Source organism: Heptranchias perlo, unplaced genomic scaffold (genome assembly GCF_035084215.1).
Source record: "Heptranchias perlo isolate sHepPer1 unplaced genomic scaffold, sHepPer1.hap1 HAP1_SCAFFOLD_50, whole genome shotgun sequence".
NCBI classification, from domain to species: Eukaryota; Metazoa; Chordata; class Chondrichthyes; order Hexanchiformes; family Hexanchidae; genus Heptranchias; species Heptranchias perlo.
Genome location: NW_027139516.1, coordinates 6,533,410 through 6,605,498, shown reverse-complemented (window position 1 = coordinate 6,605,498; position 72,089 = coordinate 6,533,410). Strand labels below are relative to the sequence as shown.

The 72,089-nt window shown below is 45.9% G+C and overlaps 7 non-coding genes across 7 annotated transcripts; 2 read left to right on the top strand and 5 right to left on the bottom strand.

The window, feature by feature from the left end:
• Positions 1-790: 790 nt before the first annotated feature.
• LOC137314035 (small nucleolar RNA U3) lies at positions 791-1,008 on the bottom strand. Its single transcript, XR_010961172.1, has one exon. It is a non-coding gene; the product is annotated as a small nucleolar RNA U3 (small nucleolar RNA).
• A 15,202-nt stretch (positions 1,009-16,210) lies between these two features.
• trnam-cau (transfer RNA methionine (anticodon CAU)) lies at positions 16,211-16,283 on the bottom strand. Its single transcript has one exon. It is a non-coding gene; the product is annotated as a tRNA-Met (tRNA).
• A 28,502-nt stretch (positions 16,284-44,785) lies between these two features.
• Positions 44,786-44,858, top strand: trnak-cuu (transfer RNA lysine (anticodon CUU)). Its single transcript has one exon. It is a non-coding gene; the product is annotated as a tRNA-Lys (tRNA).
• A 78-nt stretch (positions 44,859-44,936) lies between these two features.
• trnal-cag (transfer RNA leucine (anticodon CAG)) lies at positions 44,937-45,019 on the top strand. The gene has a single exon. It is a non-coding gene; the product is annotated as a tRNA-Leu (tRNA).
• A 2,065-nt stretch (positions 45,020-47,084) lies between these two features.
• trnav-aac (transfer RNA valine (anticodon AAC)) lies at positions 47,085-47,157 on the bottom strand. Its single transcript has one exon. It is a non-coding gene; the product is annotated as a tRNA-Val (tRNA).
• A 439-nt stretch (positions 47,158-47,596) lies between these two features.
• trnan-guu (transfer RNA asparagine (anticodon GUU)) lies at positions 47,597-47,670 on the bottom strand. The gene has a single exon. It is a non-coding gene; the product is annotated as a tRNA-Asn (tRNA).
• A 6,698-nt stretch (positions 47,671-54,368) lies between these two features.
• Positions 54,369-54,441, bottom strand: trnam-cau (transfer RNA methionine (anticodon CAU)). Its single transcript has one exon. It is a non-coding gene; the product is annotated as a tRNA-Met (tRNA).
• Between the last annotated feature and the right edge of the window lie 17,648 nt (positions 54,442-72,089).

Genomic DNA, 72,089 nt, shown 5'->3' with positions numbered 1-72,089 from the left:
TCCGACCCCAGATCCTCTCCATCAGCAAGACCGCCTACTTCCACCTTCATAATATCGCCCGTCTCTGCCTCAGCCCATCTGCTACTGAAACCCTCATCCATGTTTTTGTTACCGCCAAACTCGACAATTCCAAGGCTCTCCTGGCCGCCCTCCCATCATGCACCCTCCATAATCTTCAGCATATCAAAACTCGACTGCCCGTATCCTAACTCACACGAAGTCCCATTTACCAATCCTCCCTGCTACTACAGAAAGAACTCACATTTATAGAGCGCCTTTCATGACCGCAGGATGTCCCAAAGCATTTTTGAAGTGTAGCCACTGTTGTAATGTAGGAACCGCCGCAGCCAATTTGCTCAGATCAAGGACCCACAAACCACAATGGAGTATTGGGCAGATGATCTGTTCTGGTGATGTTGGTTGAGGGGTAAATATTGACCAGGACACCTGGGAGAACTCCCCTCAAGTTCTTCGAAATAGTGTCATGCGATCTTTTACATCCACCTGAGATGGCAGGCGGGAATCGATTTAATCAGTAATGCAAGTCCCTCAGTACTGCAAGCCGAGATTTTGTGCTCCATTAACTACGTTATTTCAGCGATTGTACCGACTCCGTTCAGTGCAAACTCTTACTGATGAGTTACAAACCGACAAAAGGAGGGGAGAGCAACAGATAGCAGCACGAGTTCGGCTGAGATGGCAAATATCACACTCTCGTTGGAGGGAAGCACCTGTAAATATAAAATAATTGTCGTTTAAACATTGCTACTTTTGAGCTGTAAAAACACGAACCACTCAGAATGCGTTTCCTTCTTCCACTTCTCGCACACTGAGAGAAGGGAACGGTCATCAATGGCCACAAGCGCTGGTATAAAACAACACTTGCAACCCGCTTCACGCTCAGAAGAAAAAGCTACATCTCCTCCTCGTGGTTAGTGAGACCAAACACTTGAGAGCACATTTCTCAAATTCAAAAACTATTGAAATGATCCCTAAAAGTATAGTCTTACTGAAAGGATGACGCAACACCGCTCTCCACCCTCAGCGAGCCCCCTTTAACATAGGCTGAGCGCGGACCAATTCTTCGACCATTCATTGCACCCGGTAGGGTATCGAATAAAAATGCAATTAATCTCCGCTTCACCCTTTGTAAATTTATAATTCTGGGAAAAAGAAAGAGCGTTTCTGTCGTACAACCATTACCCAGTAGGCACTAATTTGCATAATGTAGATACCAGTTTCCAGCAACTGTCCTGATCATAAGAACATAAGAATGTGAGAAATAGGAGCAGGAGTAGGCCACACGGCCCCTTGAGACGGCTCCGCCCTTCAATCAGATCATGGCTGATCTTCAACTTCAACTCCACTTTCCTGCCCGATCCCCATATCCCTTGATTCCATCCAGAAGGACAAGAGCAGCAGGTACATGAAAACAACACCACTTGCACGTTCCCCTCCAAGTCAAACACCATCCCGACTTGGAAATATATCGGCCGTTCCTTCATCGTCGCTGGGTCAAAATCCTGGAACTCCCTTCCGAACAGCACTGTGGGAGAACCTTCACCACACGGACTGCAGCGGTTCAAGAAGGCGGCTCACCACCACCTTCTCAAGGGCAATTAGGGATGGGCAATAAATGCTGGCCTCGCCAGCGACGCCCACATCCCATGAACGAATAAAAAAAAATCCAAAAGTCTATCCATCTTAGCCTTGAACATACACTACGACTGAGCATCCACAGCCCTCTGGAGTAGAGAATTCCAAAAATTCACCACCCTCTGAGTGAAGAAATTCTTCCTCATCTCAGTCTTAAATGGCCGATCCATTATCCTGAAACGATGCCCCCTATCGAAACTGTCCAGCCAGGAGAAACAATCTCTCAGCATCTACCCTGTCAAGACCCGATGATGCACACAGTGGGTGGGTGACCCAGCACTGTGATCATTGATTCACACAGTGGGTGGATGACCCAGCACTCTGATCATTGATTCACACCGTGGGTGGGTGACCCAGCACTGTGATAATTGATTCACACAGTGAGTGGGTGACCCAGCACTGTGATCATTGATTCACACGGTTGGTGGGTGATGCAGAAACTGTGATCATTGATTCACACAGTGAGTGAGTGACCCAGCACTGTGAGCATTGATTCACACAGTGGGTGGGTGACCCAGCATTGTGATCATTGATTGACACAGTGGGTGGGTGACCCAGCACTGTGAGCATTGATTCACACAGTGGGTGGGTGACCCAGCACTGTGATTATTGATTCACACAGTGAGTGGATGACCCAGCACTGTGATCATTGATTCACACAGTGAGTGGGTGACGCAGCACTGTGATAATTGATTCACACAGTGGGTGGGTGATCCAGCACTGTGATCATTGATTTACACAGCGGGTGGGTGACCCAGCACTGTGATCATTGATTCACGCAGTAGGTGGGTGATCCAGCACTGTGATCATTGATTCACACAGTGAGTGGGTGACACAGCACTGTGATCATTGATTCAGACAGTGAGTGGGTGACCCAGCACTGAGATCATTGATTCACACAATGAGTGGGTGACCCAGCACTGTGATCATTGATTCACACGGTGGGAGGGTGATGCAGAAACTGTGCTCATTGATTCACACAGTGAATGGGTGACCCAGCACTGTGATCATTGATTCATTTGTCGTCCAGTACTTCCCCGGAGCGGAGAAACTACGCCATGTTCTCCGCAGCCTTCAACATGTCATCAATGAGGACAAACACCTCGCTATGGCCATCCCCACACCTCCACTACTCGCCTTTAAACAGCCACCCAACCTCAAACAGACCATCGTTCGCAGCAAACTACCTAGCTTTCAAGAGAACAGCGTCCACGACGCCACACAACCCTGCCACGGTAACCTCTGCAAGACATGCCAGATCATCGACACAGATACCAACATCACACGAGAGGACACCACCCACCAGGTGCATGGTTCATACTCCTGTGACTCGGCCAACGTTGTCTACCTCATACGTTGCAGGAAAGGATGCCCCAGAGCATGGTACATTGACGAGACCATGCAGACGCTGCGACAACGGATGAACGGACACCGCGCAACAATCGCCAAACAGGAGGGTTCCCTCCCAGTCGGGGAACACTTCAGCAGTCATGGACATTCATCCACCGACCTTCGGGTAAGCGTACTCCAAGGCGGCCTTCGAGACACACGACAACGCAAAAGCGTCGAGCAGAAATTGATAGCCAAGTTCCGCACCCATGAGGACGGCCTCAACCGGGATCTTGGGTTCATGTCACGCTACACGTTACCCCACCAGCGAATAAATGTTATCTGTTTTTAATATAATGGGTCATTTGCTGGCTCTCTCTGCCTTCCGGATGTTTCTGCCTCTCTCTGTGTTTTTTTTCTCTGTTTTTTTTCCCTGTTTGTTTTTTTGTTGAATGTGTATTCGGGGGTTCTGCAGGTGACACCTCTCTGTCTGAACACGGTGATTGCCTTGGCAACGGGCAGTTGCAGGGGCAGTCTGTAAACACCATGTATTGTTCTATATGTATAAATGCGTAGGCTTCAAGGAGCTCTTGAAACATTTGCCTGAGGAAGGAGAAAATCTCTGAAAGCTTGTGAATTTAAAATAAAATTGCTGGACTATAACTTGGTGTTGTAAAATTGTTTACAATTGTCAACCCCAGTCCATCACCGGCATCTCCACATCATCATTGATTCACACAGTGAGTGGGTGACCCAGCTCTATGATCACTGATTCACACAGAGGGTGGGTGACCCAGCACTGTGATCATTGATTCACACAGTGAGTGGGTGACCCAGCACTGTGATCATTGATTCACACAGTGGGTGGGTGACGCAGCACTGTGATCATTGATTCACACAGTGAGTGGGTGACCCAGCACTGTGATCATTGATTCAGACAGTGAGTTCCTGACATTGAAACTGTGATCATTGATTCACAGTTATGTCCTGTCCCACCGGCAGGTCAGACTCACCAGGGCTGGCAGTGCAGCTGTATAGAGTCAGTGGAGAATGGCCCTGGAAATAGTTAACATTGACTTGGGACCACAAGAAGGCTCTTGTTATCAGGTCAGAACATGGGCAAGGCAATCTCCTGTGATTACCACCTACCGCCCTCCATCAGCTGATGAATCAGTCCTCCTCCATGTTGATCACCAATTGGAGGAAAGTCTGAGAGTAGCATGGGCACAGAATGTACTCTAGGTGGGGGACTTCAACGTCCATCACGTTGGGGATGAAGGGGTGGACATATGAGGAGAGGTTGAGTAGATTGGGACTCTACTCATTGGAGTTCAGAAGAATGAGAGGCGATCTTATTGAAACATATAAAATTGTGAAGGGGCTTGATCGGGTGGATGCGGTAAGGATGTTCCCAAGGATCGGTGAAACTAGAACTCGGGGAACATAATCTTAGAATAAGGGGCTGCTCTTTCAAAACAGAGATGAGGAGAAACTTCTTCACTCAGAGGGTAGTAGGTCTGTGGAATTTGCTGCCCCAGGAAGCTGTGGAAGCTACATCATTAAATATATTTAGAGCAGATATAGACAGTTTCCTAGAAGTAAAGGGAATTAGGGGTTACGGGGAGTGGGCATGAAATTGGACATGAATTTATATTTGAGGTTAGGATCAGATCAGCCATGATCTTATTGAATGGCGGAGCAGACTCGAGAGGCCGATTGGCCTACTCCTGCTCCTATTTCTTATGTTCTTATCGCCAAGAGTGGCTCAGTAGCACCACTACTGACCGAGCTGGCCGAGTCCTGAAGGGCATAGCTGCCAGACTGGACCTGCGACAGGTGGTGAGTGAACCAACACGAGGGAAAAATCTGCTTGACCTCATCATACGACCTTAAGACCATAAGAGATAGGAGCAGGAGCAGGCCATTCTGGCCCTCGAGCCTGCTCCGCCATTGAATGAGATCATGGCTGATATGATTTTTACCTCAACTCCACTTCCCTCCTTTTCCCCATATCCTTTGACTCCCTGACAGAACAAAAAATTGTCTAACTCAGCCTTGAATGTATTCAATGACTCAGCCTGCAAAGGTTTTCGGGGTAAAGAATTCAAAAGATTCACGACCCTCTGGGAGAAGAAATTCCTCCTCATTTCCTTCTTAAACGGGCGACCTCTTATTCTGAGACTATGCCCCCTAGTTTTAGATTCCCCCATGAGGGGCAACATCCTCTCAGCATCTACCCTTTCGAGTCCCGTCAGAATCTTGTATGTTTCAATAAGATCTCCTCTCATTTTTCTAAACTCCAATGAGTATAGACCCAACCTGTTCAATCTTTCCTCATAAGAGAACCCTTCCATCCCTGGAATCAACCTGGTGAACCTTCTCTGAACTGCCTCCAATGCAAGTATGTCCTTCCTTAAATAAGGGCACCAGAACTGTACGCATTACTCCAAGTGTGGTCATACCAGCACCATGTACAGTTGTGGCATGACTTCCCTGTTTTTATACTCCATCCCAATAGAATTAAAGGCCAATATTCCGTTTGCATTCCGGATTACCTGCTGCAGCTGTCTGTTGGCTTTTTGTGTTTCATGTACGAGGACACCCAGATCCCTCTGTACCGCAGCATTTTGTAGTATTTCTCCATTCAAATAATATTTTGCTTTTTTATTTTTCCTCCCAAAGCGGATGACTTCACATTTTCCCATATTATATTCCATCTGCCAAAATTTTGCACTTTCGCTTAACCTGTCAATATCCATTTACAGACACTTTGTGCCCTCATCGCAACATGCTTTTCCACCTATCTTTGTATTATCAGCAAATTTGCCCACAGGACACTCTGTTCCTTCATGCAAGTCATTGATATATATTGTAAATAGGTGAGGCTCCAGCACTGAGCCCTGCGCCACCACACTAATTACAGATTGCCATTTTGAAAATGATTCTTTTATCCCGACTCTCTGTTTTCTGTTAGTTATCCAATCCTCTCTCCATGCCAGTATATTACCCCCAATACCGTGAGATCTTAGCTTGCGCAGTAATCTTTTATGTGGCACCTTATCGAATGCCTTTTGGAAATCCGAATATACTGCATCCATTGTTTCCCCTTTATCCACCCTGCCCGTTACTTCCTCAAAGTAACTCTAATAAATTTGTCAGACACGATTTCCCCTTCATAAAACCATGTTGACTCTCCTTGATTGTATTATGAATCTCCAAATGTCCTGCTGCTACTTCCTTAATAATGGATTCTAGCATTTTCGCAATGACAGATGTTAGGCTAACTGGTCTATAGTTACCTGATCTCTGTCTCACTCCCTTCTTGAATAGGGGTGTTAGGTTTGGGGTTTTCCAATCCGCTGGGACCTTTCCAGAATCTAGTGAATTCTGGAAGATTAAAACCAAAGCATCTATTATCTCTGTAGCCACTTCCTTTAAGACCCTCGGATGCAAGCCATCAGGTCCAGGGGACTTGTCAGCCTTTAGACCCATTAGTTTACCTTGTACTTTTTCTCTCGTGATGGTGATTGTTTTTAGTTCCTCCCTCCCCTTTGCCCCTTGATTTTCTACTATTATTGGTACATTATTAGTGTCTTCTACTGTGAAGACAGATACAAAATATATGTTCAATTCCTCTGCCATTTCCTTGTTTCGATTATTATTTCCCCAGTCTCATCCTCTAAGGGACCAATGTTTACTTCAGCTGCCCTTTTCCTTTTTATATTCTTTTCGAAGCTTTTACTGTCAGTTTTTATATTTCTTGCTAGTTTACTCACATGATTTATTTTCTCCCTCTTTATTATTCTTTTCTTCATCCTTTGCTGGTTTTTAAAGTTTTCACAGTCTTCGGTCTTACCAGTAATCTTTGCCATGTTGTATGCTTTTACTTTTAACCTGGTACCATCCTTGACTTCCTTGGTTCGCCATGGTTGGTTCATCCTTGTTGTGGTATTTTTCCTCTTCACAGGGATATATTTTTGTTGCGAGTCATAAAATATATTTTTAAATGTTTGCCACTGCCTATCCACCATCATACCATCTAATCTGTTTACCCAGTCCACTTTAGTCAATTCCGCCCTCATTCCTTTATAATTGCCCATATTTAACTTCAATATGATAGTTTCAGACCCAAAATCCCCTCTCTCAAACGCATGTGAAATTCTATCATGTTATGATCACTGCTTCCCAAGGGATCCTTTACTTTGAGATCATTAATTAAACCTGTTTCGTTACCCATTACCAGATCCAAAATGGCCTGTTCCCTTGTTGGTTCCCGACGTATTGATCTAAGAAACAGTCCCTAATACACTCTATGAACTGTGATCTCACGGTGTGACCTATCCAGTAAAAGGGGCCTCACCCTGTCATCTCACGGCGGGGTCGGGAGGGGGGTGATGTGACCCGTCCAGTTAAAGAAGCCTCAAGCGTCATCTTTCGGTCCAGAGTTCGCTCCGTGGAGCAGGACGAGAATTGCTCGCGCTTCTTCTTCCAGAAGCTGCACAGAGAGACCTCTGGTGATCAGCAGCCTGAAGGAGGAAGAGGGCTCGGTGACGTCTTCACAGACCAAAATACTGAGCATCAGCAAATCCATTTATGCCGGACTTGCTGAACTTCAAGGCCAACCCACCTTGTACTGTAAAGAATGTAATATAAGATATGTCCTGAGTCACCCCACCTTGTATTGTACAGAATGTAATATAAGATACGTACTGAGTCACCCCACCTTGTACTGTACAGAATGTAATATAAGATATGTACTGAGTCCACCCCACCTTGTATTGTACAGAATGTAATATAAGGAATGTACTGAGTCCACCCCACCTTGTATTGTACAGAATGTAATATAAGATATGTACTGAGTCCACCCCACCTTGTATTGTACAGAATATATATAAGATATGTACTGAGTCCACTCCACCTTGTATTATACAGAATGTAATATAAGATATGTACTGAGTCCACCCCACCTTGTATTGTACAGAATATAATATAAGATATGTACTGAGTCCACCCCACCTTGTATTGTACAGAATGCATATTAAGATAGGTACGATGTCCATCCCACCTTTCTATTGTACAGAATATATATTAAGATTTGTACTATGTCCACCCCATCTTGTATTGTGCAGAATGTAATATAAGATATGTACTGTGTTTTGCATTGAATTAATGGGATCATAGTGTGTGCGAACTATTTTGTATTGTTTTCAACTGTAATTGCGACTTTTACGCTGAACTGTGTGTATCCTTAAATTTTATGAACTAATGTATATTTTGAAATTTTAAAAAGGTTGCTGCTCAAAGGCGCTCCCTGCTGGTGAGCAGAGACAAATGCTCGAGCGAAATAGCTGTGTTGGGTCAGGCACAGAAAGGTTTCAGGTTTGAGAAAGGAAATGAGGTGTCAACATGTTGAGCTGTCGGCTGCCTGGAAATTTGAAAGAGCGGCCTTGAGCTAATTGCTGCTGAATCCAAAAGTGCACTGGCTCCCTCAAACTGGAATTGAAACAGTGATCTAAGAATGATTTTGCTTTGATGTTAATTAATTATACTCTACCAGCTGAGCTAAGGAAGGGAAGCAGCGAAAAATCCCTCTCTTTGGTGATTTTTCACCGTGCGCCTTTTGACACTCGATTTAACTTTCAAGTTTTAATCTCTCCAAATTTTCCGCACTACCAGCTGAGCTATCGAAGGGATGGAGCAAAGGTCCCTCTCTTTGGTGATTGTTCACTGTGCGCCTTCTTACACTCCCGGACTCGTGGAGTCGCGTGTGCATGACCGAGACTGACTCGGTACCGGCTCATATCACAGCACTGTGGGAGTGTGAGGTTCTACTTACTCTGCAGACACTGGAGCAATGGAAAATGTGTCCAGACGATTGTAAGATCGACTCCTATCTGCCTGGATGGCTTTTGCAAACTGCCCATTACTTTTTAACTTTCAAGAGCTTGCAAACTGTCTTACTTGGTCGTGCCGACTGGCGGCTTCCATCGTGAGCGTATTCTTAATACAGCAGGTAGTGCATCGGTTTCATTCACCTGAATGGTCCTAAATTCATTCTTCACAGAAAATCATCAGCATTTGTGGATCATTTTCCATCTTTGCTGAACACCAAAATCAAGAACTTTTGCTCATTGCAGCACACCAAAAGATTTGCTGCCTCTTGACCTCTGTATTGAAGTTCACGATTTACGTGGGTTATGGGCTCACTGAGAACTGACATCATTTTTGTTCCTGGACAATTGCCCTCAGGTAAAAAAAAAGTGGACAATGCAGATATCGATCCTGCTATTTCTCACATACGAAGCGAGCGCTCGACCATTTGAGTTAATCCCCCAATTAATTTTAGCCAATCCCCTTCATAGTAGCCGCTTCACACTTGCCTCCAATTGCAGAGAAATCTTGCATTGGATTGGATACCTCCTTGAATATATTCAATACGTTCTCCAATCGGCGGTATCGAGCATCAGCAAATGAGCAACAGCAGAACGGGAAGGCACAGTAATCGTGAATGATGCTGAGAAGAGCCCGAGCCTGCGGAAGGCAGACGAGGTTACAGGAAAGGAACAGCGGCCTCGAGATAGAGGGAGCAGCGAGAGCCCTGTCTGACTGATGGAAGGCATTTTTGCCTGAACGTGAGTGCGGTTTGACGTGTTGTTGCTCAAAGGCACTCCCTGCTGGTGAGCAGAGGCAAATGCTCAAAACAACAGCCGTGCGAGGGCAGACACAGAAAGCTTTCAGTTCTGAGAAAGGAAACTCATTTTCCTCATGATCCCCTGTGCCTCAGCTAATTGCTGCTTACACAAAAAGCACACTCGTCTCTTGGAGCCAGAATTAAACCAGCAACATTAGGATGACTTTGCTTTGTTTTCGACTGCAGTCCTCAGCATTACCAATTGAGCGATCGAAGGGAAGCAGCAAAGATTGCTCTCTTTGGTGATTGTTCATTGTGCGCCTTTTGATACCAAAGAATGGGACCTTTGCTGCTTCCCTTCGATCGCTCAGCTGGTGGAGCGGAGAACTGTTGTAAAATTAACAGATCAAAGTCATCCTTAGGTTGCTGGTTTGAAGTAGCGAACGTGCTTTTGGAGTAAGCAGCAATTAACTCAAGGCCGTTCTCTTTACTTTACAGGCAGTCGACGGCTTAACATGTTGGCGCTGAGGCACAGGAGACCTCATTTCCTCCCTCAAACCTGAAAGCTTTCCATGCCTGCCCGAACACGGCTGTTTTGCTCCAGCATTTGCCTCTGCTCACCGGCAGGGTGTGCCTTTGCGTAACAACACTTCAAACCGCTTTCAGGCAAAATAGTCTTCTATCCGTCAGACAGACAGACAGGGCTCTCGCTGTTCCCTCAAGCTCGGGCGCCTGTTTCTTTCCGGTGACCTTGTCTGCCTTCTGCAGGCTCGGGCTCTTCTCAGCATCATTCACGATTACTGGGGATTCCCGTTCTGCTGTTGCTCACTTGCTGATGTTCGATACAGCCGATTGGAGTAAAGTATTGATTGTATTCAGGGAGGGGGCCAACCCAAGGCAAGATTTCTCTGCTGGTCGTGGAGCTGCTTGGAGGCGAGTGCGAAGCAGCTACTGTGAAGGGCAATTTACAAGAAACAACTTCAAATATGGAATAAAGGGGGCCGTAGCAACATGTATGCAGAATTGACTAAGGGACAGGAAACAGAGAGTAGTGGTGAACGGTTGGTTTTCTGACAGGTGGGAGGTATACAGTGGTGTTCCCCAGGGGTTTGTCCTGGGACCATTGCTTTTCTTGATATACATTAATGACTTGGACTTGGGTGTATAGAGCATAATTTCCAGATTTGCAGATGACACAATACTTGGAAGAATAGTAAACAAAGAGGAAGATGGTGATCGAATTCAAGAGGATATAGACACGTTGGTGGCATGGGCGGACATGCGGCAGATGAAAATTAATGCAGAAAAATGCAAAGTGATGCATTTCAGTAGGAATAACGAGGAGAGGCAATATAAATTGGAGGGCACAAATCTAAAAGCGGTACAGGAACAGAGAGATTTGGGGGTGTATGTGCACAAATCATTGAAAGTGGCAGGGCAGGTTGAGAAAGTGGTTAAAAAGCACACAGGATCCTGGGCATTATAAATAGACTACAAAAGTATGGAAGTCATGATGAACATTTATAAAACACCAGTTTGGCCACAACTGCAGAATTGTGTCCAGTTCTGGGCACCGCACTTTAGGAAAGATGTGAAGGTCTTGGAGACGGTCCAGAAGAGATTTACTAGAAGTATTCCAGAGGTGAGGGACTTTAGTTACGTGGGTAGACTGGAGAAGTTGGGGTTGCTCTCCTTGGAAAAGAGACGGTTGCGAGCAGATTTGATAGATGCCTTCAAAATCACGAAAGGCCCAATTAGAATAGATAGAGAGAAACCGTTCCCATTGGCGAAAGGATGAAGGACCAGAGGTCATAGATTTAAGATGATTGGTGAAAGAACCAAAAGGTGACATGAGGAAAAACTTTTTTACACAGCGAGTGGTTAGGAACTGGAATGGACTGCCCGAGGGGATGAGTCATCATGGAAAGGAAAAAAATGGAAGGGCTACGGGGATGGGGCGGGGGAGTGGGACTCGCTGGATTGCTCTTGAATAAATCCAGCGTGGACTCTCTGCGTCGAATGTCCTCCTTTCGTGCTGTAATTGTTGTCTGATTCTGGTCGAGTGCTCGCTGAGCATGTGAGAGATAGCAGGATCGATTCTTGCATTCTCCACTCACCTTTTGACTTGGGTCAAATGTACAGAAACAAAAGTGTCGCCAAAATACAGCGAGCCCATGGTCCATGTACTTCTTAAACTTCACTTCGTGCTACGGTACAGAGAGGTCAAGGGGCAGCAAATCTTTTGGTGTGCCTCGGGAAGCAAAAATTCTTGATTTTGGTCTTGAGCAAAGATGAGGTGAGAGATGGACAAAAACCTTTATGATGTTTCCTCTGAAGATTGAACTCAGGACCTGCAGATTATGAGACTGACGCGCTGCATGCTGCACTAAGAAGGCACGTAACGGGAAATTTATCAGGCATCACGACCAAGTAGGAAAGTTTACAAGGTGTAAAGTCATAAACTAATCGGCAGTTTGCAAAAACCATCCATCCAGGTCGTAATCGAATCAATAATCTTCTGAATTCTGGTCAGACACGTTACCCATTGCTCCACTGGCCCAGGGCGCGCAGAGTAAGGAGGAGCTCACACGCTCACAGCGCTGCAGTATGAGCAGGTACCGAGTCAGTCTCGGTCATGCCCACGCGATTCCACGAGTCCGGGAATGTCAGAAGGCTCACGGTGAACAATCATCAAAGAGAGGGACCTTTGCTGCTTCCCTTCGATAGCTCAGCAGGTAATGTGGTAAAACTTGTAGAGATTAAAACTTGAAAGCAAAATCGCTGGTTTAATTCCGGCTCGGAGTAGCGCACATGCTTTTGGAGTAAGCGGTACTGAGCTCAAGGCCGCTTTCTTAACTTTACAGACATCTTATTGTTTAAAATGTTGGCGCGTTTCCTTTCTCAAACCTGAAAGCTTTCCATGCCTGTCCGAACACGGCTGTTTTGCACGAGCATTTGCCTCTGTTCACCAGCAGGGAGTGCCTTTGAGTGACAAAATTTCAAACCGCTTTCAGGCAAAATAGACTTCTCTCAGTCAGACAGACAGTGCTCCCGCTGTTCACTCAAGCTGAGGGCAGTTGTTCCTTCCGGTAACTTCTTCAACCTTCCACAGGCTCGGGCTCTTCTCAGCATCATTCACGATTACTGTGGCTTCCCGTTCTGTTGTTGCTCACTTGCTAATGCTCGATAGCGCCTATTCGAGCAAAGTATTGATGTATTCAAGGAGGGGGCCAACCCAAGTCCGGTTGTGGAGCTGCCTGGAGGCGAGTGCGAAGCAGCTACTGTGAAGGGCAATTTACAAGGAACAACCTCAAATATGGAATAAAGGGGCAGTAGAAACATAGATACAGAATTGGCTAAAGCACAGGAAACAGAGAGTAGTGGTGAACGGTTGTTTTTCGGACGGGAATGAGAGGTACAGTGGTGTTCCACAGCCGTCAGTGCTGGGACCACTGCTTTTCATGATATATATTAATGATTTGGACTTGGATGTACAGGGCACAATATCAAAATTTGCAGATGACGCAAAACATGGAAGCTTCGTGAACAGTGAGGAGGATAGTGATAGACCTCAAGAGAATATAGACAGGCTGGCGGTATGGGCGGACATGTGGCAGATGAAAATTAACGCAGAAAATTGCAAAGTGATGCATTTCGGCAGAAATAACAGGGGAGGCAACGTAAACCAGAGGGCACAACTCTAAAAGGGGTACAGGAAAATAGAGATCTGGGTGTATATGTGAACAAATCGTTGAAGGTGACAGGGCAGGTTGAGAAAGCGGTTAAAAAGCATAGGGGATCCTGGGCTTTATGGATAGACTACAAAAGTATGGAAGTCATGATGAACCTTTATAAAACACTGGCTCGACCACAACTGCAGAATTGTGTCCAGTTCTGGGCACCGCACTTTAGGAAAGATGTGAAGGTCTTGGAGTCGGTCCAGAAGAGATTTATGAGAATTATTCCAGGCGTGAGGGACTTTAGTTACGTGGGTAGACTGGAGAAGCTGAGGTTGTTCTCCTTGGAACAGAAACGGATGCGAGCAGATTTGATAGATATCTTCAAAATCACGAATGGCCCAATCAGAGTAGATAGAGAGAAACCGTTCCCATTGGCGGAAGGGTGAAGGACCAGAGGACATAGATTTAAGGCGAGTGTTTAGGATCTGGAATGCACCGCCCGAGGGGGTGATTCAATCATGGAAAGGAAAACATTGGAAGGGATGGGGCGGGGGAGTGGGACGAGCTGGATTGCTCTTGAATGGGTGGACTCGATGGGTCGAATGGCCTCCTTCCGTGCTGTAATCTTTCTATGATTCTGGCCGAGTGCTCGCTGAGCATGTGAGAGATAGCAGGATCGATTCTTGCATTCTCCACTCACCTTTTGACTTGCGTCAATTGTCCAGAAATAAATGTGGCGTCAGTTTTTAGCAAGCCCATGGTCCATGTATTTCTTAAATTTCACTGCGTTCTACGGTACAGAGAGGTCAAGGGGCAGCAAATCTTTTGGTGTGCTGCAGGAAGCAAAAATTTTTGAGTTTAGTCTTGAGCAAAGATGAGGTGAGAGATGGTAAAAAAAATCTTTATTATGCCTTCTCTGAGGATCTTCAGATGATGAGATTGACGCGCTGCCCGCTGCGCTAAGAAGGCACTTAACATGTCACTTGTCAGGCAGCACTACCAAGTAGGACAGTTTGCAAGGTGTAAAGTCATAAACTAATCGGCAGTTTGCAAAAACCATCCATCCAGGTAGTAATCAAACCTACAATCTTCTGAATTCTGGTCAGACACGTTACCCACTGCTCCACTGGCCCAGGTTGTAGAAAGCAAGTAGGAGCTCAAACTCCCACAGCGCTGCGGTATGAGCAGGAACCGAGTCAGTCTCGGTCATGCACACGCGGCTCTACGAGTCCGGGAGTGTAAGAAGGCGCACAGTGAACAATCATCAAAGAGAGGGACCTTTGCTCCATCCCTTCGATAGCTCAGCTGGTAGTGCGGAAAATTTGGAGAGATTAAAACTTGAAAGTTAAATCGCTGGTCTACTTCCGGCTCAAAGTAGCGAACATGCTTTTGGAGTAAGCGGTATTGAGCTCAAAGCCGCTTTCTTAATTTTACAGACTGCTTAAAATGTTGGCGCTTTTCCTTCCTCAAACCTTAAAGCTTTCCGTGTCTGTCCGAACATGACTGTTTTGCTCGAGCATTTGCCTCTGTTCACCAGCAGGGAGTGCCTTTGTGTAACAACACTCCAAACCACTTTCAGACAAAAAAGTATTCTCTCAGTCAGAGAGGGCTCCCGCTGTTCCCTCAAGCTCGGGGCAGCTGTTCCTTCCTTTGACTTCTTCAACCTTCCACAGGCTCGGGCTCTTCTCAGCATCATTCACGATTACTGTGGCTTCCCGTTCTGCTTTTGCTCACTTGCTGATGCTCGATACCGCCGATTGGAGCAAAGCACTGAATATATTCAGGGAGGGGGCCAATTAAAGATTTTTCCACCATTCGTGGCGCTGCATGGAGGCGAGTGTGAAGCGGCTGCTGTGAAGGGCAATTGATTACTAGCAACGGGGGTTAACTCAAATGGTAGAGCCCTCGCTTCGCATGTACGAGGTAGTAACGTCGATACCTGTATTCTCCTATCACCCTTTATCTGGGGGCAGTTGTCCAGAAACTAAAATGGTTGTCATTTGTCAGCGAGGCTATAACCAACGTAAATCCTAAGCTTCGATGCAGAGAAGTCAAGGGGCAGCAAATCTTTTGGTTTGCTGCAGTGAGCAAGAGTTCTTCATTTTGGTGCTCAGCCAAGATGGAAAGATGAGAGATACAAAGATGCTTCATAGGTCCCGATATCTTTTCTGAGGATTGAACTCAGAATTATTCAAGGTTAGTGAGACTGATGCACTACTTGCTGTGTTAAGAACGCACTTATGCCGGAAACCGGCAGGCAACACTTCCAAGTAGGACAGTTTGCAAGGTATCTAAAGTCATCAAGTAATGGGCCGTTTGCAAAAACCATCCAGCCAAGTTGGAGTCAAACCTACAATCTTCTGATGTGTCGTCAGACACGTTATTTATTGCTTGACTGGCCCAGGGTGTGCAGAGTAAGTTACAGATCACAGTCCCACAGCACTGCGGGATGAGCAGGTACCGAGCAAGTCTCGGTCATGCCCACACGACTCCACGAGTCCGGGAGTGTCAAAAGGCGTACGGTGAGCAATCACTACAGAGAGGGACCTTTGCTGCTTCCCTTCGATAGCTCAGCTGGTAGAGCGGAAAATAACAGTTAATTAAACTCAAAATAAAGTTATCCTTCGATCGATGTTTCAATTCCGGCTTGAAGGAGCGAGTGTACTTTTGGAAGAAGCAGCAATTAACTCAAGGTCGCTCTTTCAACTTTCCAATGTAAGGAATCTTACAACACCAGGTTATAGTCCAACAATTTGATTTTAAAATCACAAGCTTTCGGAGATTATCCCCTTCGTGAGGTGCTGCGTGCTATGGTACAGAGAGGTCAATGGGCAGCAAATCTTTTGGTGTGCTGCAGGAAGCAAAAATTCTTGATTTTGGTCTTGAGCAAAGATGGAAAAAGAAAGCTTAATTATGCCTTCTCTGAGGATTGAACTCAGGACCTTCAGATTATGAGACTGACGCGCTGCCTGCTGCGCTAAGAAGGCACTTGATGTCTAGATGTCCAGGCAGCACAAACATGTAGGACAGTTTGCAAGGTGTAAAGTCATTAACTAATCGGCAGTTTGCAAAAACCATCCATCCAGGTCGAAATCGAACCATCAGTTTTCTGAATTTTGGTCAGACACGTTCCCCATTTCTCCACTGTCCCAGGGTGTGCAGAGTAAGTGGGAGCTCACACTCCCACAGCGCTGCGGTATGAGCAGGTACCGAGTCAGTCTCGGTCATGCCCACGCGACTCCACGAGTCGGGGAGTGTCAAAAGGCGCACAGTGAACAATTCCCAAAGAGAGAGACCTTTGCTGCTTCCCTTCGATAGCTCAGCTGGTAATGCAGAAAATGTGTAGAGATTCAATCTTGAAAGAAAAATCACTCTTAAATCGCTGGTTTAATTCCGGCTCAAAATAGTGGTTTTGGAGTAAACGGTATTGAGCTCAAGGCCGCTTTCTTCACTTTACAGACTGCTGACTGCTTAAAATGTTGGTGCTTTTCCTTTCTCAAACCCGAAAGCGTTCCGTGTCTGTCTGAACACGGCTGATTTAATCGAGCATTTGCCTCTTTTCACCAGCAGGGAGCGCCTTTGAGCAACAACACGTCAAACCGCACTAACTTTCAGGCAAAAAAAGACTTCTCTCAGTCAGTCGGACAGGTCTCTCGCTGCTGAAAGGCGTGCCTTTGAGCATCAATTCTTTTTACTTTCAAAATATACTTTAATTCATAAAATTTAAGGATACATACAGTTCAGTGTAAAAGTCGCAATTTCAACTCAATACAATACAAAAACAGATCGCACACACTATGATCCCATTATTTCAATAGAAAACACAGTACAAATCTTACAATACATTCTGTATAATAAAAGGTGCGATGGCTTCATACAGTAGCCTTTCCCCATCGAGCCCTTGCATAGGCTGCACCGTGCCTCAGTGCGTCCTGCAGCACATTCTCCTGGACCTTGGAGTGTGCCAGTCGGCAACACGGTCGTGGTCAGCTCCTTCAGCTGGAAGAACAGCAGGTTTTGGGCGGACCAAAGAGCCTCCTTCACCGAGTTGATGGTCTTCCAGCAGCAGTTGATATCTGTCTCGGTGTGCCTTCTGGGAAACTGCCCGTAGAGCACAGCGTCCTGTGTTACCGAGGTGTTGGAGATGAACTGGGACAGATAGCAACGCATCTCTCTCCACATATTCTGCGTGAAGGTCCAGTCCACCAGGAGACGGACAACAGTCTCGTCCCCATTGCAGCCTTGAAGGCAGCTCGAGGTGGTGCTGAGATTCCGTATGTGTTGGAAGGACCGCACTGGGAAGGTCCTACTCACCACCATCCAGGCCACATCCTGGTGCCTGTTGGTCAGTTGCAGCGACGAGACTTTCTGCCAAATGGCATCAACCGTCTGGTCGGGGAACTGCCTGAGTGGATCCACCCTCTCCTTTTCCGGCAGGACCCCCAGAACGTTCCTCGTCGACCACTGTCTGACGGCCTTGTGGTCGAAGTGATTCCTCCTCAGGAACTTCTCCACCTGGGACAGGTGGGGAGTGGAGGGGGGGAGCTGGGTCGGTCCAGCTGGACGTGGCGTTCCTGCTTCTGCTCAGTTTTCTCAGTGTATTGGACAGGTAGAAGCTCAGCACGTAGAGACACTTGGTGTTTGCAGACCGGGGCACTACGCACATCCGGAGGCAGCCACACGCAAAGGTGTCCATCAGGATCAGGGCAGCATTGGGGACGCTTCTGCCCCCTTTGTCTGGGGGGCTTGTACATGGTGTCCCTGGAGACACATTCTACCGTGGAACACCAGACAAAGTGGAAGATAGCTCGGATGACTGTGGTGACGGAGCTGTGGGGAATGGGCCAGACCTGGGCCACATAGAGAAACACCGCGAGTACCTCACACCTTATCACTAGGTTCTTGTTGGCTACGGAGAGAGAGCGTCCCCCCAACATACAAAGCTTCTGTTTGGCCTTGGCGACCCGCTCCTCCCATTTTTTGGTGGAGTCCTGGGCCCCCGAACCCGATCCCCAACAGCATCAGGTAGTCGGACCTGACGATGAAGTGGACAAAGGATCGGGTCTCCCAACTGCCATTGAACATGTCCTCACTCTTACTGCGGTTCACTCTGGACCGCAAGGCCAGCTCGAGTCGTTCGCAGATGCCCATCAGTCTGTGGACCGACTGCTGATCGGAGCAAAAGACGGTGACGTCATCCATGTTCAGGGAGGTCTTAACCTGAGAGCCTCCACCTGGGATCGTCATCCCCCTGATACCTGTGTCCTTCCTGATGGACACGGAAAATGGCTCGACTCAACGCATGAACAAGACCGCAGAGAGAGGACAGCCCTGCTTGACTCCAGATTTAATTGGAAAACTCTCTGACTCCCGCCCATTGATTAGGACTGCGCGATGGATGTCCATATGGAGCAGTCGGATCCAATCGCGGATTCCCTCCCCAAACCCTATTTTGGAGACCTTGTCCATCATGTATGTGTGGGATATTATGTCGATAGCCTTCTCCTGATCCAGGCTGATCAGGCATGTGTTCACCCCTCTGCCCTGCACGTAGGCGATCGTATCCCAGAGCAGCACAAGGATATCAGAGGTCGTCCTGCCGGGTAAAGTACATGTCTGATCGGGGACGTTCACCCACTCCAGAGCAGATTCGAGCCTGTTGGCTATGGCCTTCGACAGAATCTTGTAGTCAGCATTAGCAGGGAAATGTGTCGCCAATTTCTGATTTATTCCCTCTCCCCCTTCTGCTTTTAGATGAGGGTGATGATGCCATTCCTCATGGACTCTGACATGCTGCCTGCCAGAAGCATACCCCCGTACACTTCAAGTAGGCCTGGGCCAATCCAGTCTCACAAAGCCGAGTACAAATCAACCGGTAAACCATCGCTCCCCGGAGTTCTACTCTTCTCGAAAGACTGGACGGCCTTTGTCAGCATCGTCCGAGTTCAGTCGCCGATCCAGGCTCTCCAGCTCGCTGTCATCTAAGACCTCCGTGACAGAGGACAGGAAGGTTTGAGAGGCCGTGCTGTCTCTGGGCTTTGTATCATACAGCCTGTCATAAAAGGACTTGCTGATCCTCAGTACGTCGGTCTGTGAAGACGTCACCGAGCCCTCTTCCTCCTTCAGGCTGCTGATCACCAGAGGTCCCTCTGTGCAGCTTCTGGAAGAAGAAGCGCGAGCACTTCTCGCCCTGCCCCACGGAGCGGACTCTGGACCAAAAGGTGATCTTCGAGGCCTCGGAGGTGAAGAGTGAGACTTGCTGGTCCTTCAACTCCCTGAGTTCCTCCCCGACATCGATCCACATCGACTGCAGCTGGAGCAGATCCTGCATGCGTTTCTGGAGCTGGGACAATTTCCTCTGTCTCTCTCTCGCCCCTTTAACTGGACGGTTCAAACCGTGCAATCACAGGGTGAGGCCCCTTTAACTGGACAGATCAAACCGTGAGATCAGAGGATGAGGCCCCTTTAACTGGACGTTTCACACCGTGAGATCACAGGCTGTCCACCTGGACTCACCCTGAGATCTCAAGGTTTTACGCGTCCCCTTTCACTGGACGCGTAAAACCTTGAGATCTCAGGGTGAGTCCCCGTTAAGTGGACGGGTAACAAAGTGAGACCACAGTGTGAGACCCCTTTAACTGGACGGGTCACACCGTGAGATCTAAGGGTGAGACTGTTTTAACTGGATTGGTCACACCGTGAGATAAAATGTTGAGGCCTCTTTAACTGGACGGCTCACACCGTGAGATATCAGGGTAAGGCGCTGTGATTACAGTTGGTATTTCCTCGCTCGACTAATTTAAATATGTGAGGTGGTGAGAGTGTTGGAGAAATGAAGGCTTGAGATGGCAGAAGCACGGGGTCTCAGCAGCAGTGGGAGCAGGACTGTACTTTGTAACTGGTGCAGGGAAACAGCAGTGGGAACGGAAATCACAAAATCACAAGAGACTTAGAGGTCCATGTATATAGATCATTAAAATATTATGGACAGGTACAGAAAATATTCTTAGAAGGCTAATGGAATGCTGGTCTTTATATCTAGAGGACCAGAATACGTGGGTAGAATTATGCTACAGCTATACAAAGTCCTATACACCTGGAGTACTGTGTTCAGTACTGGGTACCACACCTTAGGAAGGACATATTGGTCTTGGGAGTGCAGAGCAGATTTACTGGAATGATACATGTGAGAATCCCTGTGTGGTCAGTGTCCAGTAAAATATTAAAATGCCTACGTGGCAAAATAGCAGAATGCAAAATGGTTAGGAAAGGGTTAATAAGTTGATAACTGAGGTTGGTAAAGCCCTCCCACCCCCCTGCTGGGCCATATGTTTGCGTTGTCAGCAGGCCTGCATTGTCTTATCAATGTAGAGTATTTGATGTGTTTCAGGGTCTGGTCTGAGTGTCTCCATGCTGCGAGCTAATCAAGATTGGTAACACCTTAGCAAGACCAAAAGGCACATTCCCAGTGAGAAGAAAGGATGCATCCATCAGTGTCTGTCACTGCGGCATGATCAGGCCATGGGCTACCTGTGATTGGCTTGAAATTAGGTAACCTCGCATGGCCAGTCTATGTCCAGCTTATGATTGGTGTTGACTCTTGTGTTAACGATGTTCCAACCCCTATTGATCTGTATAAAGGTATGAATTTTTGTATATGTCTTTGTCTCCTTATTCTGTTAGAATCGTTCGGACTCCCTCAGGAGTCTGAATCGAAGCTACAGACTAAGACCTGCTATTAAAGTTGTGTTGAACTTTAAAGGTGTATTCGACTCAGTGTTTACTGAACCAGACTGAGGGGATAAAAGAATCCAGTTCATCATTTGATGGCCCGTACGGGGATCTCAACGGTCGTTCACCGAGAGTTCGCGGAGTAAGAGGCGGATTTGTTTTGGACACGGAGGAAGGAGAGAGCGCGCCCGATGCGAGTAAAACCTTTTTTTACCAATTCGGCTTTCCTAAATCTGTTAAGTCTGACGACGAATCGTCCAATCGCTAACACTCGTGTGGCGTCCTTACTAGATTCAGGTCAGTCTGGCGAATACACAGAAATAGCAGGAAGAGGTCAGTGGTTAAATATCACTGAGGGTCAGTACAGGTACTGAGGGAATAACTTGTAAGCGGTAGGTCAGTGATCGAACTGTCTCTGAGGGTCAGTGATTAAAATTATCACTGAGAGTTAAAGTTCGAGTTCTTGGTAATTGGATATAAAACGGAACTTCGGGTCAGTGATCAAAATTATCACTGAGAGTCAGAGTTCGAGTTCTTGGTAATTGGATATAAACCGGAACCTCGAGTCAGTGATTAAAAATCGCTGAGGATTAGGGTTCGAGTTCCTGGTGATTGGGTATAAACAGGAACTTCGAGTCCCTGGGGATTGGGTATCAACAGGAACTGATTGCTTGTGCTGATCGACTACAGAAGAAAGTGCCTGTCTCAAACGCGCAGCTTTAGACCGGTTGTTAAGAGGGGAGATCCCCCACGCGAAGGTCAGGACCCTGAAGTGGGCGTAGAGACCAAAGGCACTTAGGATTGTGAGGCACAAGGAGTCAGGTCCATCCTTGAATTCTGTTCGAATACGGTTGTATTAATTAGCTGACTAAGAGTAAAGGAAAACGGGACATAGAAAGGGTAATTTTCTGGATGCCACTGCAGAACCGCATAGTGCCTAACAGACTTTGTGTGAAAAATATCCGGACGAGGCAAAACAATTTAGACAATTGTCGGGCGGGTTGAATAAAAAATTGGGGAATGGTCAATGGCCGTTGGGAGGAACTAAAGACCTAGATACTGCCATAAAAGCACAGGAATTAATTTGGAAAAATAACGGAAGTAAAGCAACCAAATATTTAATTGCTTTATGGAGACAGTACTGTCAAGAACTTAAAGAAGCTTCGTTATTAGCAAGTTGGCAGGATATCGTGTTGAAGTTAGGGATAGGACTCACTGAAGGAGAAGTAATCAAGTCCGTAGAGGTCCTAAAAGGAGAATGTGCTCATGAAAAGCGCTCTAAAAAGAGGTCTGAAAAGACTTCGGGCGAGCCCAAAACAGTTGAGAAAAGGGAATTACGTAATCCAATGATTGGCCTTGCCTTGGCTGAGGGGGACGAGGATGAATTGGATGAGTGGAATTGTAGGTCCCGTGTAGCTCCCCAGGGTCTTAGTGCTCCTCCTGAGTACAGTAATATCTATTCTTCAGTGCCTACGGGACCGACTGTTCAAACCCCTGTGATAATGCCTCAAATTGTCTCCCGTACCAGAAGTAAAACTAGGGAATTATTGGCTCCAACATTTGAATTCTCAGTCAGCCCACTTAGTTTAAGACAGCAGAGAGATCAGAGACTGGACAGTCAGGGACTTAGAGACGCAGACACTGAAGAGTCAGGAGACGACTTGCCATCACTAAATTTAGAACGTACTACTGAGGCACTCGCTAGGTATGAGCCGACCCCTCGTCAGTTACCAATGAGGCCGATGCCTAATCCCGCTTTTGATCCAAACCCAGCCAACGCTGGAGTAGCCGGCAACTCCCCAACGATAGATGTGTACTGTCCATGGAAACCCAACGAGATAATGGCCATTCTAACTGGGGTGCCGGATAGGAGAAAGCCACCTACCGCATTTATAGAATTCCTTAAGACTGCCGTTTCCATCTATAATGCAGAAACAAGGGTCTGCGCTAGTCCAGTATATGGATGATCTGTTGATAGCCAGCCTTGATGAGCAGAGCAACCGAAAAGACACTGCCCAATTGCAAAATCACTTATCCTCGCTAGGGTACAGTATCCCGGTCGAAAGTACTGGTGGGCGAACAGAGGGTTAGATTTCTTGGAGTCATGCTCTCAGCAACCGAGCGGAGCCGAGAAAGAAGCAGGATTGAACCAATCTGTCAATTCCCTGTACCTCGAACTGCAAAGGAGGTACGGCAGTGGATGGGAATGGTAAACTATTGCAGACAGTGGATCCCTAATATTGCCGTGGACACTAAATTATTAACGCCATATACCAGCAAAGAGGGCGAATTTCAACTAGATTCTGACGCATTGGGAGCATTTGAGAGATTAAAGGAAGATTTGTCACAAGCACCCGCATTGGGGAGACCCCTGTACGACAGACCATTTCAGTTGTACTGTACTATCCTCGCTGATTGCTCGACTGCTGTTCTAACTCAAAAACATGGAGACAAGCATAGACCGGTTGCGTACTACTCTTCGAAGTTAGATCCGGTAGCGCTAGGGCATGCAGTTTGTACTCAGATTTTAATGGCCATTTACAATAGCCTGCTGTCAGCTGCTAATCTGACTTTACAACAGGACATCACTGCATACAGTTCACACTCGGTAACTGCATTATTAGGCCAGCTGCAGACTCAACATCTTACCATGGCTCGACAGAATAAGTGTGAGATATATCTGCTGAATAATCCTAAACTGCGATTTAAACATTGTACTACTATCAACCCAGCATGTTTTCTCACAGAGCCACCCCTTGAACGGACTGATCCAGGACACGATTGTTTATCTTTAATTAAGGAAGACACTTCTGTCAGAGACGATCCATCTGATGTCCCAATAAAGGATCCGGACATAACTATGTACGTGGATGGGAGTGCCTTTATTGGTTCCTTTGGAGAGAAACTTTCTGGATATGCAATAGTGGACCAGGACGGTAAAACTGTTGAATCTGCTGCTTTTGAGTTTCCATATTCTGCCCAGCAAGCAGAGCTGTTTGCATTGATAAGAGCTTGTGTCCTCGGGAAAGACCAAAGGGTTAATGTGTATACAGATTCAAGATACGCTTTCGGGGTAATTCACGATTTTGGACAGTTATGGAAAAACAGAGGGTTTTTGGCTTCTGTCGGTACTCAGATTTCCCATCAGAAGTTAGTCTCAGATTTATTACAAGCCCTTATGCTACCAAGACAGATCTCAGTTACAAAATGCTCCGCCCACACGACAGGACAGACCCCAGTAGATATAGGGAATAGATATGCTGATCAGGGAGCTAAGGAAGCGTCCCAGACACAGAGGGTGGTTGTCCCTAGACTGATGAATCAGACTAAAAGCTCAAACAAAAGCAAGTCTCCCTCTGAAAAGCCAATGCCAACCATCCAAGACGTCATTAAATTACAGAAGGACGCTCCTGACTGTGATAAACAATTGTGGAAACAACTTGGTTGTACTTATGACTGTGTATCTAAATTGTCGGTTACCCCTGCGAGGCAGACTTGTATGTCATATGAATTAGCAGTATGGGTTATTGAATGTGTACACTTTGCAACTCATTGTGGTGCCAAAGCTGCTCGTGACACACTGCTGGCCACTTGGTGGCATCCTAGGTTGCAAGCCCTAGCCCATAGCATTAGCAGTCGCTGTCTCATTTGTCAACAACGCAACCCTGGGAAGGGAGTGCCTTACGAATGGGGAAAAACCCCTTTGCTGGAAGGTCCCTTCGAGACCCTCCAGATGGACTACATTGACTTGGAAATATGTCAGGGTTATAAATATGTTCCAGTTATTGTTGATGTATTTAGTAAATGGATAGAGGCCTATCCAACAACGAATAACAAAGCCTCCACTTTTGTAAAAGTTCTGATGAAAGAGATCATTCCTAGATACGGAATCCCAAATCAATTGAGTTCCGATAACGGCCCTCATTTTGTGGGTCAGGTGAACAAGGAATTCTGCACCCAGATGGGCATCAAACAACAGTTACACTGTGCTAACAGACCACAGGCCGCTGGATTGGTTGAGCGTGCTAATCAGACTTTAAAAAATAAACTGGCTAAACTGCAGGCTGAGACTGGTACTACTTGGCTCAAACTTCTTCCAATAGCCTTATTTCAGATACGTACTACTCCGGCTGGGGTAGCACGGTTAAGTCCTGCTGGAATTACATACGGGAGACCCCTCCAGACCCCCTGGAATCAAAACGTTCCGAAAACTGTCCACTTTCACCACATGACGACAGAAATGACTGATTATATTTTGTCATTAACTAAGGCATTGAGAAGCCTCCACTCTCGGGTACGAGCTGCCTACGTCGAACTTCCTCCTGTAGCCAGTCCATCTAAAATCGAACCGGGAACGTACGTGTTCATCAGGAATTGGACAAGGAAAGGACTGGAACCTCGTTGGGAGGGGCCCTATCAGGTTCTACTCACCACCCCTACCGCTGTGAAGGTAGAGGGGAAGAGTGCCTGGGTTCACCTCCACCACTGTAAAACTATCAGTCCCACGTCTCAAACTTAAAATGCTAACTTCTTTCTTCTTCCAAGAAATCGTCCCTATACAGGTATCGTGACCAGTTATGAAAGTCTTCCCTTGGATCTTCTGCCTTGAACTCTTGCTGACCCTGGGAGTAACCAAAAGGTGAACATGTTGATGGGACCAGCCTAAACGCATACACCACCTATGCAAAGGAGACGTACTTCGATGCAACGATAACGACCCAGACGGATTCGGAAGGTGGATCATCACCCGGATAGACGGATGTGCCGGGCTCCTGAGGCAGCCCCACCGCTCGATAGAGTTAGGAATATCGCATGGAGGAATACCTTGTTATTGGACTGAGTGCAAATATGATTATGTTTATAAACGTGAAGGGGAAAAGACCCCTGAGCTGTGTCAACAAGACAGAGATACACAGAGGCACGAGCAGGACCTGAGATTTAACCAAGAGAAACAGCGTAATGTGTGAGCCACTATGGGTACTTTTGACTATGCAAGGTTGGAGGCATCCCTGCCACAGAGACGTAAGAGAGATTTCCAACTCCAGAAGCGCGAATTGCACTTTAACACCTTCCTGTATATGAGTTATGTGTATGCCAAACGGCAGGGTATCTCTAGTTGCTGGGTGTGTTCCCACATCCCTCTCCATTCCAAGGGAGGTATTCTCTTCAAACCAGTCCCCTTTTCGGAAAACGAGACTGCCGAGTGGGTCGAACATAGGACCACCACGGATGAGACTAGGGAGGATGCTCGGAAGGGAACCCGGTATGGGAATAGCTTGAGTGGGGGAGGATTGGTATCGCTCCTTTAACCAGGCCCTAAAACCGCCCGTCCTGGTCCTACCCGACACCTCTTGTACAAAATCACCAAAGGCGGCGGTATTTTTTTTTTATTTTTTTTATTCGTTCACGGGATGTGGGCGTCACTGGCAAGGCCGGCATTTATTGCCCATCCCTAATTGCCATCGAGAAGGTGGTGGTGAGCCGCCTTCTTGAACCGCTGCAGTCCGTGTGGTGACGGTTCTCCCACAGTGCTGTTAGGAAGGGAGTTCCAGGATTTTGACCCAGCGACAATAAAGGAACGGCGATATATTTCCAAGTCGGGATGGTGTGTGACTTGGAGGGGAACGTGCAGGTGGTGTTGTTCCCATGCGCCTGCTGCCCTTGTCCTTCTAGGTGGTAGAGGTCGCGGGTTTGGGAGGTGCTGTCGAAGAAGCCTTGGCGAGTTGCTGCAGTGCATCCTGTGGATGGTGCACACTGCAGCCACAGTGCGCCGGTGGTGAAGGGAGTGAATGTTTAGGGTGGTGGATGGGGTGCCAATCAAGCGGGCTGCTTTATCTTGGATGGTGTCGAGCTTCTTGAGTGTTGTTGGAGCTGCACTCATCCAGGCAAGTGGAGAGTATTCCATCACACTCCTGACTTGTGCCTTGTAGATGGTGGAAAGGCTTTGGGGAGTCAGGAGGTGAGTCACTCGCCGCAGAATACCCAGCCTCTGACCTGCTCTCGTAGCCACAGTATTTATATGGCTGGTCCAGTTAAGTTTCTGGTCAATGGTGACCCCCAGGATGTTGATGGTGGGGGATTCGGCGATGGTAATGCCGTTGAATGTCAAGGGGAGGTGGTTAGACTCTCTCTTGTTGGAGATAGTCATTGCCTGGCACTTATCTGGCGCGAATGTTACTTGCCACTTATCAGCCCAAGCCTGGATGTTGTCCAGGTCTTGCTGCATGCAGGCTCGGACTGCTTCATTATCTGAGGGGTTGCGAATGGAACTGAACACTGTGCAGTCATCAGCGAACATCCCCATTTCTGACCTTATGATGGAGGGAAGGTCATTGATGAAGCAGCTGAAGAAGGTTGGGCCTAGGACACTGCCCTGAGGAACTCCTGCAGCAATGCCCTGGGGCTGAGATGATTGGCCTCCAACAACCACTACCATCTTCCTTTTGTGCTAGGTATGACTCCAGCCACTGGAGAGTTTTCCCCCTGATTCCCATTGACTTCAATTTTACAAGGGCTCCTTGGTGCCACACTCCGTCAAATGCTGCCTTGATGTCAAGGGCAGTCACTCTCACCTCACCTCTGGAATTCAGCTCTTTTGTCAATGTTTGGACCAAGGCTGCAATGAGGTCTGGAGCCGAGTGGTCCTGGCGGAACCCAAACTGAGCATCGGTGAGCAGGTTATTGGTGAATAAGTGCCGCTTGATAGCACTGTCGACGACACCTTGCATCACTTTGCTGATGATTGAGAGTAGACTGATGGGGCGGTAATTGGCCGGATTGGATTTGTCCTGCTTTTTGTGGACAGGACATACCTGGGCAATTTTCCACATTGTCGGGTGGATGCCAGTGTTGTAGCTGTACTGGAACAGCTTGGCTAGAGGCGCAGCTAGTTCTGGAGCACAAGTCTTCAGCACGACAGATGGGATGATGTCAGGGCCCATAGCCTTTGCTGTATCCAGTGCACTCAGCCGTTTCTTGATATCACGTGGAGTGGTATGTTTCAACAGCACACAGGGGACTGTCCCAGTGGGTAAAAGCCGGTGCACATGGTATGTAGATTTAGATGATTGCACCAAACCACTGCCTCAACCAGAGTGGGGAGGGGCAGAGGTTAATACATCTGTGTGTTTGGGTAATAGAACCAGACCGGGGTGCCCTACAAACCGGTCGTGGGGTTCGCGGAAACAAACTTGTCGGGAACAGCAAGGAAAAGGAGAAGGGGAAGGGCTGAAGGACGTCTTCGGGGGTACCACGTATAATGGTACGTATTTCATATGCGGCCATAAGGCATTCCCATGGTTGCCTCATAACTGGATCGGGTCCTGTTGTTTAGGATATGTAGCGCCATATGTCCATCACTTGCCTTCCCCAGCGGATCATCACCATTATAGGCCTAAAAGGACAATTACAGAAACGGAGCGATATTTCGCTATTTTGTTCCCAGGGTATGTGGTAGCCAGAGCAATCAAGGAAATTCCGCAGATGGCTTCGGTATTAGAGGAGGTAGCCAATGAGACTGCAGTTGCACTAACGGAGGCCAGTGCAGAGATGATAGCCATTCGGATAGTGGCCTTGCAGAATCGCATGGCCCTAGATTACCTTTTGGCCGCAAAAGGCGGCACGTGTGCACTGATAGGGTCGGAGTGCTGCACCTACATACCGGATAGCTGAGAAAACATAACTAATCTGGCTGAGCATATACAGAAAGCCGTAACAAAATTACACCAAACCCCGGGAGCAGGTTGGTTAGACTGGCTCCTTGGTGGCTCATGGGGATCGTATTTGATGCACGGATTAATTATTCTAATTGTAGCAATACTTACCTTTGCCCTGATTATTGCCTGCATCAAAATTTGCTGTAAGGTAGCAATGGAACAAATCCGAGTATGAGGCTATGCCCATGCTGATTGGGCAAGGATTAGGTATCATGAAATGATAAAAGGGGGGAATGAGAATCTATACGCAGTGCCCCTTTAATGAAAATGCCTACATGGTCAGTTTCAGAAGAGGGTAGGATTGCTTATGTGGCAAAGTAGAAGAAGTAGTGATGTGATTAAGCAGGGGTTACTTCGAAGCCAGCCTACTGTGGGTTAGGACAATGGGCCCCTTCAAGGCTGATAGTTATATGCTGAGCTTGTTAGATATAGAGGTCTGTTTATGCTCATCATGGAAGAGACCTGACAGGATTAGGGAGTCTCTGGTGTGAGTGTCTTGGTACAGCCGGTTAATCAATAAAAGCAATAAGCTGATCAAGGCCAGAAACATTCCAAGCTAGTAGATAAGAGTGGAGGATGAACAAGAAGGCATTCCAAACTGGGAGATAAGAATACATCCATCTGTTTCTGTCACTGTTGCCTGATCAGGCCCCTGTACTAACTGTGATTGGCCGGTAATTATGTAACCTTATATGGCCTACCAATGCCCCGCTGATGATTGGTGTGGACCCTTGCTGTTCAGGTGCCCACCTCCGCTGATAAATGTATAAATGTGTGAACTCCTGTATGTAACTTCGTCTTGCTCTGTTAGGATCGACAAGGCTCTGTCCGGAGTCAAAATCGATGCAATAGACCAAGCCCCGCGGCAAATAAAATTGTGTTGATCTTTAAAGGCGTATTCGACTCAGTTTTTGCTGAACCAGACTGAGGGGAAAGAATCCAGTTCGTCAGACTCAGTCCATATCTTATATTACATTCTGTATAATACAAGGTGAGGTGGACTCAGTGCATACCTCATATTACATTGCGTACAATGCAAGGTGGGGTGGACTCACTCCATATCTTATATTACATTCTGTATAATACAAGGTGGTGTGGACTCAGTGCATATCTCATATTACATTCTGTACAATGCAAGGTGGGGTGGACTCAGTCCATATCTTATATTACATTCTGTATAATACAAGGTGGGGTGGACTCAGTACATATCTTATATTACATTGCGTGCAATGCAAGATGGGGTGGACTCAGTCCATATCTTATATTACATTCTGCACAATACCAGGTGGGGTGGACTCAGAGAGACGGAATATGACACAGAGGGGAATATTACACAGAGGGGAATATTACATAGAGGGGAATATTACATAGAGAGGGAATATTACAGAGATGGGATATTACACAGAGGGGAATATTACACAGAGAGAGAATATTACAGAGAGGGGGAATATTACACGGAGAGGGGGAGAGATTGAAAAGGGAGGGGGAAAGATTGAATAGGGAGGGGCGAGCTTCTAATTCAAACAAGAGAAAACAGTTGAGGGAAAAGCTGTTGACCTTTCGCTGAGAGCAACTGACAGAACAAAATTTGCAACAATGTCCAGAGCAGGTGTGTGCGGGGCCCAGGGACAGAAGAGAAAACAAACCCAGGGGAGGGTTGGATACTGCAGCAAACACTGAGCAGCTCAGACAGGCAGTGCGGCACCAGTTAGGAGCATTCAGAGGAAAGGCAGGGGAGAAACATGCTGCAGACTTGGATTAGGGAGAGATTCTGTGCAACTGGGGGAGTGTGGGAGAGAGGGGGGAGAGGGGGAGAGAGAGGGAGAGAGAGTGAGAGGGAGAGGGAGAGAGGGGGAGAGAGAGAGAGTGAGAGGGGGAGAGTGAGAGAGGGGGAGAGAAAGAGTGAGAGGGAGAGGGAGGGAGAGAGAGAGAGAGAGGGAGAGGGAGGGAGAGAGAGATAGATTGAGAGGTAGGGAGAGGGAGGGAGAGAGAGAGGAGGGAGAGGGAGGGAGTTCTGGGCTCTTGCTGTGCCTTTTTAATCCCTTGCGTTTGTATTTTAATCAATTCCCTCTCTCTCTCTCTCCTCAGGAATCTTTTTGATGAAATGCTGCAAGGAGATGATCCAGAAAGAGACATTTTGTGAGGAGGAGGAGGAGTGGGAGAAATCCTGGGCCAAGAATTGTTCTCTCCGCTGGGGACGGACTGACTGAGACCTTCACCGCAGCCTGGACCCGATGGGGGGCTCGTGAGTAATGTCTGGGTTACTCTGGGGTCACTGGGTGCACACTGGAATCACTGGGATATTCAGGGGATACTGGGGCGGGGGTCACTGGGACATTCAGGGGACACTGAGTGGGGGGGGGGTCACGGGGACATTGTTGTGGTAGTTCTTGTTGTTGTGGTGGTGGTCTGAACATCAAGACCGCCACTCTGGCATCACTCTGGGCTGACTGGGTGCACCCTGGCATCATTCTGGGTTCACTGCCGGATCACCGGCGACACTCTGTTGGCTACTTGCCGCCATCTGAACAAGATGGCGGCAGCGGCGCAGCCGCCATTTTTCCAAAAGGTTGGCCGCGCTGTGCTCCATTTTGTCCAAGGTGTCCGTCCCCTAATATCACCCACAGTCATTTCTAGGCTGCAATCCTCAACCTGCCCTTTAACTGTCCTCGTCTCAGAAACTCACAATTCATATTATAACTGGGAAACTGCAGGAACAGAGTGAAACGGGTCTGCTTGTGTCCCTGGATTCAGTGCACACTGCGGAGACATCTGTCCAAATTATAAATGAATCACCAGGAGTGAACATGGTCAATATAGTTATATAAAAGCTGTTAATGAAGCCGTTTATTATTGTTGGATCAGTCCTGTATGAGAACAGATTTAAACTTTATTCCTGAGAGAGGTCTGATTAAGTAATATCGTGGACTTTGAGATGTTTGTGTTTTATTCACCACATTATTTACAGCGGAGTCAAAGCTGCAGATGCAATGTGTTTGTTAAACTGACTGTAACTAATAGCAATGGTCAGGGGTATAACCGTGTCATTGGAGACTTCTCCCCTGTATAAATCAGGGCTTGTTGGAATGGATCCTCTCAGAGTGCCTGCCGGAGCTGTGGTTTCCAGGCCAACAGAAGTCAGTGCTTCTCACAGGAATGGGATATCCAGTAATCTATCAGATTGAAGACATTTATTATCCTGTTCTTGCAGCAATTGGAGTTCCATGTAAGCCATTATCCCAACTGTTAATGGTGTAAATCGGTGTTAACTCTGCTGCTGTAATGGCAAATTGTTTTTTGTCCCTGCATATTTTACACAGTCACTGTTCTGTTGTATTGGTTGAATGATGGAATGTGTTAAGTCTCTGCTCTTTCGGTATTGAGGCGCTGCATTATATCTGTCATGAATTTGTCTATCCAACACTGGCATTGTTACTGGATTATTCTCTGTACTGAATGTATTGGAATCAGGTGTCTGGGCTAAGAGTTGGTATCAGACTATCAGGAGCTGTTAAGGGTTTCTTGTTGTGGAACTAACCTGTCCTGGAATATGTTTTCATCAATGTGTTTTCAATGATTGATAATGAGACAGCTCACGGTCTCAGTGTTTACAAGGAGGCAGCGGAATGTCCTCCCTCCCCAATAACATGCTTCAATTCAACTGAGATTTCAATGTATTTATAGGTGATCACTGTTATGAAATATTATTTCATTATATGTGTATCTGACGCCGCTTCAGATGTCTGGTTACTGAACTGAGTTTTCTGCTGACTCTTTCACATCTCCTTCTCTGCTTCACTGTGGATGAATTCACTGACTGTCACTGGACTTTAATGTAAAATGAAATGTTTTGATGTTTTGTGGTCTCAATTTGCACCGTATCCGTTAGAATCAGGAGTCCTTCTATGTACCTGTAGGATATAAGTATGATGTTGGCGTTTTGTAAATTGATCAATCCCGCCATCTATCCCAATACCCTATAATTACTGGAGAAGGAATCTCAATTATTGTGAGATCTGCCTGGGAGAGGGATTCGATTCTGTTCATTCCATGATTTGTAGATGAAGTGAACAGTGTAGGTGAACAGGTGGAGACTTGGATGATCTGTAGAAATATTAAACTATCCCACAGAGGCTTCACTATTTAACAAACTAACATTGAGAATAGGATCGGTGAAACAAGGGGCTGGTGAACAGAATGCAGGCACAGGATGATAGGATTTAATCGAATATAAAAATGTACTTGAGAAAGAGAGTAGAGTGAGTGATGGAGAGGGCGACTGAGAGGGAAAGCGAGAGGCTGTGGTGTGAATAATTCATCAGAATGAACTGTTGAAAATTCCAGTGCAATTAAACATTGAAAATGTGATTTGAAGGTGTTATTATGATGTGGTCAGATTGGGTGAGTTTTTATTGTGGGACTCGCTCCTCGTGTTTATATCCCTGTCAGGTCCTCAGTCTGTTTTTGTGACTGTTCCTTGTTTTCCAACTTAACACTAAATATAATTAAAATTTGCTGAAAAAAATATAATCAGAAATGTCTTGATCGTAATGAATTGTTCGGATACAGCACGTTAAAGTTAAGTGAATTCAATAAACAACGAAGTTGATTTAATTAATACTTTTAAATTTAATTTCAAGTGAATTACAAAGTAAATTTATTGTACACATTTTATAACTACACAGGTTCCCTGACATCAATAACCACAGAAATGAACTATTGAATGTAATAGTTGGATTGTTTTAGTGGGACCGATAGATTAGATTTCCTCTCACACTCTGCTGCAGTCTCTCCCTGTGAATCCCAGACTCTCCTCTCACTGCATTGAACCCTCTGTCTCCTCATCCGTTCCTTCAATTTGTCCACTTTCCCAATCCATCTGCTGCTGACACCTCTCCAGCTCCTACATGTCATTTACCTGTCTCCCTCCCAATCTCTCTCACTGGCTCGGTCTCCAGCTGACTTTCCGGTTTCGTGCCAGCCACTGTCGGCTCACTTAACACAGAAAAATAAACCAGCTGCACCTCCCCCTGTCCCCTCACATTCCCCACCCTTCCCCCTCTTTCCCCGTCAGTCTGGAGCCCAAATCCGGCTTTAATCCGCTGGATTCCCGGTGTGTCAAACCCCTTCTCCCTTCCCCACCGGCACTGCGCCCTCACTCAGCCCTTCCAGTGGATCCGGTGCTCACTTTATTCACTTTCTGTATCCATCTCCCAATTCATTATTCATCCTTGTGTTTAAAAACATCTCTCTGCCCGAAAGCGCTGCCCAGGTCAATCAATCACTTTCCACCCTTCGATGCAACAACGAAACTGGAAATTTCACCCCAGATCCTCTCAAACTGCTGCTTTGGCACCAGGTCTGATCAGTAATTTCTCTGATTCCTTTTCTCTCTCTTACAGTTAACTTGGTGGCGATTGTGATCCTGTCCCGAGGAAAGTGCGGTCTCTCCAAATGTATCAGTGCCTACATGGTGGGAATGGCAGTGTCTGATCTCATGGTCGTTATCGCTGATCCAATATTGACGGTGATTAATGAGATATATCTCCCACTGTCATTCCTGGACATTACTCCCGTGTGTAGTTTTATTATCTTTTTGAGTAATGCAGCCACGGTTGTTTCTGTTTGGTTCACAGTCGCTTTCACCTTTGATCGATTTGTGGCCATTTGTTGTGTGAAGCTGAAAACTAAATATTGCACCGAGAGAACGGCGGCTGTGGTTCTGGGAACAGTGAGTGTGCTGGGCTGTTTGGAGAGTCTCCCCTGGTATTTTATATATAAACCTGACGATATAATTGATAATGTTCCCTGGTTTTGTGAGACTAAACCGAGTTTCCGTACTTCCCCCGCATGGGCCGCATTTGACATGTTTCACCTCATTTTAACCCCTTGTGTCCCGTTCTGTCTGATTTTGCTGTTTAATGTTCTGACGGTCAGGCGTATTTTAATGTCCAGTCGAGTCCGCAGGGGACTCCGGGGCCTCAGCAATGGAGAGAATCAGAGTGATCCAGAGATGGAGAACCGAAAGAAATCCATCATTTTACTCTTCAGTATATCGGGCAGTTTTATACTGTTGTGGCTGACATGGGTTGTCTTTTACTTTTATGTGCGATTTGCAGACATTCAGGATTATTACTCCGCCTCTGACCCTGTTTATCTCACAGAACGCACAGCAAAGATGCTGCAGCTTCTCAGTTCCTGCACAAACACGTGTATTTATGTCCTGACCCAGACTAAATTCAGAGAGGAGCTGAAGAACGCGGTGAAATACCCACTCAATCTAATTGTTAAATTAGTGAAATCATAGAAAGAGCTGAAGGGTTTCAAGCACTCGAACTAAATCCCATTTCATACTCCGTCCCCGACACTTCCCAGGGGATGGAAAGTACATTTTATATTAACAGCAAAGAATCCTGAAATGATCTTAAATCTGATTCTGATATATTTTATTGACAATCTTTCCTATTGAGGCAGGATTTACTGTGCAGACGACACATGAATTGTTGCTCGAAATGGCGGCTCGAAAGAGCTCCGCTGGACTTCAACCAATCGGCCGCCGGGCAAAATTTGAAAAGCTGGTAATAAAAGTAGTTGCTGTGGGCCTGATCAGAATGGATGCAGTCCTCATAAATGGAAAAGGAGAGAGCGAGGGAGGGTGATGGAGAGAGAAAGAGAGATCATGATAGAGAGTTAGAGAAAGAAGGAGAAAGAGACAGAGATAGGGGGAGAGGAAGAGAGGGTGAGGGAGAGTGAGACAGGGGAGGGAGAGAGAGAGTGAGAGAGACAGCGGGATAAAGAAACAGAGATAAGGGGAAAAAGAGAGAGAAATTTAGACAGATGGGGAGAGTACACATGGACAAAAGAAATATAATGATTAAAAAAGCGCAGAAAATTTCAGACAGATTCACATGAAAGCGAGGGTGTGTATGTGTGTGTGTGTGAGAGAGAGAGAGAGAGACAGAGAGAGAGAGAAACAAAGAGGGAGAAAGACAGAGCTACTTGGAGAAGGAGAGAAATAAAGACAGTTTGTTAGAAAGGAGAGAAAAACAAAGAGAGAAAGAAAGAGTGAAAGAAATCATCGATGTATATAATGAGAGAGAGCAAGCAGACATGGATGGAACGACAGAGAGACACTGACAAAAAGTTACAAAGCGATGGAAGTAAAAGTGGAAAGAACAAGATAGAAAAACACACAGAAAATAAATAGAGACAAACGACATAAACAGAGAACAGATACAATGAAAGACGGACAAACACATAATGAGATAGGAGGATAGAGAGAGGAGTGAGAATAGAACACAGAAAGCATTAAATAACCAAACAAACTGTGTAATCAGCCTGGAGTGTGTGAGAGTGCTGACCAGCAGAACAGCAGCAGATGAAGCAGGTCAGACAGTTCATGTTTGTTCTGTGGTAACACTATTGTGGATTTAAATTTGACATTTATAAGGGTGATGCCTGGAGGCTGCACAATAAAGTCACTCAGTCTTGTGTACCTGACCCTGACCATTACTGACTGCAGGAGTTTCCCAGCTGCTCTGTGTTGTAAACATTCATCCGATAAACGAAAGCCTGAGGAAAAGGACTGTTAAAAGGTGGAAGGGTTGTTAAAATGTTTGATAATGACACATTGTAAAAGATCACACAGCAGAGGATAGATCACCATAGCAACAAGAACGATTCCAGAGGGCTAGAGGTGGTTTGAAAATCTGCCGAATTAACTTGGTTACGTTGTGGACACTGAGTGAAAACAAGTGAAGTGTCAGTCAATCGTGGGTTGTATTTGTAGGAACCTTTTGTTGATAAGCCATCGTCCCAGAGATGTGATTCTCTGTTGAAAAGGTCTTTAAAAGCTGGGCAGAAGTTGAGTGGGGAGAGACACAGATCCACCACTCGGGCTCCAACCTCACCTTTCGCTTCCTGTCAGCACCACCTCACCTCGAATTTTCCTGACTGCTCGCTACCTCCCAGCTTGATGCCTCGATGCTGGTTTACCGATTGCCTGTGAATCAAATGACCTGGATACAAGAGAAAGCCATGCTACACTGCAACATTATCCATCAAAATACCTGGAGACTTGCTCCAAGTTTGAGCCAACCACGAGGATATAAATTTCGTTACGGACTTCGCCTCAGATCGAAATTGGATTTCCAAATGGTTACGTGTTTTGGGAATTCAGAATGTGTTGTTTTATTGGTGTTAAAGCAATTTTAAGTGGGGCATAAACCCAAGATGTCGTTTAAATTATAATCTCAATTTTTATCGTGTATTAATATTAATAATTTGTTGTTTTCTTCATAAAACCATGGTTTGTGCCTGAAGTTTCTTTAGGATAAAGAGCCCGTTATTTAAATATACAACTAAACCTTGTGGAGATAAACATCATTGCCCCAAATTAAAGTGTAAAATCACTTTGCACCTTTTTATTCCTCCATCTGTACCGTGTGTAACTTTCCCAGTGAGCTGCTGGGATTCTGTAATAAATCACAATGTATCTTACCCCTTCTGCTGTGTCACTAAGGTGCTCTGTTACTGTTACAAATACTGTTATTGTTTCAGGTTAAAGAAAAATATGAATAATGGAGAAATAAACCAAATCCCAGATCAGAACGACATTCAGATTGAGTCCAATTTTACTCTGATTTATTTAGTAGAAGCGAGAATTGCAAACTCTATTCAAAACGGCTCATTTGACCTTTCCTCCGAATGTCTGGTCTCTCCTTCTCTGTAAGAATTAAGTCCAAATAATAAAATGCTAATCCATTTTTTTGCAGAAGTTCACATTTTGGTCTTTGATTTCCTCACTGCTCCGCTGTCTTTTGTTAAACACCAGCTAGTGCCAGTCTCACTCAGTTTGTATATTTAACTATAGTGCAACAGGGATTTAACAGTAACACCAAATGAACCCTCTCCGTCTCTCTCACCAAAACAAGCTCCACCTTGCCCCTCAGTGAGGTGGCTGCCTTATTGGCGGCCATTATGTTTCAGGATCAGGACGGCCATTTTGTTTAAGCTTCATTGCGGCCAATTTGTTCAAGATCACCATATTGCCCCCATTAAGTTCGGCAACTTGCGTCTCAGTTAAATGGCAGCCTTGCCCCTCAGTAAGATGGCTGCCTCACTGGTGTCCATTTTGTTTCAGTTTCATGGCATTGAAGTTGTTGTTTATAGATTCATGGTCTCATGGTGACTGTGGCAGAAGACGAGGCCATTCGGCCCACTGTGCGTGTGCCGACTCTTCAAAAGGACTGTCGACCAATTTTCCCCTCTGCTCTTTCCCCACATCCTTTATGGAGGCTTTATAATAGTAGTTGTATGATGGAAATATATGTGCATGTATCGATGCAAATTGATGTTGTAGTCGTTGCTCTAATATATAAATACAAGTTGTTGTCGATAAAGATTGTCTCTCAATCTTTTACTCTTTAGATTCTTCTCCTTTATAAACTGGGCTTTGTTTCTGTGTAAATGAATGTTGCTGAGAGATTGTCCTTGTAACTCAGTGAGGGATCATGCTGTGTATTCGGTTTTTAATAAAAGTTTTTTGCTTTCGCTGTTTTAAACGTCATGAATTTGTTTGAACTCTTTGGCTAATTGGAAAAATCAACAAACTGTAAGTTGACCACAAACTACAGGCTTTGTGTCCACTGCTAATTTAAACAAGAGTAAAGAGCAAAGGGAAAGTTCGTTCACCTTTGCAAACTGCAACATAAAGGGTCAAGTAGCAAAAAATGCCCGGGATTTTTGTCCCCTGCTCCAGGAACAGAAGAGAAAATGAGCACAGCGGCAAATTGGACCCTGCAGCAAACGCTAACCAGGACAGGCAGACAGACCAGCACCTTTAAGGGGAGGGGCGGGGGATGGTGAGTGAGGGAGTGAGGGAACGAGTGGTAAAGCAGGAGAGAACACGCAGCAAACTTGTATTAGAGAGAGAGAGAAGCAACATGTGCTCTCCAGTCTGCCCTGAATGTCATTCTCTCTCTCTCTCTCTCTCTCCCAACTTTTCTCACTTTTCTTTAGATTCTCTGCTTTGTAACTGGGGATTTTGTTTGTCAGTGGTGTTTGCTGAGAGATTGCCTGCCTGTGTAATGGGATGAGTGAATGACTGAGTGTGAATGTGTTTGAGTGAGTGAGTGTGAGGGAGCTCTGGGTTCTTGCTGTGCCTTTTTAATCGCTTGCTTTGTTTACAATCAATTCCTTTTCACAATCTCTCCCTCCAGAGGAATTTGTTTGTGGAATTGCTGTAACATAAAGATGTGGAATGAGAATGTTTGGGAGGAGGAGTATTCCTTGTACAAGAAGCTTTCTCTCCTCAGGGGACTGACCGAGGCCTTCACCAGAGGGTGCACGCAATGGGGCTCACGTGAATTTTGTCTGGGTCACTATGGGATCAATGGATCACGGTGGGATCACTGGGAACACTGTGGGATCACGGGCTGCTGGTGGATCACTGGGACACTGCAGGCTCACTGGTACATTGTGGGATCACTGGGACACTGTGGGATCAGTGGGACAATGTGTGATCATTGGGTTGCAGTGGTATCACTGGGACACTGCAGGTTCACTGGGACATTGTGGGATCATTGGGTTACGGTGGGATCACTGGGACACTGCAGGTTCACTGGGACACTGCAGGTTCACTGTGACATTGTGGGATCACTGGGGACACTGTGGGACCAGTGGGACACTGTGGGATCATTGGGTTGTATTGGGATCACTGGGAACCTGCAGTTTCACTGGGACATTGTGGGATCATTGGGTTACTGTGGGACCACTGGGACACTGTGGGATCATTGGGTTACTGTGAGATCACTGGGACACTGGCGGCCATTTTGTTTAAGATGGCCGCCTTACTGGCCGCCATTTAGTTTCAGCTTCATGGTATTAAAGGAGAAATTTCTTTACGCATTCTATGCAATATATAAATATTATAACGCACGTTATTTTATATACACAAGTTGTTGAATACAAATAAAGTCTCTCAAACTTTTACACAAAATGCAGTTTGGATACTGGGACCTCTGGGTGCACCGTGAAATCATTGGGTGCGCTTTGGGAACACTGGGTGCACTGTGGGATCATTGGGATCATTTTGAGAGCACTGGGACACTTTGGGATTCCTGGGGCACTTTGGATCACTGGGTCACTTTGGATCACTGGGTGCACTGTAGGATCAGTGGGTCACTCTGCGATCACTGTGGGATCACTGGGTGCACTGTGGATCACTGGGACACTGTGCATGACTGGGGAACTATCCTGATTGCGGATATTCCCGTGATTAAACAGGAATAAAGTACAATAGGCTCAGGAAAACCCGAGCCTTTCCAGCAGCATTTATCTCACCAAGCACTGGAGTGAGGGAAACTTTCTCCGGGGGTGTCTCAGCGTGGAAATTGTGACCAGTGAAGAAGGTATTTGGTGGTCAGGATTGCCGAGTACTTTAAGGCACTGCGTTTCGGTCGCTTTCTCCTCGCGAGGTGTGGGTTCGAATCCCAATTCTAACATTGGTTATTTTGACTTCTGTTTCATTTTTACCTTGAGCTGCAGTTGATTTTTCGGCCCAGTTGATTTGCTCTTCCCGCAATAACCAACCCGGTCTCCATCCACGGCACGTTTTGACGCCCACCGGCTCATCCTTAAACCGAGCTGTAAACGAACATATGCTGGAAACACAAGGCGGTCATTCAACAACTGTGGAGCTGGCCACAGTCACAGAATCAGAATGGCGACTTCCTGAGCGGGGGAGGCCGGTTCATGTGGAAAAGGATCCGGACGAGAATGATCTGATTCATAAGGTTAGGGGAGGGAAATTAGGGAGCTCCTTCGGAACGTTAATGACTTGAAAATGAAGTCTTTTTCCCGTGTAACTTGTGTGGTTTTAATGAATGAAATGTTTGTAAAAAGGCATCCGTGGAAAAGGATTGAGAGCTTTTTCGGACGAGAGGGGAAATGAGGAGATTTCTTTTCACACAGAGGGTTGTTACTATCTGGTAGCCACACCCTGAACGGGTGGTGGAAGCAGCTTTCATAGGAACTTTCAAAAGCCAATTGGACAGGTGCTTGAAGAGGTTTGATTAGCAAGGTTAAAGGGAAAAGGCTGGGTTTTTTGGATGAAACTGGACAGCTCTTTCAAAGAGCAGAAATGGCGGCACGGCCGAATGGCCTCCTTCTGTGCTGTAATATTCTATGATTCAATTCCATTATTTTAGTGTGGGACAGGAGAGATGTTGTTTAAAGAGAAGTAAAACTGTCCCAATCAGAGCAGAGAGAGGTGACTGGTCAGTTCCCCTGTCCAGCAAAAGTCACCAGCGGTTTTTTGTGGGGTGGTGGTTATCAGTTCGCTTTATACGCGAACGGCCCTGCTTTCGATTCTGGGCGGACAATTTATGTTGCAATTGCTGTTTACATTCTATATTAATGACTGAGATGAGGGGACCGAGTGTAATGTATCCAAGTTTGCTGATGGTACAAAGGTAGGTGGGAATGTAAGCCGTGAGGAGGACGCAAAGGGAGGTGGACAGGTTAAGTGATTGGGTAAGAAGGTGGCAATTGGAGTATAAGGTGGGAAAATGTGAAATTGTCCACTTTGGTAGGAAGAATAGAAAAGCAGAATATTTTTTAAAAGGTGAGAGTCCAATAAATGTTGATATTCAGAGGGAGTTGGGTGCACTTGTAAACAAATCACAGAAAGTTGACATGCAGGTACAGCAAGCAATTCGGAAGAAAAATGGTATGTTTGCCTTTTTGCAAGGAGGTTGGAGTATAAGAGTAAGGAAATCTTGATGCAATTAAATAGGGCTTTGGTAAGAACACCCCATGACGACTTCGATGTAGTCTACACAGATTTTAGCAAGGTTTTAGACAAGGTCCCATTTGACAGACTGGTCAAAAAAGATGTCATTGCACTAGAGAGGGTACAGAGGAGATTTACGCGGAGGTTGCCAGGGCTGGAGATTTTTGGCTGTGAGGAAAGATTGGAGAGGCTGGGGTTGTTTTCTTTGGAACAGAGGAATCTGAGGAGTGATTTAATTGAGGTGTACAAAATTATGAAGGGCCTAGATAGAGTGGATGGGAAGGACCTATTTACCATAGCAGGGAGGTCAATAACCAGGGGGCATAGATTTAAAGTGATTGGTAGAAGGATTAGAGGGGAGCTGAGGAGAATTTTTTTCACCCAGAGGATGGTAGGTGTCTGGAACTCACTGCTGAATGGGTGGTCGAGGCAGAATCCCTCGTTACATTTAAAAAAGACTTGGATTTGCACCTGAAGTGGTGTAACCTGCAAAGCAAAGGAGCGATTGCTGGAAAGTGGGATAAAGCTGGTTGGCTCATTTTCGGCCGGCGCGGACGCGATGGACCGAATGGCCTCCTTCTGTGCCGTCAATTTGCGATGATTCTGCAAAAGTGGCTAGTGTTTTTTGTAACATCGAATTCCCTGACCGGGAATCGAACCCGGGCCGCAGCCAAGAGAGCGCCGAATCCGAGCCACTGGACCACCAGGGAAGGGGTGGAAAGTTTCTAAATATATCTGGGAGTGTTTGTATTAGGTACAAATAATATTTCTGGTTTAGTGACTCTGTTCGTTGCAAATGTATTTACATGAATCTATTATTTATTTATTTATTGGGGTGTATATATTGTAAATCTACTTCTGGCGCTGATAAGAGTCCATATAATTCCGCAATTAATCTTCCATTTGCGTTTTCACAATGACAGGTCTGTCTCACTGGTTCCCCAGTGTCAGGGAGGGAAGTGTCTGATGCCCTCTTTTATTTGATGTTACAAACAGAAGACAAACACTCGTATTCGTTCAAAATCAACCTGAAGGTGGACAGACACACAGAGATAAACACAGCCAATGATATGGTCGTTATGTTGGGATTGCTGCACATGCATACCCAGTGGCGAGTTTACTGCATGATAGACAAGAGCGGCTGAGTTTTTCTGGCCTGGTTAGCTCAGTCGATAGAGTGTGAGACTCTCAATCTTCGGGGCGTGGGCTCAAGTCTTATGTTGGGCGTATTCTGATTTAAACTTTTTATGTTGCTTTCAGGGGTGAACCCAAGCTCTGACTCCCCCCGACATCCCGTGCAGTGTCACCGCGCACATTGTGGCCGCGCCCGGGCTGATTTCTCTCTCTCTCACCCGGGACCGCTGAGTCTGCTGTACCGTGATCACCAACTCACCCAGTTTGTGAATTTAAACCGGAACAGGTGTCTCGCAAAGGGCAAGAGAAGCAGGGAAGGCTGCAACCTCTGACAAAATCTCATTCCCATTAAAGGTTTGTGAAACTGAATCCCAAACACTTTCTACAACTTTTAAAAGTTTTGACATTCACTGCACAGGACGCGGCACCGAGAGACTCGTCTCTGACACTCACAGTGATGCGTTGGAGTGTTTTCACTCGTAAAACAGCTTTTGTGATATTGTGATATTGTCTTTGACTCCCTCACCAGCGGAAAGGGTTTGCCTATCTCCCTTTCAAAATCCTAAAAAGCCTTCCATATTCCAGGGAAGACAATATGTAACCGCTCCTCATAATTTAACCCTTCGAGCCCTGCTAACATTCTGGTAAATCGGGGCCGCGCTCCTTCCAAGGCCAATATACCCTTTTGGAGGAAAAGGGAATAACATTTAAAATGAGCGTCACTGAGGATCAGTTTTCTGTCGCTCAGAGTTATCTGCTTAATGAAGTAAAAGATGCAGCTTACAAAGAACAAGGGAGCAGCCACTGTCTCCTTTTTTGGCAGGAGAAGAAAATCAACCTGGATGTTTATGGAGACCAAGTTCCAACATAATGTTTCCGCCCGGGATCAAACCAGCAACTTTTCGCGTGTAAAGCAAATGTGAGAACCACGACACTACAGAAACCGATGGTATCTTGTTCAACGCAATGGGCAACTGAATGGTGTCCTCTCTCTGCTCGTACTTGGAATGTGTTCTTTCAAGTATAGCAAGAGATTCAGACAGTGGCTGCTCCACCTTTTCTTTAAAAACTCTCAGGGTAGTGGGTTTGAGCCTCACATTGGGCGAGTACCGTTTTAAACTTTTATGCTGCTTCCACCGGTGAGCCCCAGCTCTGACACTTCCCCCACCCCCCTCCATCTCACCGCGCACGATGGGGCCACGCCCGGGCTGAATCTCTCCAATCAGGTTTCCGCCCCAGTTGCAGCATGAAATGGTCCTTATCAAAGTCACAAATGATACTCCATGTGACTACCACCATGATAAACTATCCCTCCTCATCCTTCTCAAATACAATATCTCACCGTGCTGTTACGCTGTTAGACGAGTTTCCTCTCTCTGCTCTTATTTGCAATGTGTTGCTTTTCCGACTGATAACACTTAGTATCATTGCATTCTGTGAGTCCATGAGAGGAGATCATTCGGCCCATCGTGCTGTGCTGGGTCAAACACACGTATTCGTTCAAAATTCGTTCAGAGATGGATTGAGTGCCTTGTTGTCAGAAAATTGCCTGAACCCCCACAGTCTGCAGCTTTCCACCTCGCTATCAACCACATGGCCGATTTTTGTGTCACCCGCAAATTTCTTAATCATGTCCCCTAAGTTTCGGTCCAAATCGTTAATGTAGAGCATAAAAAGCAAAGGACCAAGTACCGAGCCCTGCGGCACCCCACTGGAAACAGCCTTCCAGCCACAAAAACACCCGTCGACCATTACACTTTCCTTCCTGCCACTGAGCTAATTTTGGATCCAACAAGCCACATTCCCTTGGATCCCATGGTCCTTTCCTTTTTGGACCAATCTGCCATGTGGGAATTTTTCAAAAGCTTTGCTAAAATCCATGTAGACGACATCAATTGCGCTGCCCTCATCGATCCTTCTTATCACCTCCTCGAAAAATTCAATCAGGTTAGTCAGACACAACTTCCCCTTAACAAATCCATGCTGACTGTCCTTGATTCGTCCGTGCCTTTCGAAGTGACAGTTCATCCTGTCCCTCAGAATTGATTCCAATAATTTGAAATGGAGTCTTTCTCCTGCTTGCTGCAATAACAGATAAGGTGATTCAAGGAAGCAAGCCCGGCTAGCTCAGTCGGTAGAGCATGAGACTCTTAATCTCAGGGTCGTGGGTTCGAGTCCCACGTTGGGCGAGTATCATTTTAAACTTTTATGTTGCGTTCACTGGCCAACGGTGCAGAATTGATGCAGAATGGAACATTAAATTTGTAGTCAGGATGGCCGAGCGGTCAAAGGCGCTGCGTTCAGGTCGCAGTCTCTTCTGGAGGCGTGGGTTCGAATCCCACTTCTGACAATCCTTATTTTTACGAAGACGTGAAAATATTTTATTTGTGGATTGGGATGCAGCTGATTTTTCGACCAAGTTGATTTACTCCTCCCACAAAAGCAACTGGCTTTCTGATGGAATTGTGACTTGAGAAGTTTCAAACGGTGAAATGTTTGACATATTAATGACCTGGACAAAGAAATAGAACAACAGTGGGAAACATTTAAAACGGTGATCAATAGAGTCCAGGAGAAATATATCCCACTAAAAAGCAAGAACAAACCAGCCAGAAATGACACACCAGGGAAGAATAAAGAAACAAGGGCAAAATTGAAACTGAAGAAAAAGGCACACACTAGACAATAAAGGAGAGAGGGGAATGTGAAAAGACTGGGAAAGAAGTCTAAAGAACTATTAGAAAGGCAAAAAGGAATATCAAAAAAAGAAAAGTATTCTGGACACATCAACAGCCAAAGAAAATTTCGGATAGGAATAGGGCCACTAAGGGATACACACGACAAACTCACAGGAAATGACAGCGAAATGGCAGAAATATTAAATAATCACTTTGCTTCAGTCTTTACCAGCGAGACGAGTATTGTGGGCGTGACAGTAGAAGAAGAGATCAAAAAGATATGTAAAGACATTTAAGATCGAAAGGGGGAGATAATTGATCAACTAATCAATCTTGGAGAGGAAATTTCCAGTTAGGAGCCTAACCAGAGTTTCAAACCGCTCAGCCACACTAATTTCCGTATTACTGTTCAGGAGCTTATTTCACATGGACACGATTACTGCGCTCCATTTAGGGAGGCTACGTGAAAGGCGGAAATTGATCTATTAATAGAATCATAGAATAAGATAGCGCCATTCGGCCCATCGTGCCTGTGTCAGCTCTCTGAAAGAGCTGTCCAGTTAGTCCCACTCGCCTGCTGTTTCCCCATAGCCCTGAAAATGTTTCCATCCAAGCGTTTATCCAATTCCCTTTTGAAAACTGTGAGTTAAGAAAAACAATATTGAAAGGGGTGCTGGGGCCTCTGCAGTGTCGATGTGGAGTGTGTGATGATTGAAGTTATCAAGATGGTTGCTTTACACATGGTATGTTGTGCAATCATCCTGAAATATCTTCAATATCCAATACAAATTGAATTGCAAACCTGACGGACCAACACTGGAAAACAAATCACGAGTGAACGCAAATCATCTGGGACCCGTTTTTAGCCTCACGGCACTTTAAATAAAGTGAAATAACTTTGCATTGAAAGGATTTGGAACTTGCGTCTGTGCCTTTATCTGTTCCATTTCTTAAAGTTGCTGGCGTCTGATGATGGACACGCCTCTGCTCCCTCCATTGCACAAGAAATGAGATGTTTGACGTTGACGGGACCTGTTGGTTATGAGCTCATCCTTTACATTGAGTGGGTTCGCGTCCTTTAAACGGCGTCAACTTTTGCCCAGCGGTGAACTTCGCAGCAAACAAGTTCATCACCGTCTCACCGCGGGCACTGACTGACACGTTTATCGTTATTTCTTTCAGACCGAAATAAATAGGAACCGTGATTTTAAATTTGCACTAAGTGATTTTTAGGTCGTCGCCTTTAAATGTTTCAAAGGCGAATCCGAATTTATGATAGTCTGGCCATTTCACCAGCCGTGTTGAAAACAGAACATGTCTCTAACTTTCGCGTCTTTTTTCGAAAGGCAAAAAACATATTTCCCATGACCTCTGAAGGATGGGCAAGTACATTTCAGAAATCAGAAGCAAGTTAACCAGCCTTTTAATCCGGAGTCAGACCTTTGCGCCACGCACTCTGAAGATAGGATCCTGGATGTTATTATATTTTTGAATGTTTCTTAAACACCGTTTCATATCTTGGTTGAATGGATGAGTCTTATCAAATCTCCGCCAGGTCCCACCGGGTGTGAGACAGTATTGGAAGCAGCCTTCACCCCCAATATCACGCTGGCATTCATCGCCTGCTCTCAGCGGACTGCATAAACAGGGCTGGGCGATATGGACTTTGTCCACATTGAATTAGCAATGTGAATCGTTAAATATTTAATCATTTTTAATGGGGACAAGGTTTCAAAATATTTCCGCCCGGTTTCGAACCAGGGAATTTTCGCGTGTTAGGCGAACGTGATAACCACTACACTACGGAAACCCGATATCTGCAACCTCGTGTTAGGGATATAACCCCTCAGCCAAACTAATTTCCGTATTACTGTACAGGAGCTCATTTCCCAGGGATACATTTCCTGCGCTGTATTTCGGAAGGCTGCAGAGAAGGATCGGTGGAGATGGTCAGGCAGGGAATCCCAGAGCATCGCGCCCACACAAACATTTCACTGGTTTTTATCATGTGCCTGATATCCGACCGCAGTGTAAATTATGGCGAATCAGGCATGCTCAGATGACGTTGTTCACAGAGTGTTTTCTTGCAGCCAAATCACACATTCGAAAACTTGAAATGAGATGAAGAGATCGCAGCCATTTAAAGTGCTCCCAGTTACTGCTGATCAGGAATCGAAACTTGGCACCGGCTTCAGGGCCATCAGAATGAGGCAATGAATCCGAAAGTGGGAAGAAAAAGGTGCAATTTCCGTCCCTGGGTGGGCTCGAACCACCAACCTTTCGGTTAACAGCCGAACGCGCTAACCGATTGCGCCACAGAGACCGTCTGGTCCTTTTTCTTGCAAGATACACTAAAGCAGCGTGTCACCTACCCAAAGTTACATGTTGCAGCCACAGAAATGCAATTGTCCACTATCAGTGTTACTTTTCCAGAAATAAAGGATGGGACATTGTTTGTGGAAACATGGGAACGGTCTGGTCTCGCTCACAGCGTCGATATCACCGCCAACCAGCTCTCCTGCAACCGGCGCGCCCACCGGTGCTTTGTCTGTTAGTTAGTTGCACTGTGGGAGAACCTTCACCACACTGACTGCAGCGGTTTCAAAAGCCGGCTCACCACCACCTTCTCAAGGGCTTTTTGGGATGGGCAATAAATGCCGGCCTCGCCAGCGACGCCCACATCCCATGAACGAATAAAAAAAATATTCTGAGCGTCCTGATGCAGATGTCAGGATTTCATGCCTGATCTGCAGTAACTGGGAGCGGTTTAAATGGCTCCGACCTCTTAATTTCACTCATAACATCAGAGTAACTGTTCCAGGGGGACATGCCGACTCAACTGCGTCTTGGCCGCCTGTCTGGACAGTCCTTTATTCGTCTCTAATTCCGTTTCCCAAAGCGTATCTGCAGATTCACAAAGCTGTTTGTCATTTCGGTTCCTTTCGATTTGTCCAGCTCCCGACTGGCAATAATTTTCAAACCTGGTTGCAAACCTCCGCCTTGCATCGTGTCCAGGGATGGGTTATGTGGAGAGACTGGGGAAGCTGGGATTGTTCTCCTCGGAGCAAAAAAAGGTTAAGGGTAGATTTAATAGAGGTGTTCAAATTATTTTGATAGAATGGATGGGGAGAAGCTCTTTCCATTGGCAGGAGGGTCGATAACCAGAGGACACAACTTGTATTTACATAGCGCCTTTAACGTAGTAAAACGTCACAAGGTGCTTCACAGGAACGTTATTAAACAAAACTTGACACGAAGCCACATAAGGAGATATTGGGACAGGTGACCAAAAGCTTGGTCGAAGAGTTAGGTTTTAAGGTATGTGTTAAAGGAGAGAGAGGCGGAGAGGTTGAGGGAGGGAATTCCAGAGCTTCGGGTCGAGGCAGCTGAAGGCACAGCCTCCAATGGTGGAGCAATTAAAATCGGGGATGCGCAAGAGGCCAGAATTGGAAGAGCACAGAGATTTGTTTTATTCGTTCATGGGATGTGGGCGTCGCTGGCGAGGCCAGCATTTATTGCCCATCCCTAATTGCCCTTGAGAAGGTGGTGGTGAGCCGCCTTCTTGAACCGCTGCAGTCCGTGTGGTGAAAGTTCTCCCACAGTGCTGCTCGGTAGGGAGTTGCAGGATTTTGACCCAGCGACGATGAAAGAACGGTCGATATATGTTTGATGCAGTGTTCCCTAGTGATTGGGAATAGTTCATTGCACAAAAATAATGCATGTCTGTGAGACACTTAATGTTTTTTGCAAATCACCATTAATACGTTCTGTTGCACACCGAAGGAAATGCTAACTTGTTTACCAAGTGACAATTAAAACGTTAATAAACCTTTGTGCTTTGCATGTCATGAACTTTTATCCCTTCCCATTTTACATACTGTATTTTAGGAGTCTGCTTAAAAATGTTTAGTGCTTATTACACCAAGAATCTGGTGCAGCTGTTGTTAAATTTAAAAAGGTTTGTAGCCCCTTCCACGCTTGAAGAAACTCGACCCTGGAGGTTTATGGGGAGCAAGTCCCAACAAAATGCTTCCCTCCGAGATCAAATCGGGGACTTTCTGCGTGTAACTGGTGAACATGATAACCGCTACACTACGGAAACGACAAACTTTTCGGTCTCAGGTCTGAAGGAAGTGTCTCGGGAAAACATGAACCGTTGACTCTCTTTGCACTGACTCTTTTCACGAATATTTCATCGATCGAAACGATACAAGTCACAGGGAAAAATGTCAAAGTCATTAAACTCCCGAATTAGCCCCAAAATCTATCAATCTCAGTTTTGACATTTTCAATTGACTCCCAGCCTCAACAGCTTTTTGGGGGAGAGAGTTCCAGATTTCCACTCCCCTTTGTGTAATGAAATTCTTCCTGACATCACCCCTGAATGGCCCAGCTCGAATTTTTTAATGTTACGCCCCATTGTTCTGGACTCTCCCCACCAGAGGAAATAGTCTCTATCTGCCCTGTCAAATGTTTAATCATCTTAAACACCTCAATTAGATCACCCCTTAATATTCCAAACTCAAGGGAATGCAAGTGTCGTCCATGCAACCTGTCCTCATAATTGCTTATCAACGATAGCCACCAAAAAGGGTTTCACGATGGCTGGCTCTAGAGTGGATTGGTTGTTAGTAGTGGGCTCGTTGGTCTAGGGGTATGATTCTTGCTTCGGGTTTGTTACTATGAATATGTGAGAGGTTCCGAGTTCAAATCCCAGATAAGCCCTTATTTTACTTTGGATCTTGAACTTCCAAAGACAGAAAAGTACCCAAATCACCCCACATGAGTGAAACAATTCCGATGTTTCATACTAGTACCGAACACAACTGCCCAACTTGGTTCTGATGAAAGGTCATTGACCTGAAACATTAACTCTGTTTCTCTCTCCACAGATGCTGCCTGACCTGCTGAGGGTTTCCAGCATTGTCCATGTTATCAGAGTATCACTTCCCTCATCACCTAACTGCACTCCTCCACTAGATGTCGCCTTGTGGTGCAAACAGGCTCCTTCCGCACAGCCAGGTGTTCTGCTTCAGGCATTCATCATAACTATAACTTTTGAACTTGATAGTTAAAACATATGGCCTTGCCAATTGACCAGAAAACAGAATGGTGTTTATCTCTCACCAGTACAGTCCTTTCCCGCAGCATCAGCTTGGAATGATACGTAGCAATCATACAGATGTCACACCTCTCCTGCTTGCCTGTGAAGCTGGTAAGACGAATAGCACACAATGCTGCCTGACACACATACACAGCAGCTATGAATGACTTAAAGGTCTTGTTATGATTGTCAGGCAATTGTTTATATCAAAAGGATAATTAAACTTACGAGTATAATGATATCAGCAACAATCCAAGTGTTTCTGGACTTCAGAATCTACTCGTCTCTATATTCAACATATGCATGCATATAAAATGAAGCAAATCTGTCTTATGATTGTAGTTTCATTCTCCCAACGGAGATTTATACTTCCTCACTTAAGAGGCAAAAGCTAAAGGTTAATATTACTTCAATATAAAGACTGACTCTTTCCTTACAATACAGATACCCCAAACTAATATAACACCTCAAACTGATGGAGCTCCTCAAACTAAAACAGTATCTCAAACTGATACAGTACCTCAAACGGATAGAGAATCTGAAACTACTATAATACCTCAAGCTAATTCATCATCTGAAACTAATGAAGTACCTCAAACTAATACAGTACCTCAAACAAATACAACACCTTAAACTAATGCAGTACTTCAAACCGATACAGAACCTGAAAGTAATATAATACCTCAAACTAATACAGCATCTCAATCTAATACAGTATCTCAAACTAATAAAGTACTTCAACTAATACAGCACCTCAAACTAATAGAGCACCTCAAGCCAATACAACACCTCAAAGTGATACAGCACCTCAAGCGAATACAGTACCTCAAACTAATATAGTACCTCAAATTAGTACAGCGTCTTAAACTAATCCAGCACCTCAAACTATGTATCGTTGTCTCTCCACTGCTTTAAATGTATCTATCTATCTATATATTTATCTATCCATCTATCTATCTTTCTATCCATCTATCTCTCCATCTATCTATCAATCGATTCATCTATCTCACTATCCATCTATCTCTCTATCTATAAATCTCTCTATCCATATATCTATCCATCCATCCATCTGTCTTTCTATCTCTATATCTCTCTATCCATCTATCTATCCATCCATCTGTTTAAACATCTAGCTATATATCTATCTATATATCTCTCTATCCATCTATCTATCCATCCATCTATCCATCCATCTATCTATCTATATATCTCTATCCATCTAACCATATATCTATCTACCGATCGATCTATCTCTATCTATCCATCTATCTATCTATATAGCTATCTATCTATCTACCTTTATCTCCCTATCTCTCCATATCAGTTCCTCGTTCAACCTGTTTATTGCTCTGTTGTTGTTTCTCTATCGCTTTCTGTCTCTCCTCCTTCATTACTCAAGTTTATCAAATAACTTTCTAATCTTTATTTAAAAAATGCAATATTAAAGCATGAGCATGAGGTAAATGAGCAAATTACAAGGTGGGGTGGACTCAGTATGTTGGTCTGTGAGGTCTTCCTTCTTCAGGCTGCTGATCACAGAAGTCTCCCTGAGCAGCTTCTGGAAGAAGAAGCGCGAGCACTTCTCGTCCTGCTCCACGGAGCGGACTCTGGAGCGAAAGATCATTTTTGAAGCCCCTTTAACTGGATGCATCACACCGTGAGATCACAAGGTGAGGCCCCTTTAACTGGACGGTTCATAGCATAAGATCACAGCATGAGGCCCCCTGAACTGGACGGTTCACACCGTGAGATCACAGCATGAGGCCCCTTTAACTGGACGGTTCATACCGTGAGATACGGTCTGTATTGTACTGTATTGCTTCGAAATTGTGAAATTTAGTTTTAACTCTGTGTATTCTTAAATTTTATGCAGTAATATATGTTTTGTAATAAAAAAAATTCGCAGAAACTTTCGAATCAAACGGGTATCGACCCTCCACACGTTATCCATTGCTCCACTGGCCCAGTTTTCAAAAAGCATGCAGTAACTCACACTCCCACAGCGCTGGAGAATGAGCAGTTACCGAGTCAGTCTCGGTCATGCCCACGCGATTCCACGAGTCCGGGCGTGTCAATAGGTGCACGGTGAACAATCACCAAAGAGAGAGACATCAGCTGCTTCCTTTCGATCGCTCAACTTGTAGAGCAGAGGTCTACAGTACAATTAACAGATCAAAGTTTGCTGGTTCGAAGTAATAAACGTGCTTTTGGAGTAAGTAGCTCTAGGCCATTCTCTTAACTTTACAGGCAGCCTACGGCTTAACATGTTGGCGCTGAGGCACAGGAGACCACTTTTCCTTTGTCAAACCTTAAAGCTTTCTGTGTCTGTCAGAACACGGCTGTTTTGCTCGAGCATTTGCCTCTGCTCACCAGCAAGGAGTGCCTTTGAGCTACAACACCGCAAACCGATTTCAGGCAAAAATGTCTTCGATCAGTCAGACAGGGCTCTCGCCGCTCCCTCAAGCTCGGGGCCACTGTTCCTTTCCTGAGATCTCATCTACCTTCCGCAGGCTCGGGCTCTTCTCAGCATCATTCATGATTACTGTGGCTTCCCGTTCTGCTGTTGCTCACTTGCTTATGCTCGATACCACCGATTGGAGCAAAGTATTGATTGTCGTCAGGGAGGGGGCGATCCCAAGGCAAGATTTCTCTGCTGGTCGTGGAACTGCTTGGAGGCGAGTGCGAAACAACCACTGTGAAGGGCATTGAATAAAGGGGGCAGTAGCAACATAGATACAGAATCGGCTAAGGGACAGGAAACAGAGTTGTGGTGAACGGTTGTTTTTCGGACTCGAGGGAGGTGGACAGTGGTGTTCCCCAGGGGTCGGTGCTGTTACCACTGCTTTCCTTGATATATATTAATGACTTGGACTTGGGTGTACAGGGCACAATTTCCAAATTTGCAGATGACACCAAATTTGTAAGGGTAATGAACAGTGAGAAGGATAGTGATCGAGTTGAAGAGAATATATGCAGACTGGTTGCATGGGCGGACACATGGCAAATGACACTTAACGAAGAAAAATGCGAATTGATGCATTTCGGTAGGAAGAACGAGAAGAGGCAACATAAACTAGAGGGCACAATTCTAACAGTGATACAGGAACAGAGAGATCTGGGGGTATATGTGCAAATATCATTGAAAGTGGCGTGGCAGGTTGAGAAAGCGGTTAAAAAAAGCATACGGGATCCTGGGCTTCATAAATAGAGGCAAAGAGTACTAAAGTATGGAAGTCATGATGAACCTTTAGAAAACACTGGTTCAGCCACAACTGGAGTATTGTGTCCACTTCTGGGCGCCGCACTTTAGGAAATATATGAAGGCATTAAAGAGGGTGCAGAAGAGATTTACTAGAATGATTCCAGGGATGACGGACTTTAGTTACGTGGATAGACTGGAGAAGCTGGAGATTTGATCGAGATTTTCAAAACCATGAAGGGTTTAGAAACAGTATATAGAGAGAAATCGTTCCCATTTGCAGAAGGGTGAAGGACCAGAGGACATAGATTTAAGGTGATTGGCAAAAGCACCAAAGATGAAATCAGGAAAAACGATGGGGCGGGGGAGTGGGACCAGCTGGATTGCTCTTGCATAGAGCTGGTGTGGTCTTGATGGGCCGAATGGCCTCCTTCCGTGCTGTGTTCTTTCCATGATTCAAGTCGAATGCTCGCTGAGCAGGTGAGAGATAGCAAGATAGATTCTTGCATTCTCCACTCACCTTTTGACTTGGGTCAATTGTCCAGAAACAAAAGTGGCGTCAGTTTTCAGCGAGCCCATGGTCCATGTACTTCTTAAGCTTCACTGCTTGCTACGGTACAAAGAGGTCAAGTGGCAGCAAATCTTTTGGTGTGCTGCAGGAAGAAAAAAATATTGATTTTGGTCTTGAGCAAAGATGGGGAAAAAAAAAGCTTAATGATGCCTTCTCTGAGGATTGAACTCAGGACCTTCAGATTATGAGACTGACGCGCTGCCTGCTGCGCTAAGAAGGCACTTGATGTATAAATCTCCAGGCAGCTCTATCAAGTAGGACAGTTTGCAAGGTGTAAAATCATAAACTAATCGGCAGTTTGCAAAAACTCTCCATCCAGGTGGAAATCGAACCAACAATCTTCTGAATTTTGGTCAGACACTTTCCCCATTGCTCGACTGGCCAAAGGTGTGTCGAGTAAGTCGGAGCTCACACTCTCACAGCGCTGCGGTATGAGCAGGTACCGAGTCAGTCTCGGTCATGCCCACGCTACTCCACGAGTCCGAGAGTATCAAAAGGCACACGGTGAACAATCACCAAAGAGAGGGACCTTTGCTGTTTCCCTTCGAGAGCTCAGCTGGTCGTGTGGAAAACTTGTAGAGATTAAAACTTGAAAGCAAAATCACTCTTAAATCGTTGGTTTAATTCTGTCTCAAAATAACGAACGTGCTTTTGGATTAAGCGGTATTGAGCTCAAGGCCGCTCTCTTAACTTTACAGACTGTTTGCTGCTTAAAATGTTGGCGCTTTTCCTTTCTCAAACCTTGAAGCTGTTTTACTCGAGCATTTGCCTCTGCTCACCAGCAGGGAGTGCCTTTGAGCAACAACACGTCAAACCGGACATCACTTTCAGGCAAAAAAAGACTTCTGTCAGTCTTTCGGACAGGTCTCTCGCTGATCAAAGGAGTGCCTTTGAGCAGCAATGCTTTTTTATTTTCAAAATATACTTTATTTCATAAAATTTAAGGATACATAAAGTTCAGGGTAAAAGTCACAATTTCAATTCAAAACAATACAAAACAGATCGCACACACTATGATCCCATTATTTCAATACAATACACAGTACATGTCTTTAAATACATTCTGTATAATAAAAGGTGGGATGGCTTTACACGATGCTCTTTCCCCATAGAGCCCTTGTATAGGCCGCACCGTGCCTCAGTGCATCCCGCAGCACATTCCCCTGGACCTTGCAGTGTGTCAGTCGGCAACACTCGGTCGTGGACCGCTCCTTCAGCTGGGAGGCCAGAAGGTTTCGGGAGGACCAAAGGGCCTCCTTCACCAAGTTGATGGCCTTCCAGCAGCTGTTGATATCTGTCTCGGTGTCCGTCCCGGGGAACAGCCCATAGAGCACAGCGTCCTGTGTTACCGAGGTGTTGGGGATGAATGGGGACAGTGACTAACGCATCTCTCTCCACTTATTCTGCGTGAAGGACCAGTCCATCAGGAGACAGGCGATGGTCTCATCCCCGTTGCAGCCTTGAAGGCAGCTCGAGGTGGTGCTGAGATTTTGTCCATGTTGGAATGCCCGCACTGGGAGCGCGGATCTCACCACCATCCAGACCACATCCTGGTGCCTGTCGGTCAGTTCCGGCGACGAGATGTTCTGCCAAATGGCATCGACCGTCTGGTCGGGGATCTGCCCGATCGGATTCACCCTCTCCTTTTCCTGCAGGACCCCCAGAACGTTCCTCGTCGACCACTGTCTGATGTCCTTGTGGTCGAAGTGGTTTCTCCTCAGGATCTTCTCCACCTGGGGCAGGTAGGGTGGGGTGGTCGAGCTGGACGGGACGTCCTTCGTCTCCTCGGCTAGCATGGCCAGACGCAGTTTTCTCAATGTTTTGGACAGGTAGAAACTCAGCACGTAGAGACACTTGGTGTTTGTGTACCGGGGCTCTGCACACATTCTGAGGCAGCCACACACAAAGCTGGCCATCAGGATCAGGGCAGCATTGGTGACGCTTCTGCCCCCTTTGTCTGGAGGTTTGTACATGGTGTCCCTGTGGGCGCGTTCAACCTTGGACCTCCAGACAAAGTGGAAGATAGCTCGGGTGACTGTGGTGACGGAGTTGGGGGAATGGGCCAGACCTGGGCCACGGAGAGCAACACCGCGAGTACCTCACACCTTATCAACAGATTCCTGCCCGTTATTGAGAGAGACAGCGTCCCCCCAACATACCAAGCTTCTGTTTCGCCTTGGCGAACCGCTCCTCCCATTTCTTGGTGGAGGCCTGGGGCCCCCTGAACCAGCTCGCAAGTACCATCAGTTAGTCAGACCTGACGGTGAAGAGGACAAACGATCGGGTCTCCCACCTGCCATAGAACATGGCCTCACCCTTACTGTAGTTCACTCGGGACACCGAGGCCAGTTCGAAACGATCGCAGATGCCCATCAATCTGTGGACCGACTGCTGATCGGAGCAAAAGGCAGTGACGTCATCCATGTACAGGGCGGCCGTCACCTGAGAGCCTCCGCTGCCTGGGATCGTCATCCCCCTGATACTTGTGTCCTTCCTGACGGACGGGGCAAACGGCTCGATACCACGTATGAACAAGACCATGGAGAGAGGACAGCCCTGCCTGACTCCAAATCTGATCAGAAAACTCTCCGACTCCAGCCCATTGATTAGGACCGCGCAATGAATGTCCAAGTAGAGCAGTCAGGTCCAATTGGACATTTCCTCCCCAAAGCCCATTTTGGACAGCACATTCATCATGTATGTGTGGGATATTCTGTCAAAGGCCTTGTCCTAGTCCGGGCTGATGAGGCAGGTGTTCACCCCCCTTTCCTACATGTAGACGATCGTATACCTGGACAGTACCAGGCTATCAGAGACTTTCTGCCGGGTACAGTACAGGTCTGATCAGGGTGGATCACCTGCTCCAGAGCGGACTCGAGCCTGTTGGTGATGGCCTTCGACAGAATCTTGTAGTTGACATTTAGCAAGGAAATGGGTCGCCAATTTTTGAATTCCCCCTCTCCCTCTTCTGCTTGTAGATGACAGTGATGATGCCTTTCCTCATGGACTCTGAAATGCTGCCTGCCAGAAGCATACCCCCGTACACATCCAGTAGCTCTTGGCCAGTCCAATCACACAGAGCCGAGTACAACTCAACCGGTAAGCCATCGCTCCCCGGAGTTCTACTCTTCTCCAAAGACCGGACGGCCTTTGTCAGCTTCTCCAAGGTCAATGGCCGATCCAGGCGCTCCTGTTCGCTGTCCTCTAAGACCTCCGTAATAGAGGGCAGGAAGGGTTGGGAGGCCGTGGTGTCTCTGGGCTTTGCGTCATACAGACCGGCATATAAAGATTTTCTGATACTCAGTATGTCGGTCTGTCAAGGCGTCACCGAGCCGTCTTCCTCCTTCAGGCTGCTGATCACCAGAGGTCTCTCTGTGCAGCTTCTGGACGAAGAAACGCGAACACTTCTCGCCCTGCTGCACGGAGTGGACTCTGGACCGAAAGGTGATCTTCGAGGCCTCGGAGGTGAAGATCGAGACTTGCTGGCCCTTCAACTCCCTGAGTCCTTTCCCGACATCGATCCCCATCGACTGCAGCTGGAGCAGATCCTGCATGCTTTTCTGGATCTGGGACAATTTCCTCTGTCTCTCTCTCGTCCCTTTAACTGGACGGGTCAAACCGTGAGATCAGAGGGTGAGGCCCCTTTAACTGGACATGTCAAACCGTGAGATCAGAGGGTGAGGCTCATTTAACTGGACGGGTCAAACCGTGAGATCAGAGGGTGAAGCCTCTTTAACTGGACGGGTCACACCGTGAGATCATAGCGTGCGGCCCCTTAAACTGGAGGTGTCACACCGTGAGATCACAGGGTGAAGCCTCTTGAACCGGACGGGTCACACGGTGAGATCTCAGGGTGAGACTGCTTTAACTGGACGAGTCACAACGTCAGATCTCAGGGTGAGGTCCATTAAACTGGACGAGTCACAACGTTAGATCTCAGGGTGAGGCCCCTTTAACTGAATGGGTCACCCCGTGAGATCTCAGGGTGAGACCGCTTGAACTGGATGTGTCACACCGTGAGATCATGAGGAGAAGTCCCTTTAGCTGGATGTGTCACAACGTTAGATCTCAGAATGAGGCCCCTTTAACAGGACGGGTCACACCGTGAGATGACAGGGTGATGCCCCTTTAAATGGACAGGTCACACCGAGCGATATTCGGATAAGGCTCTGTGATTCGAGGTGGTATTTCCTAGCTCGGCTAATTTAAATATGTGAGGTGACGAGAGTGTTGGAGAAATGAAGGCTTGAGATGGCAGAAGCACAGGGTCTCAGCAGCAGTGGGACCAGGACTGTACTTTGTAACTGGTGCAGGGAAACAGCAGTGGGAACGAAAATCACAAAATCACAAGAGACTTCGAGGTCCGTGTGTGTGGATCATTAAAATATTATGGACAGGGACAGAAAATAATCAATAAAGGATAATGGAATGCTGGCCTTTATATATAGAGGACCAGAATACAATGGGGTAGAAGTTATACTACAAATATACAAAGCCCTGGTGAGATCACACCTGGAGTACTGTGTTCAGTTGTGGGTACCACACTTTAGGAAGGTCACATTGGCCTTGGGAGTGCAACGCAGATTTACTAGAATGTTACCTGGACACTGAGTGGGGAAATTGGATAGGGCCTGTTTTTGGGCGGGAGCAGCACGATCCGCTATTACGCCGCGCCCAATGGGCCCTGCGCAGGCAGGTCGAGATTTTCGTCAGCCCTGAGGACTCACCTGCAATCTGCGTTGGAAATCAGCGTTGAACGAGGATTCCATGCAATTCGCACTTTCCACCAGCAGGGGGTAGCTCCTATTTCTTAAAGGCAGGCTGTCTGTTGGAAATCTCTTAAAGGTAGCGAGTACCTGTTATTTGCTGAATATAACAGACTGCTGTCTGCACGGAGTCTGAATGGAGATCAGACTTCGCACATATAAAGCACAGAAGCATGTCCCATCCCTATTTTTAAATACAGATGAGTTAATTTAAAATATTGAATAAAGGTTGCACACCACTAAATCCCACATCCTCCAATCTGCAGGCCAGACCACACCAATGTGCCGGCCTGAGACTCCGTGCACCAAGGTTCTCTGCTGATGCACCAGAGGCCTTGGTGTAAGAGGTGGACTGAAGGAGGGACATCCCATATCCGCAGTGGGCAAGATGTCCTCCATACATACACCCAAAAGGTAGTGGGAGGCAGTCGGGGATGAGGTCAATGCCAGGTGCACAGTATCATGAACATGGATGCAGTACAGGAAGAAATTCAATGCTTTGACATGAGTGGTCAAGATGAGTGAGGTCAACTGTCAAGTAGCGCCTCCTTACAAATACACCACCAGCCGCACCCATTGCTCCACGCACTACACCCCCCATCACCCACATAGCAACAAACTCTTTCCTTCAGTACTCAACCCTCTCACCCTTACACATTATCACCGTTGCAAGCAGCACACCCACAACTCACAGGCCACACACACTGGCAGCTATTCAACAATGATAGGAACATCACCCGCTTTCTTGCAGGAGAAGCTGACACATATCAGGAGACAGCGAGTGGCGGTGGCATTTTGCCCCTCGAGGCTTTTCTGCCACTCGATCAGATCAGGGTGGACCTGTAATCTGACTCCATATACCCGCCTTAGCCCCATATCCCTTAATATCCTTGGTTCACAGGAATCCATCAATCTCAGATTTAGAATTCTCGATTGAGCTAACATCAACTGCCGTTTGCAGAGGAGTATTCCAAACTTCTCCTACCCTTTGTGCGTAGAAGGATTTCTTAATTTGACTCCTGCACGTCCTGGCTCTAAATGTTATGCTAACTCCCTGCGTCCTAGCTGAGGTACTAAATGAGTACTTTGCCTGTGTCGTTACCAAGGAAGAAGATGCTGCCAAGTTACAGAAAAAGGGAGGTAGTTGAGATACTGGATAGGCTAAAAATTGATTGAGGAATTGCAAGAAAGGCTGGCTGTACTTATATAAATAAGTCACCCGGTCCGGCTGGGATGCATCCAAGATTGCTGAGGGAAGTAAGGGTGGAAATTGCACAGGTTCTGGCCATAATCTTCCAATCATCCTTAGATATGGGGGTGGTGCCCGAGGACCGGAGAATAGCAAATGTTACGCCATTATTCAAAAAAGGGTGTAAGGATAAACCCGGCAACCACTGGCCAGTCAGTTTAACCTCGGTGGTGGAGAAGCTTTTAGAAACGATAATCCGAGACAACATTAATGGTCACTTGGAAAAGTGTGGAGTAATAAAGGAAAGCCAGCACGAATTTGTTAAAGGCAAATCGTGTTTAACCACCTCGACTGAGTTTTTTGATGAGGTAACAGAGGGTTGATGAAGGCAATGCAGTTGATGTGGTGTATATGGGTTTTTAAAAGTTGTTTGATAATGTTTCACATAAAGGCTTGCCAGCAGAATTGAAGCCCAAGGAATTAAAGGTGCAGTGGGAGCATGGATACGAAATTGACTCAGTGACAGTAAACAGAGAGTAGTGGTGAACGGTTGATCTTCAGACTGGAGGAAGTGTTCCCCGGGGGTCGGTGCTGAGACCACTGCTTTTCTTGATATATATCAATGACTTGGAATTGGGTGCACAGTGCACAATTTCAAAATTTGCAGCTGGCTCAAAAATTGGAAGTGCAGCGAACAGTGAGGAGGATAGTGATAGACTTCAAGAGGACATAGACAGGCTGGTGGAATGGGCGGACACGTGGCAGATGAAATTAACGCAGAGAAGTGCGAAGTGATACATTTTGGCAGGAAGAGGAGAAGTAATGTAAACTAAATGGTACAATTCTAAAGGAGATGCAGGAACAGAGAGACCTGGCAGTATATGTGCACAAATCTTTGAAGGTGGCAGGATAGTTTGAGAAATCGGTTAAAAAAGCATGTGGCGTCAAGGGCTTTAAAAATACAGACATGGAGGACAAAAGCAAGGATGTTATGTGGAACCTTTATAAAGCATTGGTTCTACCACAACTGGAGTATTGTGTCCACTTCTGGGCACCAGACTTTAGGAAGGATGTGATGAAGATAGAGAGGGTGCAGAAAAGATTTACTACAATGGTTCCAGGGATGAGGGACTTCAGTTACGTGGAGAGTCTGAAGAAGCTGAGGTTGTTCTCCTTGGAGCAGAGAAGGTTAAGAGGTGATTTGATAGAAGCGTTCAAAATCATTTCAGGTGATTGGCAAAATAACAAAAGGCGACATGAGGAAAAACTTTTTTTTACACAGCGAGTTGTTATGATCTGGAATGCGCTGCCTGACAGGGTGGTGGAAGCAGATTCAATCATTGCCTTCAAAAAGGAATTGGATAAATACGTGAAGTGAAAAACTTTGCAGGGCTATGGGGTAAAGCGGGGGATTGGGACTAATTGGATTGCTCTTACAAAGAGCCGGCACGGGCTCGATAGGCCGAATGGCCTCCTCCTGTGCTGTAACCATTCTATTATTCTCTGATTTTGAAGTGTAGTCATTGTGGTAATGTTGGAAATGCTGCAGCCAATTTGTACACAGCAAGATCCCGCATACTGCAATGAGATGAATAACCAGAAAATCGGTCTTAGTGATGTTTGGAGAGGGGTAAATATTGCCCAGTTCACCGGGGAGAACTCGCCTGCACTTTTTCGAATCGTGCCGTGGGATCTTTTACATCTACCTGGGAAGGCAGATGGGGCTTCGGTTTAACGTCTCGTCTGCAAGGCGGCATCCACAACAGTGCAGCACTTCCTCGATGCTACCCTTCGACAGTGCAGCGCTCCTTCACTACTGACCCTCCGACAGTGCAGCACTTCCTCAATACTACCCCTTCGACAGTACAGCACTCCTTCACTACTGACCCTCCGACAGTGCAGCACTTCCTCACTACTACCCCTTCGACAGTACAGCGCTCCTTCACTACTGACCCTCCGACAGTGCAGCACTTCCTCAATACTGCCCCTTCGACAGTACAGCACTCCGAAACTACTGACCCTCCAACAGTGCAGCACCTCCTCAATACTGCCCCTTCAACAGTGCAGCACTCCCTCAATACTACCCCTTCGACAGTGCAGTGCTCCCTCAGTACTGACAATCTGACAGTGCAGTGTTGCCTCAGTACTGCCGCACCGACAGTTCAGCACTCCCTCAGTACTGCCCCTCCGACAGTGCAGCACAACCTCAATACTGCCTCTTCGACAGTACAGCGCTCCCACCGTACTGGTCCTCCGACAGTACAGTGCTCCCTCAGCACTGACCCTCTGACAGTGCAGCGTTGCCTAAGTACTGCCCCTCCGGCAGTGCAGCACTCCCTCACTACTGACTCTATGATAGTGTAGCACTCCTGCAGTAATGCCCCTCTGACAGTGCAGCACTCCGTCCATACAGCCCTTCCGGCAATGCAGCCCTCCCTTAGTACTGACCCTGCGACAGTGCAACACTCACTCAGTACTGACCCTCCGACAGCACTGAGCTCCCTCAGTACTGATCGTCCATCAGTAGTGTGTTCCCTCAGTCCAGCACTCCATCAGTACTGCCCCTCCGACAGTGCAGCACTCCCTCAGTACTTACCCGCCAACAGTACAGTGCTCCCTCAGAATGGCACTGTGGTGTCTGCCCGGATTATGTGTTCAAGTCTCTGGAGTTGGACTTGAATTCACAACCTTCTAAATCAGAGGCGAGACTGCGACCACTGAGCCACGTCGGACACCTGAAAGGGGGAGAGGCAGATGGAGGAGCTCAGGTTGTGCTTTCTGGAACGTGGATATGGCTGTAGGCACGGCCGTCAAAATTGCGGCAAATGGACTGCGGATGCACAAGCGACCACAGGTGGAGGAGCAGAGTGTTTGGGAAGGGGTGTCGGACTGGAGGAGGTAACAGAGATAGGGAAGGGTGAGGCCCTGATAGATTTAAATGTAAGAAGGAACAAAAATATACTACAGGCTTTGGAGGTTGGAATCCAATGCAGGTTAGTAAGGGCTTTGGTGATTGGTTAGCCGCTCACCAATCAAAAAGCAAGGGGTAGGGATGGAATCTGTGGCAAGGATGTGGAGATTTTGGGGCCAAAGTTCATGACTTCCCAATTTTTACCTGCAGGAAATTGTGGCTCATCTAAAACAGAAAGTGGGTCTGACAACGCAAAGATATTGGAAGGGTCAAGAGAGGCGGTGGTTTTGTCAGCGTCCATCTGAAAGCTGGTCCATGTCTGTGGATTGTATCACCAAAGGGCAGCATGTCGACGAGGAAGAGGAGGAAGCCACGGATTGAACCTTTAGAAACATCAGAGAAAACGATGATAGGGTGGGAAGAGAAGCTTCTTCTGGCTCTGATCAGATAGGTGAATGGGACCAAGCGAGGGTAGTCCCAGCAAAAGACGCCAATGGCCAATGAATGAGGAGGTGACCGGTGGGTTGTGTGTAGGTTTGAAGATGTGCAGTAGTGGGCCATGGGGGGTTTTAAACCCAAGGATGAGTAATTTAAATTTAAGGGATATGGAACTGGGAGCCAGTGAGGGTGAGTGAGGCCGAGCAGGACCTGGTGCTTTTTGGACACGGACAACAGAGTTTTTGACGAGCTCACGTTTATGGAAGGTGGATGTTGGGTGTCCGGCCAGGAGTGCATTGGAGGAATGGAGTCTGGAGGGGACAGAGGCATTGATGAGGGTTTCAATGGCAATGGGCTGAGTAAGGAATGGAGGCGGGTGAGGGAATCACAGGGCCTTTGTGATGGACGTCAAATTGGGTCATGAGATGAGCTCGGTGTTACACGGGACCAATTTTACTGGAGCCGTTAACCAATGTGGAATAAACGGGTAAACATCTGCAGTAAAATAGCGGAGAGAGGAATGTCAAAGGGACACGTTCAGTCTCCGTCCCCTAATATCACCCACAGTCATTTCTAGGCTGCAATCCTCAACCTGCCCTTTAACTGTCCTCGTATCAGAGACTCGCAATTCATATTTTAACCGGGAAACAGCAGGAACAGAGTGAAACGGGTCTGCTTGTGTCCCTGGATTCAGTCTGCACTGCGGAGAATCGGTAACATTTATAAATGAATCACCAGGAGTGAACATGGTCAATACAATTATATAAAAACTGTAAATGGACCCGTTCATTATTATTGGATCAGTCCTGCATGAGAACAGATTTAAACTTTATTCCTGAGAGAGATTTGATTAAGATAATAAGCTGGGCTTTGAGATCTTTGTCTTTTATTCACCACATTATTTACATCGGAGTCAAAGCTGCTGATATAATGTGTTTGTTAAACTGACTGTAACTAATAGCAATGATCAGGAGTATAACCGTGTCAGTGGAGACGTATCCCCTGTATAAATCAGGGCTTGTTGGAATGGATCAGCTCAGAGTGCCTGCCGAAGCTGTGGTTTCCCGGCCAACAGAAGTCAGTGCTTCTCACAGAAATGGAATATCCAGTAATAATTCGGATAGAACGTATTTATTATCCTGTTCTTGCAGCCATTGCTGTTCCGGGTAAGCCGTTATCTCAGCTGTTAAAGGTATAAATCGGTGTTAACTCTGCTGCTGTACTTGGCAACTTGTTTTTTGTCCCTACATATTTTACACAGTCATTTGTTCTGTTGTAATGGTTGAATTATAGAATGTGTTAAGTCTCTGCTCTTTCGGTATTGAAGCGCTGCATTAAATCTGTCATGAATTTGTCTATCCAACCCTGGCAATGTTACTGCATTATTCTCTGTACTGAATGTATTGGGCTAAGAGTTGGTATCAGACCATCAGGAGATGATAACAGTTTCTTGTTGTGGAACTACCCTGTCCTGGAATATGTTTTCATCAATGTGTTTGCAGTGATTGATAATGAGACAGCTCACGGTCTCAGTGTTACAAGGAGGCAGTGCAGTGTCCTCCCTCCCCAATAACATGCTTCAGTTTAACTGGGATTTCAATGTATTTATTGGTGATCACTGTTATGAAATATTATTTCATTATGTGTGTATCTGACGCCGCCTCAGATGTCTGGTTACTGAACTGAGTTTGCTGCTGACTCTTTCACATCTCCTTCTCTGCTTCACTGTGGATGAATTCACTGACTGTCACTGGACTTCACTGTGAAATGAAATGTTTTGATGTTTTGTGGTCTCAATTTGCACTGTCCCTGTTGGAATCAGCAGCCCTTCTATGTACCTGTAGGTTATAAGTGTGATGTTGGCGTTTTGATAATTGAACAGTCCCGCCATCTATCCCTGTACCCTATAATTACTGGAGAAGGAATCTCAATTATTGTGAGATCTGCCTGGGAGAGGGATTCGATTCTGTTTATTCCATGATTTGTAGATGAAGAGAACAGTGTTGGTGGACAGGTGGAGAATTGGATGATCTGTAGAAACATTAAACTATGCCACAGAGGCTTCACTATTTAACAAACTAACACTGATAATAGGATCGGTGGAACACGGGGCTGGTGAACAGAATGCAGGCACAGGATGATAGGATTTAATCGGATATGAAAATGGACTTGAGAAAGAGAGTGAAGTGAGTGATAGAGAGGGAGACTGAGAGCGAAAGCGAGAGGCTGTGGTGTAAATAATTCATCAGAATGAACTGCTGAAACTTCCAGTACAATTAAACAGAGAAAAAATGACTTGAATATGTTAATATGATGTGGTCAGTTTGGGTGAGTTTTTATTGTGGGACTCGCTCCTCATGTTTCTATCCCTGTCAGGTCCTCAGTCTGTTTTTGTGAATGTTCTTTGTTTTCCAACTTAACACTAAACATAATTAAAATTTGCTGAAAAAAATATAATCAGAAATGTCTTGATCGTAATGAATTGTTCAGATACAGTACGTTGAAGTTAGGTGAATTCAATAAACAACGAGGTTGATTTAATTAATACTTTTAAATTTAATTTCAAGTGAATTACAAAGTAAATTTATTGTACACATTGTATAACTCCACAGGTTCCCTGATATCAATAACCACAGAAATGAACTATTGAATGTAATAGTTGGATTGTGTTAGTGGGACCTATAGATTAGATTTCGTCTAACATTCTGCTGCAGTCTCTCCTCATGCATCCCAGCCTCTCCTCTCACTGCATTGAATCCTCTGTCTCCTCATCCGTTGCTTCAATTTGTTCGCTTTCCCAAACCATCTGCTCCTGACTCCCGTTCAGCTCCTACATGTCCTTTTACTTGTCTCCCTCCCAATCTCACTCACTGGCTCGGGCTCCAACTGCCTTTCCCATTTAGTGCCAGCCGCTGTCGGCTCACTTAACCCAGAGCAAGAAACCAACTGTACCTCCCCCTGTACCCTCACATTCCCCACCCTTCCCCCTTTTTCCCATCAGTCTGAAACCCAAATCCGGCTTTAATCAGCTGGATTCCGGGTGTGCAAAACCCCTTCTCCATTCCCCACCGGCACTGTGCCCTCACCCAGCCCTTCCAGTGGATCCGGTGCTCACTTTATTCACTTTCTGTATCCATCTCTTAATTCATTACTGATCATTGTGTTTAAAAACATCCCTTTGACCGAAAGTGCTGCCCAGGTCAATCAATCACTTTCCACCGTTTGATGCAGCAACAAAGCTGGAAATTTCACCTCAGATCCTCTCAAAGTGCTGCTTTCACTCCAGGTCAGATCAATAATTTCTCTGCTTCCTTTTCTCTCTCTTACAGTTAACTTGGTGGCGATTGTGATCCTGTCCCGAGGAAAGTGCGGTCTCTCCAAATGTATCAGTAACTACCTGGTGGGAATGGCAGTGGCCGATCTTCTGGTCGTTATCACTGATCCGATATTGAGTCAGATTACTTCGATTTATTTCACAATGTCATTCCTGGACATCACTCCCGTGTGTAGTTTTATTATAGTCTTGAGTTTTGTAACCACGAATGTTTCTGTCTGGTTCACGGTCGCTTTCACCTTTGATCGATTTGTGGCCATTTGTTGTGAGAAGCTGAAAGCTAAATATTGCACCGAGAGAACGGCGTCTGTGGTTCTGGGAACAGTGAGTGTGCTGGGCTGTTTGGTGAATGTCCCCTGGTACTTTACCAATGAACCTTTATATATAATTGATAATGCTCCCTGGTTTTGTGTGAGTAAACTGAGCTTCCGTACTTCCCCCGCATGGGCCGCATTTGACATGTTTCACCTCATTTTAACCCCTTGTCTCCCGTTCTGTTTGATTTTTCTGCTCAATGTTCTGACGATCAGGCGTATTTTAATGTCCAGTCGAGTCCGCAGGGGACTCCGGGGCCGCAGCAATGGAGAGAATCGGAGTGATCCAGAGATGGAGAACCGAAAGAAGTCCATCATTTTGCTCTTCAGTATCTCGGGTAGTTTTATACTGTTGTGGCTGACATATGTTGTATTTTTCATTTATGTGCGAATTGCAGACATTCGGTCTTATTACTCCTTCACTGACCCTGGTTATATCTCAGAACAGACATCAAAGATGCTGCGGCTTCTCAGTTCCTGCACAAACACGTGTATTTATGTCCTGACCCAGACTAAATTCAGAGAGGAGCTGAAGAACGCGGTGAAATACCCATTCAATCAAATTGTTAATTTAGTGAAATCATCGAAAGCGCTGAATGGTTTCAAGCACTAGAACTAAATCCCATTTCATACTCCATCCCCTACACTTCCCGGGGGATGGAAAGTACATTTTATATTAGCAGCACAGAGCCCTGAAATGATCTTAAATCTGATTCTGAGATTATATTTTATTGATAATCTCACCTATTGAGGCGGGATTTGCTTTGCAGACAACACGTGAATTGTTGTTCAAAACGACGGCACCAAAGAGCTCAGCTGGACTTTAATTAACTGACCGCAAGACAAAATGGGCAAAGCTGGAAATCAAAGTCACTTCTGTGGACCTGATCAGGATGTGTGTCCTTCACATAAATGGTGAGAGAGATGGAGAGGGGAAGGGAGAGAGGGAGAGAGAGAGGGGAGACAGAGAGAGGGACAGAGAGAGAGAGGGGAGGGGGAGAACGGGAGACAGAGAGAGAGTGAGAAAGAAGGAGTGAGGGAGCGAGAAAGAGGGAGAGAAAGGGAGAGGCAATTAGAGAGAGACAGAGACAGAGAGAGGGAGACAGAGAGAATGAGAGAGGGAGAGTCAGAGACAAAGAGAGATTTGGAGAGAGACAGAGAAAGAGAGACAGAGAAAGAGAGACAAAGGGGAAGAGAGAGGGAAAGGGCGAGAGAGGGTGGGAGAGAGAGATGGAGAGAAAGAAGGAGAGGCAGAGAGACAGAGAGGGAGATATAGAGTGAGGGAAGCGAGGGAAAGAGAAAGACAGAGAGAGAGAGACAGAGAGAGTGGCACATAGATGGACCGAGAGAGAGACAGAGAGAGAGACCAGGAGAAAGACAAAGAGAGAGGCAGGGAGAGAGAGACACAGAAAGAATGAGAGACAGAGAGGGCAGAGAAAGGGAAATAAACAGATAGATAGAGAGGCAGAGGGAGAGAGACGAGAGACAGAGAGAAGGATAAACAGAGAGAGAACACAAGGACAACATAAATGTACCAATTAGAAAAGTGCAGAAATAAAGTGAGGCAGAGACAGAGTTATTCAGAGACGGAGAGAAATAAAGAGTAAGTTATTAAGACAAGAGAGAAAAATAAAGAGAGAAAGAAAGTATATATATATACATATATATATATATTTATACTTTCTTTCTCTATATATAATGAGAGAGAGACACTGCCAAATAATTACAAAGGAGAGGAGAGGTTAATAGACAGAAGAAATCAATTCAAAATAACTAGAGACTGAGCAAGATTCAGAGCAAGAGAGTGTCAGACATAAAACGACGAAGAGAAAGAGAAAAAGAGGAACAGAAAGCAGGGAGAAAATGGAAAACAGGAGAGATGGGGAGAAATACAAATATTAAAACAGAGACTGAGAGAGATGGAATGAAATACAGAAACAGATGAAAAGAAGAGTTCGAGAATTCAAATCGAAACAGAGAGAAAGAAGTAGGCAGAAGCAGTGCTGGAGAGAGTGAGAAGCAAACAGAATGATATAAAGACAGATGGAAAGGGAAGGAGGAAGAGACAGATAGAAAGAAGGAAAACGGAAAAGTAGATCCACAGAGAAAAACAAAGAGAGAGGTGATGCCGGGAGGCTGCACAACAAAGTCACTCAGCCTTGTGTACCTGACCCTGACCATTACTTACTGCAGGAGTTTCCCAGCTGCTCTGTGTCGTAAAAAAATCATCTGATAAACGAAAGCCTGAGATTAAATCGGCTTCAGCATGTCTGAAGGAAAAGGACGATTAAAAGGAGAAAGGGCTGTTAGAAGGACTGTTAATGACACGTTGTGAAAGACCACACAGCAGAGGATAGATCACCAGAGCAATAATAACGATTCCAGAAGGGCTGGAGATGGTTTGAACTCCTGCCGGCTTGACTTGGTAACGTTGTGGACACTGAGAGAAAACGAGTGAAGTGTCAATCAATCATGGGTTGTATTTGTAGGAAACTATTTTTGATAATCTAACGCCCCAGAGGTGTGGTTCTATGTTACAAAGAAGCTGGGCAGAAGTTGAGTGGGGAGAGACACAGATCCACCACTGCTGCTCCAAACTCACATTTCGCTTCCTGGCAGCACCACCTCACCTGGAATCTTCCTGACTGCTCGCAACCTCCCAGCTTGATGCCTCGATGCTGGTTTAGAGGTTGCCTGTGAAGCAGATGACCTGGATGCCAGAGTAAGGTCGGCGACACTACAACAGGATCCATCAAAACGCCTGGAATCTTCCAGGCAAGCTTGAGTCAACCATAAGGATATAACTTTCGTTATCAGCTTAGTCGAAGATAGATATTGGATTTCCAAACGGTTATGCATTTTGGGAATTCAGAATGTGTTGTTTTATTGGTGTTAAAGCAATTCTAAATCGGGTATAATCCCAAGATGTTGATTAAATTCAAATGTAAAATTTTCTAGTGCATTAAGAATAATAAATGATTGTTTTGTTCATAAAGCCATGGTTTGTGCCTGAAGTTTCTTGAGGAGAAAGAGCCCATTATTTAAATATAAATTTTAACCTTTTGGAGATAAAAAGGCACTGCCCCAAATTAAAGTGTAAAATCACTTTGCACATTTTTATTCCTCCATCTGTACCATGTGTAACTTTCCCAGTGAGCTGCTGGGATTCTGTAATAAATCATAATGTACTCTTACCCCTTCTGCTGTCTTACTAAACTGGGCAGAGTCCCGCAGCGCTCTCCTGTTATGTTACTGTTACAAGTCCGGTTATTGTTTCAGATTAAAGAAAAATATTCGATGTTAAATATACATACATATAATATTTGATTATATATTGTATTATATTTTCTACTCCAGAAGTTGTTGTCAAATAAGAAATTCAGGGGAACTTCTTTACCCAGATGGGCTGAATGGCCTGTTTCTGTGCCGTGCTGTATTCTATGTAAAATATATATACAGATATGTACGGGGTTCAATTCGATAACCCCCAGAATCCGGGCGCGGGGGTCGATTAACCCCCACGTCATTAACCTGCACCCGGTCATTGAGATGCAGACAGTCCGTGAGATTGGTGCTGCCTGGTGATTTCCTTGATTCCTGCGAGCAGCGCTGTTGAGCGGCTTCTCACCAGCAGGGGGCCACGATATTGCGTAAGTGGCCAGCACCTCTTAAAGGCAGGCTGCACCTCTTGAAGGCAGCCTGACCTCACAAAGTCAAACATTTGATTCAGATACAAACCTCCGGGGTCATTTCTTCTCCTCCAGTTCTGATTGGAAGCTTCAGTTGAATTAAACAGACCATTGCTTAAAATGACTGGCTCCCAGTCACTGTTTTGAAACTATTTGTCAGCCTGTCTTTTTCAAACTGGTGAGTCTGTTTGGAATCTCTGAGAATGTTCATCAAGTCGTCAGTTTCCATAGTTAGTGAAAAAATGACAACAAAGAAACCAGGATGTTCGAAAGTTCGCTCACAGTTTCGTACAGTATTTGTGAATTATTTATTATTTTCTTTTCCAGTAAGGATCTCGTTGAGCTTTACATTAAAACTGTTGTCTTGCTGCTACTATTTGTTTGTTCTCTTACTGTTTCATCAATTTGTTTGGCAGTTCAAGTCTAAAACAAGATCTAGTGTAATGTGAATCTTTCACCCTCTGAAGAGCAGGCACTATTAGGCACTGGATAGAACGAGTGGGCTGAGATAATCTGAAGGGGTTTCACTGTTCATTACCTGGAGCCCTTCAAATGTTACATTGATATCAGGACAAGCGTAAACGCTGATAAATTGGGAGTGAAGCCTCACCTAACAGAGGAGCTGCTTTTTCAAGCTTAGAAATACAGCTGATTTGAAATCAGCAAAATTTCACTTCATGAAAGTCGGCAAAAAGGCAACTATCTCTGAACTGTCGCCACGATTTGAAAAACAAGGACATTTTACTGATCGGGGAACAATGATCTTGTTCAAACCATACAAATTAAAAATCAATCCTAATTTTTTTTAAATAACGATCTGATATAAATCATTCTCCAACCAAACATTCCCAGGACATTGAGAGATTAAGTGAGTGGGTAAAACTGTGGCAAATGGAGTTCAATGAGGGGAAATGTGAGGTCATCCACTTCGGATCTGAGAAAGATAGATCAGAGAGATTTCTAAATGGTGAGGAGCTCGGAACTGTGGAGGAGCAGAGAAATTTAGGGTCCAACTACAGAAATCATTAAAATCTAGTGGACAGTTACAGAAATAATTAAAAAGGCTAATAGAATGTCGGCCTTTATTTCTCGAGGGCTGGAATATAAAGGGGTGGAAGTTATGTTCCAGCTGTACAGAGCTCTGGTTAGAGCCCACCTGGAGGACTGCATTCAGTTCTGGGCACTGCACCTCAGGAAGGATATATTTGGCTTGGAAGGGCTGCAGCG